We start from the raw sequence: 72,089 nt of genomic DNA, 5'->3' as shown, positions 1-72,089 counted from the left end.
AACATCCTGCTGCGACATGGCGCCCCAGAAGTCCTCATCACCGACAAAAGAACGGCCTTTACAGCGGAGCTCACCCAAGCCAAGCCATCCTGAAATACAGTCAGACAAGGCACAGGAGGACAACGGCCTACCACCCGCAGACGAATGGTCTTACGGAGCGGCTGAATAAGACCCTCGCCGACATGCTGGCGATGTACGTCGACGTTGAACACAAAACCTGTGATGCCGTCCTGCCGTACGTAACATTCGCTTACAACACGGCGGTGCAAGAAACAACACAGATCACGCGGTTCAAGCTGGTCTACGGCAGGAACCCGACGACGACGCTCGACGCCCTGCTGCCGAACGTCCCTGACGAGGAGAACCTTGACATCGCTACCTACCTCTAGCGCGCCGAAGAAGCCCGACAGCTCGCCCACCTGCGGATCACGAACCAGCAGAGGACCGACAGCCGACACTACAACCTCCGACGACGCTTCGTCGAGTACCGGCCCGGCGACCGTGTTTGGGTGTGGACCCCGATACGCCGACGAGGACTCAGTGAAAAACTACTGCGACGATATTTCGGACCCTACAAGGTCATCCTACGTATTGGCGCACTTGACTATGAGGTTGTGCCACACGGCATTTCGCATTCACAGCGACGCCGCGCACGATCTGAAGTGGTCCGCGTGGTGCGTCCTAAACCCGTTTACGGACGCTGACGAACTTCCTTATTTCGTTGTTTTCTTTGCTAGGAGTGCTTTTTGATTACTTTCGTTTGTTTGCAGCATCGGGTCGATGCTTTTTAAGACACGTACACGTATTGACACGTGTACTTATATTTAACGGGCGACCACGTTTCGCCGCCTAACAAATGTTATCGCACAGCGCGGGACGCCCCTGAATGTATCTGAAGTTTCTGGAAAGTTATCGACGCTTCTATCCGCTGTCAGTTGTCGCCGAACCTTGTGTTATCTGATTTCATCGCGTGACTCGAATGTTGTAGAACTTTGTGGAAGGCATGTGGGTCCCAACGATTCGTCTGGAACATTCGATGACTGCTGTATAAAAGCCGACGCACTTGACCCGCTGATCAGATTTTCGACGATCGCCGACCGTGTTCGCCGCTATCGTTGTGCTATAAGTGTAGCCGGGTCTGTGGGCACAGGTTCGCTCAATAAAAGTTAGTCTTGTATTTCACAGTATTGCTACTGTGTTCTTCAACGTATACATATATATATACGTATACGTTCTTCAACGTATATATATATATATATATATATATATATATATATATATATATATATATATATATATATATATGTAGTGTGACGTGGCGATGACTTGGAAGTACACAGTAGCAATACTGTGAAATACAAGACTAACTTTTATTGAGCGAACCTGTGCCCACAAACCCGGCTACACTTATAGCACAACGATAGCGGCGAACACGGTCGGCGGTCGTCGAAAATCTGATGAGCGTGTTAATGCGTCGGCTTTTATATATCAGTTGTCGAATGCTCCAGATTAATCACAGGGACACGCGTGCCTTACACAAAGTTCTACATTCTTCGCGTCGTGCACACATGCAATCAGATTAAACAAGGTTCGGTCATAGACAGCGGATGCAAGCATCGATAACATTCCAGAAACTTCCTATTCATGCAAGCGCGTTCTGCACTGTGCGATAGCATTTGTCAGGGGTGAATCACGTAGCCCGATTTAGGCAAACAAGTTTCCGTGTCAATTCCCCCCTCTCAAAAAGCACCGACCCGATGCTGCAAACAAACGCAAGTAATAAAAGAAAGGCACTCCTAGCAAAGAAACCAACAAAATAAGGAAGTTCGTCAGCGTCCGTAAAATGGTTTAAGACGCACCACGTGGACCACTTCAGATCGTGCGCGGCGCAGCTGTGAGTGCGAAAAATGATGTCTGGCACGGCCTCACAGTCCAGTGCACCAATTTCATCGAATGGCCTTGTAGGGTCCCAAATAGCGTCGCAATGGTTTCCCACTCAGTCCTCGTCATAGTATCGGGGTGCAAACCCAAACACGGTCGCCCGGGTGGTACTCGAGGAAGCGTCGTCGGAGGTTGTAGAGTCGGCTGTCGGTACACTGCTGGTTCTTGATCCGTAGGTGGGCGAACTGTCAGACTTCTTCGGCTTGCTGGAGATAGATAGCGATGTCAAGATTCTCCTCGTCAGTCACGTGCCGCAGCATGGCGTCGAGAGTCGTTATCGGTTTCCTCCCGTAAACCAGCTTAAACGGCGTGATCTGTGTTGTTTCTTGCGCCGCCCTGTTGTAAGCGAAGGCTACATACGGCAGGACCACATCCCACATCTCGCGCTCAACGTCGACGTACATTGCTGGCATGTGGGTAAGGGACATGTTAAGGCGCTCCGTGAGACCATTCGTCTGCGGGTGTTAGGCTGTTGTCCTCCTGTGGCTTGTATGGCTGTATTGCACAATGGCTTGGGTGAGCTCTGCTGTAAAGGCTGTTCCATTGTCGGTGACCAGGACTTCTGGGGCACCAAGTCGCAGCAGGATGTTCTGGACAAAATATTTCGTTACCTCCCCTGCGCTGCCTTTTTGTAGAGCTTTAGTTTCAGCGAAGCGGCCGAGATAGTCCGTCGCCACGACGATCCACTTATTCCCGGATGTTGATGTTGGAAACGGCACCAATAAGTCCACCCCAATCTGCTCGAATAGTCGGCGAGGAGGTTCGATCGGCTGTAGTGATCCTGCTGGCCTTGTCAATTGTGTCCTGCGTCGCTGACAGTCTCGGCATGTCTTGACATAATGGGTGACGTCGGCGGTCAGACGCGGCCAGTAATACATTTTCTGTATCCTCGGCAGCGTCCTGGAGGATCTGAGGTGCCTATCAGTTGGATCGTCGTGTAGGGCGTGGAGTACTTCTGGACGCAGCGCTGACGGTACAACAAGAAGGTAGCTGGCGCGGTCTGGTGAGAAGTTCTTCAGGAACCGGTTGTTTTGTAGCGTGAACTCAGACAACCCGTGCTTAAATGCCCTAGGGACAACGTCGGTGTTCCCTTCCGAATACTCGACGAGGCTTTTTAGCGCCGGGTCTGTTCGCTGCTGTTTAGTAAAGTCTTCCGCGCTTATTACTCCAAGGAAGGCGTCGCCGTCCTCGTCGTCTTGCGGCGGGGGATCGATGGCGGCGCGTGATAGGCAGTCGGCGTCAGAGTGTTCCCTTCCGCACTTGTATATTACCATGTCGTCATATTCTTCCAGTCTGAGGCTCCAGCGCACCAGCCGTCCTGAAGGGTGCTTTAATTTAGCTAGCCAACACAGCGCGTGATGCTCGCTGACGACTTTGAATGGCCTGCCATAGAGGTAAGGGCGGAATTTCGCTGTAGCCCAAATGATGGCGAGGCATTCCTTTTCAGTCGTAGAATCATTGGCTTGCGCTTTTGACAGAGACCGGCTAGCGTAAGATAACGCCCGTTCAAGTCCGTCTTCTCTCTGGACCTGGACGGCACCGAAGCCGAGGCTACTGACGTCATGTGGATTTCGTTATCGGCGCGCTCGTCGAAGTGTGCAGGTACCGGCGGCGAATGCCCGCATCGTTTGAGTTCTTGAAATGCGTCGGCCTGAGACGTTTCCCACTTGAACTCGACATCACATATGGTTAGATGCGTTAGCGCCTCAGCGGTGCGTGAAAATTACATAAAAAAGCGGCTATAGTAGGCACATATGCCGAGGAATCTGCGCACTGCCTTCTTGTCGATTGGCTGCGGCAACTTTGCGATGGCAGCTGTCTTCTGCGGGTCGGGGCGTACTCCAGATCTCATGACGAAGTGGCCTAGGAATAGAAGCTCATTGTAAGCGAAGCGGCACTTTTCCGGCTTCAGAGTGAGTCCTGATGACTTGATACCTCTAATACTGTCGCAAGCCGCTTAACGTGATCGTCGAAATTTCCGGCGAAGACAACGGCGTCATCCAAATAAACAAGACAAGTCTGCCGCTTCAATCTTGCCAACACCGTGTCCATGACGCGCTGAAATGTTGCAGGTGCCGAGCACAGTCCGAATGGCATGACCTTGAACTCGTAGAGGCCGTCTGTTGTGATGAACGCCGTCTTTTTGCGATCTCTCTCGTCGACTCCTATTTGCCAGTAGCCATACTGGAGGTCCATTGACGAGAAGTATTTAGCGTGCACAGCCGATCCAATGCGTCGTGTATCCGTGGAAGGGCGTGCACGTCCTTCTTCGTGATCTTGTTCAGTCGACAATAATCGACGCAGAAGCGTTGGGTTCCGTCCTTTTTCTTCACCAAGACTACAGGAGATGCCCACGAGCTTTCCCATGGCTGGATGATGTCGTGGCGCAGCATTTCGTTGACTTGTTGCCTAATAGCTTCACGTTCTCGCATCGAAACTCGGTAAGGGCTTCGGCGGAGTGGTCGAGCGCACTCTTTGGTTATTATGCGATGCTTTTCAACTGGTGTTTGTAGAATCCTCGATGACGTCGAGAAGGAGTCCTTGTATTGTCGGAGAAGACTTCTGAGCTGTTGCTGCTTGCTCATGGGGAGACTTGGATTTACGTCGAAGTCAGGTTCGGAGACAATGCTCATCGGGGTAGATGCGGCAGAATCCGAGAGGACTAAGGCATTGCTGGTTTCCACAATTTCCTCGATGTACGCGATTGTCATATGTTCCGCTTTCCCTCCGTGGAGTCGAGAGATTCCTCTTGCGACGCAAATTTCACGCTCGAGCAGTAGATGTTGGTCACCCTCGATGACGCCTTCTATGACAGCGGGTGTTTCGGTGCCGACGGAAATAATAATGCTGGAACGCGGCGGGATGCTCACTTGATCTTCGAGCACACTCAAGGTGTGGTGACTAAGAGAGCTGTCCGACGGTATCGCATGATCTTCCGACAGCGTAATCAATTTTCACTTCAGGTCTTTGAATGCGCCGTGTTGGTTCAGGAAGTACATGCCGAGAATAACGTCTTCTGAAAACTGGTGGAGGTTAACGAAAGTGGCAAGGTAAGTGCGGTCATCACTGGTAGTTCTTGCCGTGCAGATGCCAGTTGGCGTGATGAGGTGCCCTCCAGCGGTTCGAATTTGAGGGCCTTCCCATGCAGTTTTAACTTTCTTCAACTGGGCGGCGATGTGTCCACTCATGACGGAGTAATTGGCTCCTGTGTCTACTAAGGCGGCGACCGCGTGGCCGTCGAGAAGCATGTCGAGGTCGCTGCTTCTTTGTCGTGCGTTACAGTTCGGTCTTGGAGTCGGATCACGGATGCGTGGCGCTGACCTGTGGCTGGTACGCGGCGTCGTCAGGTTGCCTTTCGTCGGCGTATTCATTGCTCCCGGGCTTTATCGGGATGGCGGCATGTCGTTCTTATGTCGTCGAGATGGTCTCTTCGTCATCTTCGTCTGCGGCGGAGGATCTTCGTCAGTTCGACGAACAGCAACCGCACCTCCATCGTTTGCTGCTGTTAGTTTTCCGGATATGGGCTCGCAGAGCGGCCCCGGGCTCGCCCGGCGTATGGCCGCCGCTGCGGCGACAGGTAGCGGCCTGGTGACGGCGAACAGGACGGTCGTGGAGGGCTCCACTGAGTGGCAGCGAGGTAGTCGGCGATATCGCGGGATCATTCGCCAATCTGTGGTTGCGGCGCGTTAATGCTGAACCCTCGGAGTCCCATCTCCCGGTACGGGCATCGGCAGTAGATGTGACCTGCTTCTCCACAGCGGTAGCACAGCGGGCGGTGGTCAGGAGCGCACTAAACGTCTGTCTTCCTCGGGTAACTGCACTAGGCGAGGGGTGGGCGTGCTGGCGACGGTCGACGGAATTGCGGCGTTACAGGGGTCTGGCGCGATCGCGCAGGGGGACTTTGGTGGCGGGCGATGGCGGCGTAGGTTATCGCTTGCGGAAAAACATGATCTGCTAACTGACAGTCAGTATGGTTTCCGTAAGGGGATGGGCACACAACTCGCTTTGCTAGCACATAAAGAACACCTACTATAGCATTTGGGGGAAGGTAAACTTGTTCTGGGCATCTTCATTGACCAATCAAAGGCATTTGATTACATTAATCACAATCTTCTAATTCAAAAACGTAAACGCTATGGCTTTCATGGCAATGTCGCTTCTTTTATAGGTTGTTATCTAGAATACCGCCAACAAACAGTTGTCATAAATGGCTATCACTCAGATCCACTACCTATCTCCTCAGGCGTCCCACATTGTAGATTCTAGGGCCCTTTTTATTTAATATGTATGTGAATGACTTTGTTAAAATTAATGAAAGTGAAATTTATCATGTGCGCTGACGACACCTGCATACTGATAGCTGGTAACGATATTGATGACCTTGTCGACGACGCTAATTTCACGTTAGGAAAATTAGATGATTGGACACGTAGGAATAGCCTCCTAATAAATGAGAATAAAACGAAAGCTGTAATATTTCGAGTTAAAAGAAATATATGTCAATCAGCAAACTTATCTCAACAAGTGCAACACCTATTGAGATTACTTCCAGTATTAAAACATTAGGCGTCTCTTTTCATAAACATATGTCATGGGATGCTCATGTGGATAGCGCGGCAAATAAACTTGCGCGAGTAATAAGTTTAACATACAGAATTCGCCACATACTTCCACCGCAAGCTATGATGTTAATCTATAATTCATTATTTTCCAGCAGAATAAACTACTGCCATCTAATATTCTCTGACACAACACAGGGAAACTTGAACAGGCTTCATAGGTTGCAGAAAAAGTTCCTTAGAATTGTTGAGGGCTTAGAATGACAGAAAGCTGAGCTAGTTGGTAAGAATTCATTATGCAAAAAAGAAGTGAGGCGTGCAGACGGGACACAAGAGTAGAGGGGTGGGCGTGTACGAGGTGGACGGACGACAAGAGTAGAGAGGCGTTCGTGTTGTCCACCTCTCTACTCTTGTGTCCTGTCTGCACGCCTCACTTCTTTTTTGCATATTGAGGGCTTGCCCTATCACTCGCACACATCGCATCTTTTTGACAAGTACAACGAAATCCCCGTTGCCAAATTTATCGACTACCATCTTAGGCAAAGCATTTAAAAACGAAAAAATAAACAATAGCTCCTTTTTACAACGATTAGCTAACCTACAGGAAAACACTCCTGCCCGCCTGACACGTAATACTATGCCCTGGAAAGTGAGAACTTATAAAACAACGTATGGTCTGCAACGAGTTATCCACCTTAAATTGAGGACAACGCAACGAGCTATGGAAAGAAGAATGGTGAGTGTAACGTTAAGGGATAAGAAAACAGCAGATTGGGTGACGGAACAAACGCATTAATGACATCTTAGTTGAAATCAAGAAAAAGATATGGGCATGGGCAGGACATGTAATGAGGAGGGAAGATAAACGATGGTCATTAAGGGTTACGGACTGGATTCCAAGGGAAGGGAAGCGTAGCAGGGGGCGGCAGAAAGTTAGCTGTGCAGATGAGATTAAGAAGTTTGCAGGGACGGCAGGGCCACAATTAGTACATGACCGGGGTTGATGGCGAAGTATGGGAGAGGCCTTTGCCCTGCAGTGGGCGTAACCAGGCTTATGTTGATGATGATGATGATGATGATGATCTAAAGACACTACAAAACAAATTACCCAGGTTACTTAATAGATCAAATAATGAACACGTTAAACTCGAGGATACAGCTTTCAAAGAACTTTGTCGGCATTTTAGCAAATTCTAGGCAGTTAGTTTCTTAACTTTTCGCTTCTGCAAACCGAGTTTTTCTTTGCGCTGTCATCCCTAACAGTGTACATGGTGAGGGAATGGTTCCGTTTTCCCTCTTTCAATTTAAAATGTGTGCTTTGTCTGTTTTGCTTCTCTTTACCATCATTGTATATGTATTACTGTTATTTCTTGCGGATAAGTGAAACTACATTTATGTTATTTCTTTTGCGACTACTCCATCGTTGACTGTGATGTTTTATTGTATGAGTGAACTCGCAAAATGTATTTTTATCTTGCCTTATTTTTTGTGTGCGTTACATTGTACGCTCTAAATGTGTAATTTCAAATGTGACAATGTATTATACGCATTTTTTGTCGTTATGTCACAGCCCCGTGTTTCGGGGGCCTACGACTCTGTCAAGCTGTCATTCATGACAGCTTTTTCTGCAGGTCTTCGTGTCGTGTACTTTTATGGGACACAAATAAAGACATTATTATTATTATTATTATTATTATTATTATTATTATTATTATTAGTAGTAGTAGTAGTAGTAGTAGTAGTAGTAGTAGTAGTAGTAGTAGTAGTAGTAGTAGTAGTAGTAGTAGTAGTAGTAGTAACAGTGAACCCTTGCGAGAAGACCTGCCACGAGCACAAGTCTGTAGGGAAGCTCCTGGTGTCGAGTTATACAAGTCTGAGGCTTCGCGTACATTTGCGCCACGCTGGTGCGAAAGGCGTCAACGAACATGAAGCAAATCATGTGCCGGGATTCTCCAGCGACCGAAAAAAAACTGGACTGGTTTTTTCTGTGTACGTCGGTAGTTTATTTCTATTTCAGGAAATATGGTTGTATTATATTATTTTGTGCTCAGAGGCTGTGCTTATTCATGATAAAATACCACATGTGGAAACAAAGGAAGCATCGTGACATTTGTGCTCATCAAGTTTGTATTTTGCAAGGGGTTATTCTCCGTGAAAATAGTAATTGTCGGAGCGATACAAAACACAGTGTCAATGAGGCCGTATGCGTCAGCCATACTTCACTGCTGATCCGATCTGGCGCTTTTACATATAAAGGAAGTTCAAAATGGCAGGAAGCTTATGACAGTCGCAACATGGTTACTACTCGATTTCACTTTCTACAAGCTTTTTCTTTCCCCTCTCAATAATCGAGCAAAAAACAAACGGAAGATTCATTCATGTGAGCGCAGTTTCACACTCTCCGTCAGTTTAGAGGGTCTGGCATCCGATTTTTAAGGACCTAGTTTTTTTATAGCACTACGCAAAGCACACCCTCGGAAATGTTTACACCTGCAGCGGTTACTTCCAAAAGCACGTGGATATTTAGTAAGCAGAGTTTTTCGATATGAGCAGCCCCTAAGAAAGTAAGAGTGTCTCTTACAGTAACGCTGGGAAGTTAAATATTTGTAGATAGCTCGCCTCGCAAATTGTTAAAGCCGCACATCGTTATGCGTTCACAGGAGTGAGTGTAATTCTGGTTAACCACCTACATTTTGGCCATTTCAGCCGCTGTTGGAAATAAAAAGTTGGTACAATGAGTTCTTATTGTTGTAGAAACACTTCTTATATTTGTAGTGCGTTTTCTCTCAAGTACATGTCTACGTCATGGCTTGCTGGCCCCCGTCGTCGTTATTCTGTCGACAGACGAGCCAAGCAAACTCATCGAAAACGAAGGCAAAGGTAGCTCCACTTTTCTACTCATAATAACGAAGGCCTATCTGCAAACTGTAAGTTAGAAAAAACGTATAAAAGAAAAAAAAGATATTGCATTTGAATACTAATACAGATCCTAGGAACCGCACACATTAATACAAGGTCACGTGATATGCCTGCTACGCATCTTCATGTTTCTGCCTCGTGGGGCGCCAAAGTTCATTTTTACGCGACTTAGGGAGGAAGAAAAATATCAATGCACGTTTAATAAAGCTAACATGACTCTTTTTAGCCACTACAATAGGCGATCTTTCCATCAATGCGATTATCTCGATTCATATCTTATTTTCTTATAGCACAAGCTGAACATGAACCTGGCAACGTTTAACGCTAGAACGTTATCAAGTAAGGCGAGTCTAGCAGTGCTATTGGAGGAACTACAGGGCAGTAAATGGGATATAATAGGGCTCAGTGAAGTTAGGAGGCCAAAAGAAGCATATACAGTGCTAAAAAGCGGGCACGTCCTGTGCTACCGGGGCTTAGCGGAGAGGCGAGAACTAGGAGTCGGATTCCTGATTAACAAGAATGTAGCTGGTAACATACAGGAATTCTATAGCGTTAACGAGAGGGTGGCAGGTCTTGGTGTGAAACTTAATAAGAGGTACAAAATGAAGGTTGTACAGGTCTACGCCCCTACATCCAGTCATGATGACCAGGAAGTCGAAAGCTTCTACGAAGACGTGGAATCGGCGATGGGTAAGGTCAAAACAAAATACACAATACTGATGGGCGACCTCAATGCCAAGGAAGGCAAGAAGCAGGCTGGAGACAAGGCAGTGGGGGAATATGGCATAGACACTAGAAATAGCAGGGGAGAGTTATTAGTAGAGTTTGCGGAACATAATAATATGCGGATAATGAATACCTTCTTCCGCAAGCGGGATAGACGAAAGTGGACGTGGACGAGCCCGAACGGCGAGACTAGAAATGAAATAGACTTCATACTCTTCGCTAGCCCTGGCATCATACAAGATGTGGACGTGCTCAGCAAGGTGCGCTGCAGTGACCATAGGATGGTAAGAACTCGAATTAGCCTAGACCTCAGGAGGTAACGGAAGAAACTGGTACATAGGAAGCCGATCAATGAGTTAGCGGTAAGAGGGAAAATAGAGGAATTCCAGATCAAGCTCCAGAACAGGTAATCGGCTTTAACTCAGGAAGAGGACCTTAGTGTTGAAGCAATCAACGACAATCTTGTGGGCATCATTAAGGAGTGTGCAATAGAAGTCGGTGGTAACTCCGTTAGACAGGATACCAGTAAGCTATCGCAGGAGACGAAAGATCTGATCAAGAAAGGCCAATCTATGAAAGCTTCTAACCCTACAGCTAGAAAAGAACTGGCAGAACTTTCGAAGTTAATCAACAAGCGTAAGACAGCTGACATAAGGAAGTATAATATGGATAGAATTAAACATGCTCTCAGGAACGGAGAAAGCCTAAAGGCAGTGAAGAAAAAATTAGGAATTGGCAAGAATCAGATGTATGCGTTAAGAGACAAAGCCGGCAATATCATTACTAATATGGATGAGATAGTTCAAGTGGCTAAGGAGTACTATAGAGATTTATACAGTACCAATGGCACCCACGACAATAATACAAGAAAGAATAGTCTAGAGGAATTCGAAATCCCAAAGGTAACGCCGGAACAAGTAAAGAAAGCCTTGGGAGCTATGCAAAGGGGGAAGGCAGCTGGGGAGGATCAGGTAACAGCAAATTTGTTGAAGGATGGTGGGTAGATTGCTCTAGAGAAACTGGCCACCCTGTATACGCAATGCCTCATGAGTTCGAGCGTACAGGAATCTTGGAAAAACGCTAACATAATTCTTATCCATAAGAAAGAGGACGCCAAAGACATGAAAAATTATAGACCGATCATCTTACTGTCCGTTGCCTACAAAGTATTTACTAAGCTAATTACAAATAGAATCAGGAACACCTTAGACTTCCGTCAAACAAAGGACCAGGCAGGATTCCGTAAAGGCTACTCAACAATAGACCATATTCACACTATCAATCAGGTGATAGAAAAATGTGCGGAATATAACCAACCTTTATATATAGCTTTCATTGATTACGAGAAAGCGTTTGATCCAGTCGAAACCTCAGCCGTCATGGAGGCATTGCGGAGTGAGGGTGTAGACGAGCCGTGTGTAAACATACTGAAAGATATCTATAGCGGCTCCACAGCCACTGCAGTCCTCCATAAAGAAAGCAACAAAATCCCAATAATGAAAGGTGTCAGGCAGGGAGATACGATCTCTCCAATGCTATTCACAGCGTGTTTACAAGAGGTATTTAGAGACCTGGATTGGGGAGAATTGGGGATAAGAGTTAATGGAGAATAGCTTAGTAACTTGCGATTCGCTGATGATATTGCCTTGCTTAGTAACTCATGGGACCAGCTGCAATGCATGCTCACTGACCTGGAGAGGCAAAGCCGAAGGGTGGGTCTAAAAATTAATTTGCAGAAAAGTAATGTTTAACAGTCTCGGAAGAGAACAGCAGTTTACGATAGGCAGTGAGGCACTGGAAGTGGTAAGGGAATACATCTACATAGGACAGGTAGTGACTGCGGATCCGGATCATGGGACTGAAATAATCAGAAGAATTAGAATGGGCTGGGGTGCGTTTGGCAGGCATTCTCAGATCATGAACAGCTGGTTGCCATTATCCCTTAAGAGAAAAGTTTATAACAGCTGGTTTCTTCCCGGTACTCACGTGCGGGGCAGAAACCTGGAGGCTTACGAAAAGGGTTTACTTAAATTGAGGACAACGCAATGAGCTATGGAAAGAAGAATGATTGGTGTAACGTTAAGGGATAAGAAAAGAGCTGATTGGGTGTGGGAACAAATGCGAGTTAACGATATCTTAGTTGAAATCAAGGAAAAGAAATGGGCATACGCAGGAAATGTAAGGAGGAGGGAAGATAACCGATGGTCATTTAGGGTTACGGACTGGATCCCAAGGGAAGGGAAGCGTAGCAGGGGGCGGCAGAAAGTTAGGTGGGCGGATGAGATTAAGAAGTTTGCAGGGACAACATGGCCACAATTAGTACATGACCGGGGTAGTTGGAAAAGTATGGGAGAGGCCTTTGCCCTGCAGTGGGCGTAACCAGGCTGATGATGATGATGATGATGAAGCTTGACACGGACAACAGAAGGCACATCTGACACACACAGCACAAGCGCTGTGTGTGTGAGATGTGCCTTCTCTGGTTCGTGTCAAGCTTTCGCTATAACAAAATAAGATATGCCGTACCAACAAGCCCCTATTGCAATCTCAATCCATGTTCCGATGGATTGTCTGTCCCTCTAAAGAAAAAAATAGAGTGATCTGACAAGCGCTGACACTCCCTGCATCAAGATTTGTCAGAATTGTACAGTACTCGCCATAGGAGGTAAAAGAAAGCGGGCTTAAACCCCGTAAAATGGGTGTCAAGACAAACTATACCGAGTGGCTAACAGGCCGCACGGCCACCGGGGAGTCCACTGAGGAGAAGTTGCGGTCACAGGAGGCAGCGTGCGACAGCTAAATTAATGTAGTTTGTGCCTGCAAACAGTCTATGGGCCTAGACACGCGTATTTTGACGAGTCTCTGTTCTGCGAAATACCTGTGCTTGTTAGTAACCCATGTTATACGCGCGTTGGCCGAACTGCTTGTTGGCATAGTTGGCGCTTGCTAAAAGACATATTTTTTGTGTGTTTTAACTCGCGGCAAAGAACATGTCCTTTAGAGATATCTAATGACGGACATAGTACCCCACGACCGGTTATCCTCGCCGGTTATCCTCACGGAGCGGTAGCGAGGGAGAAATCTTTCAGGCACCCTACCGGATGAATGGATGGATGCGATAAGCGTCCCCTTTGTAACGGGCCGGTGGGTTGCGCCACCAAGCTCATGCTATTATATTGCCAATTGTAATATCTATGTTACACAACCAAAAAAAGGGAAAAAAACTGAATAAATTCCCCTAACCAAAACTTCTTATTTACTATTGTGAAGGTTGCGTTTTGTACAACTCCGTTTGTTTTTTTTTTGTCGTTTCCCTACTTGGCACCAATCTTCCAATCGCCTCTTACTAATCTCTATTGCGGACATGTTTACTTCCCCCTGCTCTCGCTAAACCCAATGGCTTCAAAGAAGCAAGTGGTGCCTAAATGGACCGCTGGGCAGATATCTGCACATTCTAATAAAACGTGGTCGACCGTTTCCCTCGCTTTAGCTCAGGAAGCACATGCTTCTTCCTCCTCCTTATATCTCGCTTCGAAAAGTAATGAGCTTCCCTTTGAGTTCTCGTAAATTGTTTCTGTCGTAATTTCGTTTCTTTCTCTTAAGTAGTAACTCACGCCAGGTTTTCCATTGCCGCCGCCCATGAGATTATCTCAGCCTCTCTACTTCACGCTTGATGTTCTTTGTTGATGAGTTACCATACAGGCCGCATGTATATATATATATATATATATATATATATATATATATATATATATATATATATATATATATATATATATATATATATATATATATATATATGTATGTATGTATGTATGTATGAACGAGATGAAAGGGGGTTAACCGAGGGGCCCGATTTTTGTTAATTAGTCATATCATAAGAAGCCAACAAGCACTGACACCAAATACAACACAGGGGAAATTACTTGTGCTTAATAAATGAAATAAAGGAACGATAAATTATTGGAAATTAAAGGGGATGAAAAAACAACTTGCCGCTGGTGGGAACGGAACTCACAACCTTCGCATTTCGCGTGCGATGCTCTACCAATTGAGCTACCGTGGCGCTGTTTCCCCATCCACTTTCTTGGGTATTTATGTGTCCTAGTAGAACCCTGGGAGTGTTAGCCAGCGCCACCACTCACAGACCTTAGCGGCGGACGTGGACGTGGAACGTGAAATAGCGCCGCGGTAGCGCAATTGGTAGAACATCGCACGCGAAATGCGAAAGTCGTGGGTTCGGTTCCCACCTGCGGCAAGTTGTTTTTTCATCTACTTTAATTTCCAATAATTTATCGTTCCTTTATTTCATTTATTAAGCACAAGTAATTTCCCCTGTGTTGTCTTTGGTGTCAGTGCTTGTTGGCTTCTTCTGATATATATATATATATATATATATATATATATATATATATATATATATATATATATATATATATATATATATATATATATATAAGCTGTATCTGGCCAGGACGAGATTTTAAGGAGCGGTGGTCGGAGCCTCCCAGTGCCCAGGGCCCCACTCTCCTATGCTGCCGGCCTCACCTGGCTAATTGTTGTCCTGCCCATTCGGAATGCGTGAGTTGTGCCTCCCACTGCTCCATTGAGTCATTGCTATTTGGCCTATGAGGGTGCGCAGTGCACTCCCGTGTTACATGTACTAGGTGGATATGCCTCCGCAGCAAGGGCCCATGGCCCTATAGCGAGTGGGATACGTGCCATTTAGCAATTTTAGATGGGGGAATGCGCCATTCTGTATTTTGCGCCAATCGTCGGCCCCGCTAAGTTCTGGGTGAGGTGGTGAGTATTTTCCGCGGAGTCCGCGCTGATGACCAGCGATGTCTTTGGCATATTGAAATCGATGAGGGTTTTGAGAGGGATGGTGGTTGGGGTTAGAAGAAGCTGCCGCCGCTCAGTCGGCACACGCTGGAGCCAACGCGTTAGCCCGTGCGTTCCCTTGTGCCCCCGCGTGTCCAGGGCACCAGAGAAGGCGATGGCGGTGCTTGAAATGTTTGGGAATAATCGCGAAGCTAGCCGCAGTGAGGTGCCCTAAGAGTGAGAGAGAGAGAGAAAGGGAAAGAAGAGACAGGGAGGTTAACCCGAGATTATCTCTGGTTGGCTACCCCGAACTGGGGGAGGGGCAAGGGAAACATGTGACATGTCTCCCGGGAGTCCATGACCCTAACCGAGCCCCTTCGCGAACGCTCTGCGTGAGCGAGGGCGATCGCCACTGCTAACATTTCGGTCGAGGTGGGGGATCCAGCCGTCGCCGACGCAGTTATTTGCTGCTGGCAGATGGCATTCACGACTGCCAGGGCGTACCGCTTGTGGTAGCGCTGCCCGGTCACCTCTGAATACGCAGCTGCATCTCTGTAGTACGTATAGTACCTAGAGTTATTAGATTACTTCGATTGAATATGTTGTGCGCGTGCTTTGCGCCTTTCCTTAGCTTTCGCCGCCAGTATTTCTCGCTAAACATTAAGGTTACATAAGCTGCAGTTGCCGGGAAGCGTGACAAGCCGCCGGGAATCTTTTAAGGCTATCGCGTTCCACTCTAAAAGGAGAAACTTAAAAATCCTCAAAATGTTTTAAAGGTAGCAACTACAATGGGATCTGCTGCAAGTATTTAACTATCCGGTGGCCTATAATGGTGTAACAGGAATGTATATCCCCACCAAGGTTTGGAGAGCTCTTTAGCGTATGGGCTCAAGACTATGCGTGAAAGAGAATGTTTATTTTTGTCTATGAGCCATCAATTGCATACCGAGCAGTTATTCGTTGTTTTATGGGACTTTGCGTGGGCACCCCACTAGACCCATAGGCAGCGCGACAAGGACATAGCGTCAGTGCCGACGTACAGTATAGCATTCTGTGTGAATTTGATACAGCTGACATCGGTGATCTTGAAAATTTTCCTCACCGATATGCGTCTTTCTATGAGGACGAAGCGATTTTTTGATAGAACGCACGCACTTATGTCTTTTTCACTTTGTTTCCCTGCAATTCTGGGAACTACCTCTCCCTGCTAGCGGCAATGAACTGGAGAATTCCCAGGACCTTCCTCGGGGAACGTCTGGCTTGTGCGAGCGCATTTGACTCCGCAGTGCTGCACGTCTTTCTCTCTCTCTCCGTCGCCTCCTGTTTCCCTTCTGTGCACTGCCCGTTCTCCCTTCGCCCAGCGTAGGGTAGCCAACAGGAATCTGGACTGGACCCTGCCTTCTATTTAATCCCTCTTCCTCTCTCTTGTGCGCAACTTTAGATCAAATCCATGTGTGTCCTCCTTGTATCTCTCCTTACAGTCATTTTCGCACGAGTGGTTTATGGCTAGGCCTTCCGCAGGGTTCCGTTTCAGAGTGGAACAGCAACTACGTAGCGGCCTCACATGGGAGTGTCAAGCATGCAGGCAGAGCGGGTAGCCCTTTCTGAAAAAAAATTTATTACTTATGCAATACTGCAAACCTGGTCAGGCCCAAGCAGGGGAGGGTGGTAAAAATTTAAACAAAGCAAATATGAACAAAGTATAAAAGTATGAAAATGTTACAAAAGGCAATAAAGAAACATTCAGATTGGTTACAGTACCAAGAAAAATGAAAACTTGAACAAATCGTTTGCGGCAAAATACGGCGTCAGCGACTTAGAATGATGGTGGCGAGTGTGCGTATGAGTATGAGCAAGTATGCAATTTCACCCCTTCGTATAGAGTGTTTGGTTGTTGTACGCTTTCGATAATTTTAATCTCACCTCGACAGGAACGTTTGAGTAATGTATGGTTGGCCTTCTCGAGGCTGGTTTTCGATATCACGGCATAAAAAACAATCTAGCTTGTGGCAGCCCACTGGCGGCTTGCCATGTGAATGGCATGGATTGGCATGGCATCAGGCAGCCCACGTTCTTTTCGGTTCATGGGTATCTCACGCCTTGAAACGGTTAAAATTGTCAAAAGCGTGTGAACGCGTCGAGACTAGAAGTTTTAATAGCTGCAATGGTGGCACCATAAACTTGGATGCAGACACACGTCACTAGTTTCACTTGACTTCTTCAATATGGACTCAGTGTACACGGCGACAACCGGCACTTGTGGTGTGGACGTGCCTTCGTTTATATATATATATATATATATATATATATACCTTTATTCATAAAAACAAGTGGTACAAAGTGCCAAGGCATTAGGAAAAAAATTGCTACAAAAGCAACTTGACTGGTCCTAATAACCAGAGGGTCCAAAAGGCAGCAGACAGCAAGCAGCGAGAAAAAAGAAAAAAAAAAGAAGAAAAGAAGAAAATGAAAGGAAAAGAGGAACAACGAAAATGGAGAAAGGAAAGAGTAATGGCATGTAGTAGATAGGTCTCACTTAAACAATTTGCTGCACACATGAAACAGCTCTGGAAAAACAAACAATATAGATATATAGATACACAAAACTCTTAAAAGGAAAAACATTTGGTACATGGTTAAACCCAATTCTTAGGGCAATAGAAATTATACAGGTCTCGGGCAGAACAGTTTGGTACATCGATGGACGCAGATCTGTGATTATTCAGCAGAGTGGGGAGAGTGTAACAAGTCATTTGGTTACCATAGGTTTAACGCACATGCGGCACATGCCAGTATTCCGGGGACCTGGTGTTATAACATGGGATGTTGTGTTTTAATCTAGCCAGAGATGAAACAAGGCTTAAGTTCTGTTTCGTTTCTTTTAGGTATCCAAGAGCAAGGCGGTAGTTAAACATATCACTGGCTTTAAGTACCCGAAGTTCTTTAAATAGCGGCTCAGATGGGGAGTCAGAGGGCATATCACTAATTACGCGAACAATTTTCTTTTCTATAACAAGTAAACGGTTAATATTTGTAACAGATGCGGTGCCCCAAATAAGGCAGCAATAATGAAGGTGGCTCGCAAACAAAGCATTATAAATTAACATTTTAATCTTCCGAGGCATGTAGCGAATAGAGAAAACGCGTCCAGTAATTTGGGAGAGTTTGACTGCAAGAAAATCAATATGATCGCTCCCAGCTCATATTTTCATCAAAAAAGACCCCGAGTGTTTTCACAGAAGGGACGAGTTCAATTTTAGAAGACCCTAACACCACGTCCCTATAAAGACAGGTATTCTTATTCTTCAGTTGAAATAAAATTGCCTTTGTTTTTTCAGCGTTGATCTTGAGACCATTTTCCAGAGACCATAAGTACATTTTTTCCAAACAACAGTTAGCCACTGACACTAGCTCCAAAGCATCATTGGACGAAAACAGGACAGTAGTGTCGTCGGCATAGATTATGAATTTGGCATCAGGATAAATATTAACGAGATCATTGACGTAAAGATTAAACAGAAGAGGCCCAAGGATACTGCCCTGGGGAACACCTGCCGTAAAAGAAGAAATTTTGGACGATTTGTTGTTAATGAACACATATTGGCATCTGTGCTGCAAGTATGACCGAAATAATTTTAAGGCGACACCGCGGATACCATAGTAGGTAAGTTTATTTAATAATAGTTCATGACTGATGGAGTCAAATGCCTTACTAAAGTCAATAAATACCCCTAAAGTAAGCTGGCGGTCCTCAAAATTTTGCAAGATGTATTCTTTCTGCTGAAGAAGTGCAAGCTGAGTCGATCTGTGTTTGCGAAAGGCATATTGCGAGTCAGTGAGGAGGTTTTTAGTTTCAAGGAAGTTAGATACACGGATAAAAATTATTTTTTCTAAAGCTTTCGAAAAGATCGGGAGTATAGAGATTGGTCTGTAGTTGGACATAGCTGATTTATCACCTTTCTTGAATATAGCTAACACTTTTGTAGCTTGGATTTTACGTGGGAAGACACCACTAACGAGTGAAAGGTTATAAATATGCGTTAGCACTGGGGCAATTACATCGATAACATATTTAACAGGTTTCATCTGCAAGTTATCTATATCGCACGTGCTACTGTCTTTTAAATTGGAAAAAATACTTATAAGTTCACCTTCATAAGTTGGCCGGAGAAACACGGTGTCATGAGGCGCGGCTTTATTATTATATTATATTTAATATAACATAACGACATTCCATGTGTTGTAGACATGATTCACTTTTCCAAACAGACGTAGTTTGTAGCATTGCCATTTGTTGGGCGTGTTGGCAAACTGAAAGCATATTTAGCGCCAGCAAACAAGGACGGAAGGGACATAGCGCATTGTGTTGTCGTCTCCCTTCCGTCCTTGTTTGCTGGCGCTAAATATGCTTTGAGACGTAGTTTACTCTAACTTCTACAAAGCCTTTATTCGTGTGCCTCATGAACGAATAATGATCAAATTTTCTAGCCTCAAGTTTCACACTCTAATCATGTAATTGATAGGTTCCTTCCTTATACATCGTTGACAATACTGTGATTGGGTACCCTGGCTCCACAGTCACCGAAGCTTTATCAGTAGTGCTCAGTCCTCGTGGGCCACACAGTGGCTCATACAGCCTAACATTAGCAAATGCAAGTTCGTGTGAGTTTCGTGGAGGTACACTCGTATATTATTCGCTTATTCCTTGCATTCTATTTTACTTGAGCAGGATCGCTCATGCAAGTACCTTGGCATTACCATTACTAGCAAACTTACCTGGTCAGAACATATCCAAAATGTGGCTGGTGAAACTAACAAGTACTTTGTATTCATTTAGAAGGTCCCTGTCGTTGCCAGCTCCTTTACTACGAAAATTGACGTACTACACTTATCCTCAGAAAACCCGAATTCGCGTTAGCAATATGGATCCCCCATGACCTTGTCGGCCTACTAGAAGTTGTCCAAAACTGCGCAACCCCTTTTATTGCTTTTGCATATGACTATCAGCAAGGTACTATTAAAATTAAGTCATACCTCAACATTCATCCGCTGGAGTATTGTCGGAAATTTGCTGTTTATGCCTGTTTTAAAAGCTGCACTACAACCTTTACGTGACACGCTTCCTCTGCCAGCCAATCCTGCTTCCCCCGCCCGTGTCCAGGTGGCTGTATGGGCACTTATTCATGCGGATTCTCGGGCTTTCGTTTCGTCCAAAAGAGGTTATAACCACTTTGATTTCGACATAGCTTGTGAATGATACAATTTATAGCGTCAGAAATGCATCACAATAAAATTCTGACCCGGTGGTGGATACACTTTCCACGAGATCGCACGTTGCATGGGATGAGAGTAAAAAAAAAGAAAATTGTATGTATCACCGTTAGTTGTGACGCATTTATTTATTGCTTTATTTAGGCTTCACATATATTCCTACGTTCCAACATGTGCGTAGGATACGCATGCATATTTATGGTTTTTAGCACGCACCTAGTTTAGCGGTGTTTAACAATAACATGTTCATTCATTTCTCCAGAGAAAGTTCTCCGCCATCGGCGAAGAATTCAACGCACCGAGCAAGCTAACTCCGCCAGGGAGAGAGAAACGCACGATAAACGTTGTGACCAGCCTTATTACGCAGGCTCTATCGTTAATAACATGCTACGTGATGGCCTATTTATGATTACTTTCATTGTTCCTGTAGAGCTCACCAGCATCAACTTCCTCGGTAACTTAGTCTAGTGCGAAATCAAATCGCTATAATTTTTTTCCCTCGCGACGATTGAATTTATTGCAGAGAAGCTTTTCCGTTTAAGGTTACATGTCACGTTTCAACATCATAAAGCGAGCCAGGTGTATTTTGTACTCGACGGGAGACGAATGCGCAGATTGGCGTCCCGGGACATTTCGTGCTGCAGTCTGCGAGCGCTACTCTGCGGTGAACATGTGCAAAACTTTAATGGCAGTCTTCGAGACGAGTCATTCTTTCCTAAATCCCTTGAAAAATTTTGATCGCCCCGAGCAACCTGCGGGATCCACATGCGACACGCCGCATCGTAAAGATGGCCGCAAAACTTTTGCGACCCGATCGAGTGACCCACCCATTCTGTCGACACCGCCGTTTCGAGAGATTGACAACAAGCGATCCTCGCTGAACAGGGCGGTGTTGTGCTTTGAGTTATGACCGCTTTAAAAGGGAACCAGCGGTCTGTGGTCGCAGAGGGTAAAAAAAAGAATAGACACAAAGTTGTCCTTGATGCAGCAGTATACCTCCATGGTCTTACACTAAAACCGTGCAATACTGAGGAAGCAACACGCAACGGTCACGAGCAAGAAGTGATTGCAGCGTACCGGTGCAATTCGCTCGGCCTCTTATGTCGCCTGCTATCGAAGAGTGAAAACAGACGCCCGTTTCGTTATACCCTCGACGATATGATATTCAATATACTGTCGTAGAGTACTCGTGCAATACGTACTATTCAGTAGGTGTCAGGCACATTTCGATGCTACATGTACAGAAAACTACGGTGACTCGCAGAAAACTTTCTGCATAGTATCCCTCGTGCTGAATACATTTATGTTCTTTAAAAACGCACGCCCGACGCACCGCCTGACCAATCGGAACTGAAAGAATATTTTGCCACCATTTAGCCCGGCGTTTGTGCAACCAGGACAGAATGCGATGGCAAATAATGAAAAGCGTTAAATTGCTTTGCAGGAGACCTACGACGAGCGCATTCCATGGAGGCAAAGCGATTTCTGTAGCCTGCCTGTCGAACACGAGCGAAGATGCTTAACTCTCGGCGCCATCATTATTTGGAAAAGGCTACCGGCTTCCGTCACCGCAACTACGACCGAGCTCCTGCGTAAGCGCCGACCGGTACAACCACGAGAGCAGAGGACGTAAACAAGGGAAGTGCGCGCGCGATCACAACAGACGATAAGAGAACACGGCGTGGTTTGCCGAACCTGTTTGGCTTGTCCGTTTCGGACGACCAACGCGTATACTAAATGAAGAGATGTGAACTGTACGCAAGAATGCAGCCCTGGTTACTTTAGGCGGAGGAGCCTGGAAGAAGACTGCCGCTTTCTGCAGTGATGCGTGTGAATGCAAAGCGATCAGTGAAAATAAAAGTCACGTGTTCAGCGTATCGTAGTATTTGGGGCAGGACAGAGTTCAATACATACAATGGGCTTCAAAATTTCGCAAATTGCAAACTTGACGACAATCAAATTTATAGGTTCAAATGCCTTCCATTTTTAAAGACAACTCTGAGTTCTAGCAGGACCATTAAACTTATCATCCATATATCTCGCCAAGCTATACCTTTTTTTCGTTTTCTTTTAGTAATTCCAACATGTTTTTAAGGATCCCTCAAGGCATACAGCGGAATTGAACCTGTTCGTTGTTGAGGTGGATAACACATAAAAAGGGGTAATTAGGTGCACGACTAATCGGAATATTCGGGTAGCAAATTAAATAGTAATTAAGGTTTTATTAAGCAGTTTCAGGAATCAGTCGAGAAGGCGAAATTGAAGCCACTCAGTAGTGAAATCATGTCTGCTTAGCAAAGAACCTGGAAGACTAGCACCGCATTCCAGACTTGCCGCCGTTGTTCAGTAGCTATGATGTGGGGCTGCTAAGCACGAGGTCGCGGGATCGAATCCCGGTCACGGCAGCAGCATTTCCATGGGGGCGGAATGCGAAAGCACTCGTGTGCTTAGATTTAAGTGCACGTTGAAAAACCCCAGCTGGTCGAAACTTCCGGAGTTCCCCCAGTATGGCGTGCCTTAAAATCAGAAAGTGCTTTCCGCACGTAAGACACCTAATTTAATTTCATTAGCACCGCATTCCAGACGTCCCCCATCGCAGTATCTCGTAATATAGCTGAGGACAACATTCATTTGGGCTAGATGGTGCATACTTGAAAGATAGATGAAGTTGACGGTCGTCCTGTGTCGTTCTCCTTCTCGGAATTGTCTTAGTTGGCGCTGTTCCTTCCTAATTCGCAATATGGCACTGGCGTTCTAAAAGTGTTAGCGGGATACTTTTGGCAGACCGTTGAATGGATCGAACGCCAATTGTACCCTATAAATAACTGTACCGTCAATGAACGCGAGGGGCCCACTTTCGGATATATATATATATATATATATATATATATATATATATATATATATATATATATATATATATATATATATATATATATATATATATATATATATATATATATATATATATATATATATATATATACACAGTGAAGTATACGCGCGTACTGAGCTGTTTATTGACGTTTCGGCCGGGATCCGGCCTTCATCAGATTACATTGCATGGTGTCAGTACAGTTAACATACATGTGCCTATCAACCAAATGAAGATATGTTTACAAGAAAAACGAATAAAATGGGTGAACAAAATGCATCCGAATCGTTCAAAGGATAGCTGACACGTGTATAGACCGATGGCGATTGCAAACATATCATCTAAAATACAAAGCATAAAAACGCACCGAAATGAATTGTAAAAACCAGTCGCCACGGGACAACAAAACGTCAATATGTGCTCAATATGTGCTATGTTTTCAAGCAAACACAGACACAGAAAAAGGGGAATAGCGACGTACTAGTAAAAGAAGGGACAAGTGATGGGCTACAAAGACAGACAACTCAATTTTCCTACACATTTAGTCATGCCACACGCCACGGTATCAAACTTATATATAAGGAAGGATTGCGGGCTTCTCTATCATAATTTGAACGAAATCCAGATTCAAGCAACGTGACTCTCAGTTTATCAAATACGTGGTCACGAAGATGCACGTGTCTTGAGATGGGCAGGTTGGGCAACGTGTTAGCGTGGGATTTATGATTGTTAAAGCGTAATCTGAAAGGCCCTTCTGTTTGTGCGATGTACCGTTTTTTGCAGAGCGTACATTCAAGCATGTATATTACGTTTTTTGTGTCTCAGTCGAAATCGCCTTTGATTTTTAAACAAAAGTTTGAAGACTTGCTAGTAACCTGCTGCGATGTGACCATGTAGGGGCATACTTTACATCGCGGTTTTCGACAAGGATGGCATCCGATGGCATCAGGGCAGTCAGTCTTAGATGATCATGCTAGTATATCTGGAATATTTCTAGCTTTTTGGTATACTGCTTTAGGCGGATAGGGGATATGTTTTTAGGCGTTCACTTTGCATTAGAATATTGTGGTGTTTCTTTATTACATGCGAAACACTTGAGACTGACGCAGTGTGGGTTAGGACAAGATTTGTCTGGGTGGAGGGAGTCGGTTTGTTCTTAATGCAAAGAAGCGTCCTTCGTTCATGTACGTCTGCGCATTTGTTGCATCGTCAAATAATTGTGGTGGGTAATATTGTTTCGCTAAAGCGTTCTTTAGGGTACCGCAATTCTTTTGAAACTCTGATTGCTCAGAACAAATTCTTTTAAAACGTAAGGCTTGGCTATAAGGAATGCTGGTCTTGCAATGTTTAACGTGACTGCTGTCGAAGTGCAAATATTGACATCTATCTGTCGGCTTTTTGTATAGGGCAGTAGATTATCATTTAGCACTGAAACGCTGACGTCAAGGAAGTTAATAGTAGATGCAGAATACGCGTGAGAAAATGATATGGATGGGTGGGCATTGTTAAAGTCAAATATGAAAGAAAGCAGTTCCTATTCCCCATGAGGCCAAATCAGAAAAAACATCGTCAATGTAACGTTTGTAATAAAAAGGTTTTAACGTCCTGGTTAGCAAAAATTTATCTTCGAGCTGACCCATAAATAGATTGGCGTAGTTCGGGCCAATTCTCGTAACCATAGACGTCCCACTAACTTGCACTTAGTGCTGCCCTTCAAATTCGAAATTATTTAGTTCTAAAATAAGGGCTAGCAAAGTTGCCAATGTGTCGCTATCGATGAGTTTCTCCGGTGATACACATTCGTAGCAATGGACGACTGCCACGATGCCATCAGAATGTGGAATGTTAGTATACAAAGATGCTACATCAAGTGTGACCAAAAGAGAACCTTGAGGAATAATGAGATCGATTATATCCGACAGGAAGTGAGTAGTGTCTCTTACGTAAGAGGGAAACGTAGCTGGGATATTACTAATCAGGGAACATACGTAGCTGGACAAATTTTCTGTGACTGTACCTATACCAGAAATGATGGGACGACCTGGGTTCCTTATCTTATGTATTTAAGGTAAAAGATAAAAAGTGCCAGCAAGAGGACTTAGTGGAATTAGAGAATGAACTGCATTGTCAGGCACCTTTTTCTTCTTCACGAAATCTAACACTGTGCTTTTGATCAGAGATTTATATTGCTCAGTGGGGTCATGATCAAGGCGTTTATAAAACGTCGCGTCTGCTAGCTGTCTGTGGGCCTCTGCGGCGTAATCGGACTTGTTCTTTATGACAACGGCACCACCTTTGTCAGCAGGCTTAATGACGATGTCCTTGCGAGAGGACAGGGTATCTAGTGCTTTCTTTTCGCTGGCGGTCAAATTACGGCGGAAGGGTGCTGGTTTTTGATACAATTGCAGAACGTCTCGATGTACTGTTTTGATATACATGTCCAAAAATCTCTCGCGCTGTGTGGGAAGGAACCAGCGCTTGCCAGAGGGCAACGCGTGTTTCGAATCGCTTGAATTGGACCGCTCCTAGAAATATTCGGGCAAGCGTAAGCTACGGGCGAAATTATCCAAATCTTTCAGTAGTTGCAATTCATTATGCCCACCTGTTGATGGACAAAAATTAACACCACGAGGTTATATATAAGTTATATATAAGTTTGATACCATCGCGTGTGGTATGAATGAATGTGTAGGAAAATTGAGTTACCTGTCTTTGTAGCCCGTCACATGTCCCTTCTTTTACTAGTACGTCGCTATTCCCCTTTTTCTGTGTCTGTGTTTGCTTGATAACATAGCACATATTGAGCACATATTGACGTTTTGTTGTCCCGTGGCGATTGGTTTTTACAATTCTTTTCGGTGCGTTCTTATGCATTGTATTATAGATGATATGTTTGCAATCGCCATCGGTCTATACACGTGTCAGCTAACCTTTGAACGATTCGGATGCATTTTGTTCGCCCATTTTATTCGTTTTATAGTAAACATATCTTCATTTGGTGGATAGGCACATGTAAACTGTACAGACACCATGCAATGTATTCTGATGAAGGCCGGACCCCGGCCGCAACGTCAATAAACCGCTTCATACGCGCGTATACTTCACTGTATATATATATATATATATATATATATATATATATATATATATATATATATATATATATATATATATATATATATATGTATATCCGAAAGTGGGCCCCTCGCGTTCATTGACGGTAAAGTTATTTATAGGGTACATTGGCGTTCGATCCATTCCACGGTCTGCCAAAAGTATCCCGCTGACACTTCTACAACGCCAGTGCCATATTGCGAATTAGGAAGGAACAGCGCCAACTAAGACAATTCCGAGAAGGAGAACGACACAGGACGAGCGCCAACTTCTTCATTTGGTTGATAGGCGCATGTATATTAACTACACTGACACTATGCAATGTATTCTGATGAAGGCTGCACCCCGGCCGAAACATCAATAAACCGCTTCATACGCGCTTCATATATATATATATATACATATATATATATATATATATATATATTTTTATTTATTTATTTATTTATGTCTATATATATATATATATATATATATATATATATATATATAACAAGTATCATATTATGTATAATTAAGGGGTATTCAGGTTGCTCCTTTAAGGGAGGAACTAATCTGCCACGTTTCCTCCCTCTAGAAGGTGAGTGCGAAGTGGATGAAGTGTTACTGCCTATGGAGTTAGTCCTTCGAGGACCAACATTTGCCTTTATCCGAAGCTCCACAAAACTGGAATTAATGAAATTAGGCATTTATATTCTGATAATCATGCTCTGGACCAATCAGCTTACTATCCGTTGCATACAAGTATTTACTAAGGTAATCGCAAATAGAATGAGGAACACCTTTGACTTCTCTGAACCAAAGGACCAGGCGGGATTTTGTAAAGGCTACTCAACAATAGACCATATTCACACTATTCACACTCAGGTGACAGGCGACTCAGGTGAGAGAAAAATGTGCGGAATAGAACCAACCTTTATATATAGCTTTCATTGATTACGAGAAAGCGTTTGATTCAGTCGTAACCTCAACAGTCATGCAGGCATTACGGAATCAGGGTGTTGACGAGCCGTATGTAAGAATAGTGAAAGATATCTATAGCGGCTCCACAGCCACCGTAGTCTTCCGTAAACAAAGCAACAAAATCGCAATAAAGAAGGGCGTCAGGCAGGGAGATACGATCTCTCGAATGCTATTCACAGCGTGTTTACAAGAGGTATTCAAAGACCTAGATTGGGAAGAATTGGGGATAAGAAATAAAGGAGAATACCTTAAAAAATTGCGATTCGCTGATGATATTGGCTTCCTTAGTAACTCATGGGCCAATTGCAATGCATGCTCACTGATCTCGAGAGGGAAAGCAAAAGGGTGGGTCTTAAAAATAATCTGCAGAAAACTAATGTAATGTTTAACAGTCTCGGGACGAGAACAGAAGTTTACGATAGGTAGCGAGGCAGTGGAAGTGGTAAGCGAATACATCTACTGAGGGCAGGTAGTGACCGTGGATCCGGATCATGAGACTGAAAATATTCGAAGAATAAAAATGGGCTGCGATGCGTTTGGCAGGCATTCTCAGATAATGAACAGCGGGTTGCCATTATTCCTCAAGAGATAAGTGTATAACAGCTGCGTCTTAGCAGTACTTACCTATGGGGCCGAAACCTGTAGGTTTACGGAAAGGGTTCTACCTAAATTGAGGACGACGCAACGATCTATGGAAAGAAGAATGATGGGTGTAACTTTAAAGGTGACAAGAAGAGAGCAGATTCGGTGCGGGAACAAACGCGAGTTAATGACATCTTAGTTGCAATCAAGGAAAAGAAATGGCCATGAGCAGAGCATGTAACGAGGAGGGATGATAACCGATGGTCATCAAGGGTTATGGACAAGATTCCCAGAGAAGGGAAACGTAGCAGGGGGCGGCAGAAAATTAGGTGGCCGGATGAGACTAATAAGTTTGCAGGGACAACATGGCCACATTTATCACATTACCGGGGTAGTTGGAGCTGTATGGGAGAGCTTTACCCTGCAGTAGCCGTAGCGAGGCTGATGATGATGATGATAAAAATTAATGATCTGCTTAAACAAAAGGTGCCCGAGAGCAGGATTCGAACTCACGTCCTCGCGTTCACAAGTCAGGTAATCTAACCAGTTCATCACGACAGATTTCCTGATTTCACAAAGAACAGCAATACACCCAATATTCACCTACCTGGAGAATGTCATTCATTACGTATCTATTGGCCATGGCTTCCATAAAAATAAATTGAACAGGTGGAAATAATTTACCGTTAACAGGTACATATATATATATATATATATATATATATATATATATATATATATATATATATATATATGGAGTGGGCACGGGAGTGCGGCAAGAACGATGTCGCTCACGAATCCCTTTTCCTTTCATGTGCAGCTTGTTGCCCTAACTGGCGTGTGGCTTTCCCTGCTTCCAGGTCGACCAAGTGTTCCTTTATCGTCACCTGTGCTGAACTCAAGACCACCCCTGACAGTCACGGCTGCAATCAGCGAAGATGTCTGGTTCGTCCTACGTCAGCTGCGCAGTGCTTTTGCATTGCACTCAAGCGGCACATCGGCAACACCAGCGCCCTCACTCCACAGCGAGCCCTTAAAGGACTGGCGTCGGCAGTCCGCCTTCAGTGGGCACGGGAGAGCGGCAAAAATGGTGTCGCTCACGAATTCCTTTTTCTTTCATGGGCAGATTGGTGGTACTTCATCTCTTAATTCTAAACGATCGAACAATCGTTGCCTGCTGCTGCTCCCGTGCCCCAGTGTGCTTTACGATACTCTGTGCGAATGCATTTTTGTTGTGAAACTTTTACTGCTTTGCGGCGATATAGAAGAAAATCCCAGTCCGCTAAACACTGACTCTAGCAAATCGTACAAAGAATTGTTTGACGCCATAGAAGCCTTTCAACGAAAATCGACAGTCGCCACTCAGAGGTGATGCATGCATTTGCTGAGGTAAAAGAAAACCAAGAGGAACTTTCACATACAGTCGAACATCTTCCATGCAGATTGGCAAATCTTGAATCTACTGTCGAATGTCTTGAAACGGGCGCTACCTACAGCAGATATCACTACTTCTGTTGCCCAGGCCGTTAAGTCTGAAAGTATCGCGTTGGCCTCGCGTCTTGGTGATCTAGAGGTTAGAACACGGCGACATAATTTACTGTTTTTTTGACATCCCGTACGGCGTTTCCGAGACTTGGACACAATCGGAAGAGCATATCTGTGAACTTCTCTTACGTTATTTAAATTTGCGTATTACAGATGGCATGGTGGAGAGAGCACATAGGTTGGGTGCTTATGTTGCAAATAAGACATGCCCAAACATCGTGAAGTTTTCTTCCTTCAAAACCAAAGAAAGTATTCTCTCACAGAAATCTAAATTGAAAAATACAGGTGTTTCTATTAGCGAAGATATCTGCGGGGCAACGCGTTTGACACGAGAAAAACTTTTCGAATTTGGCAAGTCCAGCGGCCATCCTTTTTCACTTCGTTTTAATAAACTAGTCATCAACAATAAAGCCTACATACACTGCACAATCACTGACACTGTTTGTGAACTGGTATCCCCTAGAGAGGCGCGTGCAGCTCCCATTCGCAAAGCACCTGCTAACCCAGCGCATGACAGATCGGCGTAGCTGTCTCCCCTATCTGCGGTGCTTCAATCTTTTTCACCAATGCATGCAGTATTCTCAATAAACGAACAACTTTATCATCTCGCATTGACGCATGCTCAGCTGACATAGTTGTCCTTTCAGAAACCTTGCTTTGGGCAAAAATAAGAAACGGTGAGATTTTCGAATGTGAAAAAAGCTACAAGATCTACCTGTACGACCGTGATGTTCATGCTGGCGGGAGTGTTTTAATTGCTGTGAATGATCAACTTTCTTCATCTAAGGTTCCAATACTGTCTGCTTTAGAACTTGTGTGCGTACGTGTTGTTATTGATAATCGTGACTACATTTTTTGCGCTTGCTATAAACCCTCAACAGCACCAGTATCATTCTGCGATGATTTACATGATGTTCTGAACAATCTAACTGTTCGGTACCTTACGTCACCTTTGTTTATTGTGGGGGACATTTTTTCATAATATTTTGTGGGGAAGTGATTTCGGGTTCCATACCTTGGCAAAAAGCTCATCCGAGGATGCACAATTTCTGAATATCTGTTCAGATTTTAACTCGTCACAGTAAGTATATGAACCTACCCGTAGAACTTCTTGGTCATCTAACATCCTGGACCTTATTTCCACCACTGTGCCTTCCTTGTTGCTAAACTAGCTTACTTCCAGGGCGTAAGTGATAACTTGATTATTAATTTCGCGTTGAATATGCATGTACCTTGCAAGAGACGATCTAAAATTATCGTTGACTATAACCGCGCTGACATGCCCTCAATGACTGGTGAACTGGAAACGTTTACCAGCAACTACCTTATCAAATTCGATGAACAATCTGTCGAAGAAAACTGGCAGCTCTACAAGAATAAATTGCTTGACTTAATTAACCAATATGTACCTCGAAGGCAGATTCTTTGTGACTCACGCTCACCTTGGTTTAATAATTCCCTTAAGCGACTACGCAGCAAAAAGAAACGTATTTTCCGTCATGCCAAAGAAATCAATCTTGCCGATCGCTGGGATGCTTACCATCGTGCAGAAGCCGAGTACATTTATGCGGCTAGCAATGCCAAAAAAACCTATTTTAATGTCACATTGCCATCCCTCTTACTAACTAACCCACGTAAATTCTGGAGTATTGTTGGCGACAAGAAAGCTGACTCCATTCATTGAGTTCATGTAGATAGCAGTGATGTTGAAGAAAACCAGTATTGCACTGTGTTAAATGAAGTGTTTACCTCATTCTTTTGTGATGATAACTTTGCCGATTTAGCAATTATTCCTGATTCCTTGTTCTGTGCTTTGGATACCATATTACTTGATTGGGCTGGCATTAACCTCTTGATTGATAATCTAAAGATCTCGGCTTCTGCAGGTCCTGTTCTTATGAATTCAAAAATGTTAAAATGTACTGCATTATTTTCATCTATTATTCTATCTAAACTATATACACAGTCAGTACACTGCTCATCGCTTCCTTCAGACTGGAAAACGGCGAGGGTGGTTCCAGTCCATAAATCAGGTAACGCAGTATGTCCCGAGAACTACCGACCCATCTCATTAACCAGCATTCCACGCAAACTCTTAGAACACGTGATCTATTCTAACCTCATCGATTTCCTGGAAAGCAACGCGTTCTTCCATCCATCTCAACACGGCTTTAGGAAAATTTTTCATGCGATACTGAACTTCTTTGTTTCACTAACATTTTGTTTGCCGCCTTAGATCAAGGATTCGATATTGACTGCATGTTTTTAGATTTTTCCATAGCTTTCGATACCGTATGTCATAACCTACTTATCCATAAAATTAATCAGCTTAATATTGACCCAAATGTGTTGTCTTGGATTAAACAGTTTCTTTCTAATCGAACTCAGTATATCACAACGAAGAACTCTTCATCTACTTTGTGAACAATTACATCCGGAGTGCCACAAGGCTCCGTCTTGGGGCCTCTACTTTTCTTGATTTATATTAATGATCTCCCTGACTGTGTAAAGACATCATCAATTAATCTGTTCGCAGAAGATTGCGTAATATACCGAAAGATCAATAATCCTGATGATTCAGATAAACTGCAGGGAGATCTTCACAATGTATCACTCTGGTCTAAAAAATAGCTCATGAAACTAAACGCTAACAAGTGTAAATCGATGCGCATATCACGTAAAACCAGCAATAGCAATCAGTGTCGATATGTACTGAATGACACTTCATTAGCATCCGTTAACGCTCACAAATATCTTTGCCTTCACATAACTAATGATCTTTCATGGAATTTGCATACTAATTATATTACTGCTAATGCTAATCGTATGTTAGGATATCTTCGTCGTAAGTTTTCTACCGTTCCTACTTCGGTAAAATTTACACTCTACAAAACCCTAGTTCGCTCAAAACTTGAATACGCATATGCCATTTGGGATAACAATCAAGCATCACTAACCGTAAAGCTTGAAGCAATTCAAAATCGAGCAGCTCGCTTTATTTTATCTAACTATTGCCGCCATTCCAGTGTTCCCTGTATGAAAACAACCCTCAATCTGCCAGATCTTTCATTATGCCGCAAATGTGCTCGTCTTTGCCTATTTGACAAGGTTTATCACTCAAACCAGGTGCTCAAAAATCCACTTATCACCCCACCTTCCTACACTTCATCTCGTTCTGACTACAGATATAAAGTTGCCATCCCATCCTCCCGAACGTACAAGTATCATGATTCTTTTTTACCCCGTACAAGTGTCGACTGCAACCACCTTCCTGCTTCCATCAGTCAGATCACAGATGTAACTTCATTCAAAACAACAGTCTACCACGCTATCGCTTAACGATGCCTGCATACCATTGTCTGCATATTACATTGCTTGTTATGTACCACCCCTTTCTGTAGTGCCTTAGGGCGTTGAAAGTATGTATTATATATATATATATATATATATATATATATATATATATATATATATATATATATATATATACATATATATATATATGTTGTTGAACAGCGAAATTAATAATATCTGGTATAAACTAGTATTATGTTAGAAGAGAACATTACGGGCATTGCGGGTTAAAATTGATGACACAGGCGCAGAAAGCATTTCAGGGCCGTTTACGGTTGCAATGACTGGTTGCTTCCGGTTTTTGATTTCACTGAAGAATAATCGGCTCCTACAAAGATGAAATTTTAGAGAGAAAAGTTATAATCAGCGAAGGCTACGAGTGTGCGCCATCACTATTGCTGTCGGAAAAGCAAATTGCTTTTTAAAGCCAGCAGCAAGACAGATAGGGCACGTCCCGTGGCTGAACGATGTATATAATCATGAACTCGTGGAATTTTCAATAAACGTCAGTGTCTCGGGCGCTCCCGTATATGTGCTTGAGTGTCTAACTCAGTCCCGGTTTTTCAAGGGCACCCCACCAGAGTACGGTTCCTAAGAGCGAGAAAGTGAAGCTGCAAGCCGATGTCACTTTAAGTGGCGCGAGGCAGTAGCCAGCACTGACCAGCGTCCACTCCTTAAGCAGGGAAGGGCCGGTCGTAACTCTCGCGCCAGCCTTATCAGTTGGGCCCCCATCGTGATTGGGCGTGATATATACTCCTAACTATGGGCCATGGCCTTTTCTTCCTTGGACACACAGAATCTGCCAGCGAGGCCCAAAGGCGTCGTGCGTCTGGGTGGCTCGGTGCGTCAGCAGTAAAAGTCGCATCACTCCTTCTCTCCTTGTGGCACTTTTCGAGCCCTGCTCCGTGACGGCTCAATCAGCTGCCGTTATCGACGTCTCGTGTGCCGACATTGGTTTGTTAGGATACTTCCAGCGATAATAAATAATAGAGCGAAGAGAAAACATTTACGCAGCCTTTGTGGCAATACCACTTTCAATAGGGCATTTAAGTATTTATTTTTCTTGGTGTGTTTCGTTGCTATTTTTCCTTAGAGTGCTTGACCTCCGGGTGTCATTCCACAAGTATGGCTTTTACCTAAATGCACTTATATTGCATGTTCTACAAAATAAACTTATGCTGAAATTCAATTAGAGAGCACTGAAAAGCAATGGTTGCAAAGAAAAAAGAAAAAGAACTCGGCAATAGCAGGGACGCGGGGGGTTGGCGAAATGTCTTCTGCGTGCAGCACAAGTCGTATGGGCACAATAACGTAAGTAACGACACAACTTACAATATTTAAGCAATAATTAGAAAGCTTGCATAATTAACTTATCTTACAGCTAGTGGGAATTTTACTGTCTAGTTTTGCAATTGTGCTCGCTTCGTATTTGAAGTGGGCCTACTTCTTGTGTAGACAATTTTTGGTCTTTATGGGGTAGCGAAATGACATCCCCCCTCCTTGTACTGGTGGCTGCCGAAACAGCCACGCGCCTCCCGAGCCCGTCGTACCCATAGATGGGTGGGGCTCCTGCGTGTGCGTTACCTATGGAGACGGACACGTTCGGCCATGATCAGAGGTGTTGGGTATCTCTCTCTCTATGAGCTCGAGTCTCTTCACGCTTTAGAGTCTCTTTCTGGACCTTACGTGTCGAACGCAGCAGAAGCACAACCGAGCAAGCGTGAAATGTCTGTAACAAAGTAAGCACTTTAAAGCCTCACAGCTCCCGATGAGCTCCAGTTTGAGTTTCATAAATGTACCTATAATAGCACAGCTCTCTCGAACGCGACAACTCCTTCTCGGATGGACAAACCAGCTACGCTTCTCTCGCGCAAGGCTAAATGTACCTCCGTTTGCGTCATGCGCAGCACGACAATGTTCAGCGTTATCTGCGCACACGACACACGTAAGATCGAATGCAATGGCTTCTGTTATCCATACGCAAGGATTCCAAAGTGAAGTGCGTGGCTTAGATAGACATAATCGATAATAGTGTAACATGTTTTCGTTTCATGCGGTTTTAGCACGCAAACCGTTCTGACCAAACTTAAAGACGTTTCACGTCGAAGTGGTGCTCCATAAGTGCTGGATCTTGCAGCGCTAATACCCCATTATTCTAGAAAGGAATGCGCATTGGCTCAATTTCATGAAAAAGAATGGTTCAAAGAAAATGTAGCATCAATTTCCAAGAGAGTAGCGATAAAGAGACATTGACGCCGGGCTCCTTTTCGTACAAAATTGGTAGAAATTTTCTGAGGAGAGCTGTGATACTGTAGATACGGTGATATAGTAGAAGCAAAAAGAATTATGATGGCGCGGTCCCTGACATCATCGATGCAAAACCTACGGGACAGATACTTTCGCAAAAGCAGAAGCCTTCAATGACTGTTTTCATTCTGTGTTCTCACGCTCGACTGTCGAGGTTACTGGATTGCATGATGTCCGAGAGTTCACGCATATGAAGGAAATATCGGTCTCAACGTGACATCGCATCACCACTGCAGAATGTGAATGTGCACTCGGCTTTCGGTTCTTACTATATTTGCGATTTCGTGCTAAACAACTGCGTTAAAGTAGGCGCTTTGCCCTCGGAGTGGAAAGATGCAAATGTTATTCCAATACATAAAAGCGGTACAAAAACAAGAACGTGCCACTATAGGCCTGTTTTACTCGCAAGCATAGCCTCTAAGACACTGGAACCTGTCATTTATACAAATATAATGGCCCACCTTCAAAACGATAACTTCTTTTGCTCCAACGCAACACGACTGCAGCACTGGTTTTCTTGCGACACGCAGTTGACCGAATTTTGTCGTGCTATAGCAGTATTTATTAACCTTTGTACGCAGGTGTACCGCATATTTTTAGCATTCGATATAAAGCATTCGATACAGTATCTCATACACTGTTACTACAAAAGTTGTCTTAACATACCACATACTCTCCTACAGTGACTGAAAGGTTATCGTCTCGACTGAAGCCAATGCGTGATTCTTGGTGGTGTCCGGTCATCTGACGTTCCTGCATTATCAGGTGTACCACAGGCGTTCATCTTCGGGCCTCTGCTTTTTCTTTCATTTATATCTCATCTAAGTGAGCAATTGTCTTCCTATATATACAATATTTATTTATTTTGTTTATTTATTAGATACCTGCATCGCCCATGCGGGCATTACAGCAGGGGGGATTACATATTAAAGGAAGGAACAAGTAATCACATACATAAAGCGTGATAAAACGCATCATTGTTTTCAATATTAACAATGTCCGGCGAAAGAGCATTTCATTCTCTGATAGACCGAACAAAAGAAGAATACCTAAAGACGTCACCCTTGAAAGGATACTCGCAGACTTTCAGCGCATGGTTGCGTCTCAACGACGTATAAGTAGACGACTTAATATATCTCTCTCTCAATCGCTGTTTTTGACTAAGAAACAGCGTGGAAAAATTTCAACCTCAGGTTCTTTCGCCGGTCTTTTAATGCCTGCCACGATAATTTAATTTTACTTTCTGTCATACTTAATTTTCTACTATAGTCATTAAGAACAAACCGAGCTGGGGTGCTATGCAGGATGCGCCGAGTTTGGCGAAACTCGGGATCTTCACGAGCTCTGGCGACACCCCAAGATGAAAGCACAAATGGTACCGAGACACAGTTTATCTTTCGACAAGCCTCCAGTTTCATTGGTTTATCTAGATTCACTCTAGGTGGCTATCATTCCTTGGGCGTTGCCTTCTGGGCGGTCGACAAACTGGGGCTCACGTGATCATACCGTCGGTGCATGGTCGCGCCTTCTTTCACTTGTTTGTCGTTCCACCGAGTGCATTACACGCACAAGCGAGTTATAAAACAAATGCATTTAATACAATATTATTAGTTAGTTTGACGTGGTTTAAAAGCATTTTAAAGCTTACAAAATGTACACTGAATGTGTATTCAACTAATTTGTAATTTAGTACGCTTCGCATTATACCACGAGGGAACGCTGTGGTGGCGTCATCACATACATTCATCGGGAGAGCATGGCGGCTAAACATCGAAGAGGCCCAGTGTAAACAAACTCGTACAACGAGCTTGCAGTGCGCGACGTAGTGATCAGGCTTGACAATGACCACTATTTCTTGGATATTTCTGTTCCTCCGTGAGCAATCTTTCCGTGCACCCCGAAAGACTGCGAATAGCTTAGGCGATTTTACAGATCGCAACGCATACCTACTGTTCACGGCACAATCCAGAACAAACAACTTATCCGGTGCTGCTTCTGTGAGTGCGCTGAGTTCCTCCACTCTGCGTGACTGCGAGCGTCACGAATATTGCATAGTGTGTGCAAAAGGAAGACAGCCGATATAGCTACGATGTGACAAGGAGGTGGTGCCGACGATGGATCTCGCAACCAACACAGTGACGGAGGCATCGACAAACTGCAGATAAGTATATTTCTACTGTTTCATATTTAGCATAATAATAGTGCACGGATTAAGTCACTTTCGTAGTAACGAACTAAATGTCCAGCAGTTTAAAAAAAGCATTGAGAGCCAATGAGTGTTTGTGCTTTTACATGTACGTGGGCCCGCGAAAATATGGAAAAGATAAAGGTAACCTTCACTAACTTAGTGATACAACAGAAATTCATCAGTGACATTCAGCCCGCAGAATCTATGGAAGAGTATCTTTATCCAGGTAAAATATCGATAGCAGGTACTGATATAAAGCAGGAAACTTATACAAAAATTTCATGGGTTGAACAGCACATGGGAGGCATTCCCGCATCGTGATCGCCACGTTACCAATATCCTTGAAAAATGTTTAGAATCGTTGCATTCTACCGGTTATGCAATATGGGACATAAACCTGGAGGTTAACAAAGAAACTTGAGAAGTCGAGGACTGTGCAGAAAGCGAAGTAACAAAAATTGTTGGAGATGGCATTAAGGCAGGAAGACAGTGACGTAGTAAACCATGGCAACTGATCTGCTAGTTGAGATTAGGAAAAAAAAAATGGAATCGGTGGGCAGGCCATGCACGTCTTCAATCACTTGTTGCCAATTTATAACAGGTGATTACATAAGCGTGACAGAATGGATGTCAAGGAGAGACAACTGCAGCCGAGGATGGTAGAAAATTACGTAATGGGACAAAAATATGATGTTTGTATGCATAGGATGCAATCAGCTCGCATAAGACGGGATTGTAGGGAGCGCCATTGATTTTGCAGCGAACAAAAATAGGTTTTGTGGTGCTGACAGTAGAGACTCGTGAAGGTTCGAGGACACCTCAGCTGTTGGCACACTAACAAACATTACAATTGGCTCTGAAAAAAAACAACCCGTTATGAAAAATAAAGCAATGTTGTCCCGACAAATTGTTTTATTATGCATACACTAAAGGCCTCCACAGTTAAGGGCAGTTAGTACCCATAGTGCAATGAGCATTTTTAATTGTAAATAATAATTTATATGCGGTTGATTCATTCCAACAATCCACTTTTTTTGCAGCAAAACATTCTGTGGCTGGAGGCACTCAACCGCCTGGTGGCAGTAGGCGAGCGCCAGGCTCATGCTCTTGAGAGAGTGGCAAGGTCCAGAGGGCTGCTCTGCAACAGTAGGATCAGTGCACTCACTGCTTTCCAGTCGAGCCCCCAGAACACACCTTATAAAGGAGCGTTCAGTTTATTATTTTGTTTATTATTCAAGAGCATGAATAAAATTATTGCAGTAAACATTGTGCTGTGCATATTGGGACACTTGTAACATGCACTTGATGTCTCTTCAAAATGGGCAAACACGTAAAAACCTGGACCGTGTAAATGAAAAAGACACTAATGCAGCATATACGTCATTGTGCTCTTTGTTCTTTCTATGTGCAAGAATACAGTGGGTGTTGATTAGCCACAAGATGAACGGTGTGTGTATTTAGCAATAAAACGACAGGAAACGGCACGACCTTAATAATGCTATCACCTATAGACTGTGCACATGAATGCAACACTCCCCGATTTAAACATGCCATTACATGAATGTTCGATACCACATATTCTTTAACAATGCCATATATTTGCATGTACTAATTTTCACACAGCTTAAGCCCATGCATAGCTCACTTGTGATGTATCCATTTCATAGGCCAAATAATTGTACACTTTGTCCTTTTGTGTTGTATGAAAAGCGGCATCCTCTCGTCGGATACAACTTCACAAGACAGGAGAGGCCCCACCCAGATGACCAAAGCGCAGCAGCCGATTGCCTCCACGTCTAAAGAAATAGTCCCTCTCTAATGAGCGGGTATTAGTGCGTCCAGCGGCACGACGTCAGTGTAGAGTGTGTGCCCATTGGTGCAGGCTTGTGTTCACCTGCCGTTGAAGTGCAGATTCTGCGGCCTCCTAAAGTTGTATCCGACTATAGAATCACGTAATGCCTTGCACTGGTTGCATAGACTTTAGTAACTTGATAGCACACAATGATCAGGAACAGAAATCTATAAAGGCACCCAAGTGAAGCTGGCTGGCCACACTTCCATTATGAGGGGCTGTAAACAGTTCTCGCCAAATATTCCCATGACATCCTTGAAAAAGAGGTGGTGTTTGGCACTTTAGAATCAAAAACAGATTACAGTGAATGTTGTGTACCTCATTAAAACAAACTGAGCTTGGTTATCTGCACAGCATGTAATGAAAGCATGTGTTTCACATAGGAAACAAAGTGCTCTGTCCAGTACAATTGTCGAGTTCGCTGTAGCACCTATTATGTCATTAGTGTCAACATACAAATTTTCAAAGGCCATTCATTTCACCATTATTTTTGTATGTTGGTTCTATCAATTAGCGCTTGTATTACATGAGCAGGTGGATTTGAAAGCAAAGGTTTGTTTGCAAACCTTCAGACTTCCATAATTGTGTGGCAAGTCACTGGCATGGTGTCGAATAGCTCACACTTCCTCGGTCCTGCAACAAAGAGGCACAATGCTCTATTTGAAGTTGGATCGCGCAACAATTCGACGGCACACAAAGAAGAGTAACACACACAGCAGAGCGTTCTGCTGTGTGTATTTCCCTTGCTCGGTCCTGCACCAAAGAGGCCCAATGCTCTATTTGAAGTTGGATCGCGCAACAATTCGACGGCACACAAAGAAGAGTAACAGACACAGCAGAGCGTTCTGCTGTGTGTATTTCTCTTCTTTGTGTCCCGTCGAATTGTGGTGCAATTCAGCTTCAAGCTTCTATGCCGATACAACGAGTCTTCAACCTCACCAATGATCTAGTTATTAAGCCACAATGGCGCACATCTTTGATATGTCCCAACACGAATTAACTCTCCAACAAATCACCACAAGCATAAAATTTTGCTGCACAGGTGTATGCACGTGCCATATTCTGTACCACTAAACTCGCAAGAATCAAAGGGGCAAGCATTAACCAGGCTTACTGCTGCCGTTACCATCATCATCATGACACCAATAGAAAGACAGTGCTGCGTTTCAGTAAAGGGAGTGCCGGAGGGAAAGGCGTGATAGCGAGGCTTGAGGCTTACAATAAAAATAGCATTTACAAGACATGTTCAATGCCAAAATATGCACACATCGCTCATCCTACTTTGGCATTGCGGCAAGCTTTTACACGTTTGAGCATGTCACAGTTTGTGTAATCATTGCTCTAAAGCTGTACAAAAGTTCTATTCGCTCTGCAATCTTTATTTTTATCATGGTGGGTTAAAGACCCACTTTTCATTGGCATCTGCACCACATTTCTCCCGATATGTAATTTTGCCTTGGTGGTTCACGACATCTTCACGCACATTGAGTTCTGCAGAGCATTGGATCTGCATTGTTCTACAGCTGAAGAATTAGAGCCCCATTATGAGACGAAAATATATGATTTGCCCATACAGAATAACGCTGACCCCCCCCCCCCCCAAAAGAAAATACACTGAACCACTGGCACATGCACGAACAGTGAACACAGCAAACACTCTGAAGTATTTTTTTCATGCAAGCCAGCACACTAAGATTCTCAATGCATTTTCATTTTGCCATAAATGCACAGGCACAACAGGCTTGGCGCGACATCCACATCTCGCACTCCAACGAATTGTGCAATACCTTGCTGTTTCATAGTGCGGCCGATACATGACGCATGACCAAAATTCGGAATTATGCATACTAAGTAATTTGTGCTACATACTAAGTAATCTCATAAAAAAAACCAAGTTCCTTGTGAGATTAGCATTCACAGGGTACTTCACACAATTTGTGATATCCATTTATCTATTTATACTTCATTAACCTCCTTCCCCAAAAAGTGAGCCATATGGAAGGCACCCTGATAGACAAGTAGAACAATCGGTAAAATGTGAGCAACCAGCGAAAAAGTCAGTATCATAGGCTGCTGCATGTGTGACGTCGGTAACACAAAATTTAAGTCGGCTACACAGAAGTGACAAATTTGGCAATATGGTGCGTCTAGACATTGCTTCAATGCTAATCACAGTAACGCTGACATTGAAGGCACCTTAATTCCTACGTACGTTCCGTCGACATACCCGACTATGTTCGTAATGTTTCCGCGAAGTAAGAAGCGTTCTTTTATAAATGCCCGCTCAGCCGCAGTCTTCGGGAAAGCCAGCCACCGCTTCAGCACTGCCGCATCAATAAGCGCATCAGACATCGCTGACACAGAGGCTCACAGTAGTTTGATGACGTCCAATGTAACGCTCGGCGCCGACGCTTCCCTGAAAACTCCCAGTCCCGTAGAAACGGAGGGCGCAGAGGACTTGCTCTTCAACGGTGAGCGAATGAAGCCCGCCACGCTGTCTCCACAGACGAGGGTCTTCGCCTAGTTCGTCACACAGCCAGCACACTGATGTCTTCGACAGGCCGAAATGATGCTGAAACTCCACGGCAGTCATGTACGCGAACGGGTCCAGACAGTCATACTGACGCTTGCTGCCGCTGGCTGCAATAACACAGGCTGCTGCTGCCGCCGCCATGTTCCCGAGTTGAACTCGGAGGGGGTTTCGCGATGTACGAGTTTAGCACGAGTTCGCCTGTCAATCAAAGCCAGAGGTCACGCCCCGCGCGAGGCACGTAACTCTTGTGCGCGCACCCACCACGGTTGGGCCACGCCCAACTTATCTTTCGGCAACAGCGACGCGGTGCCGAGCTGAGAGGCATCAACAATATTCACCACTGACATAAAACACGCACAACACACTGTCATCGGTGATGTACTGCGCACTACTATCAAAAACAAAGCGTTGACTGTCGCTGGCTCATGCATATATCTTGTCGGGCTGAGAGGGCCCCACAGCACGGTTTCATTGCCTGCATTGTGGCGACGTAGCGCACAGTAACCAATTATCGGCACGTCACTGTAGCTGCTTGCAAGGCGTCGATGTGCCGAGGGTGACGACGATGCTGAGGAGTGCGTATCGCAGCAGACGTTTGAGATGGCTGTTCTGTCATCGGTGATGTATCGGAGCCACAATGTCGTAAACACGATCAGCGTCCGAGAATCGCTCGCTCTTCTAGACCCAGTGCAATGACATTTCTTCATCACAAGCACTGCGCACTGAACAGTTCCAACACCTTCCTCAGTTCGAAGTCTCATTTCATAACCGCACACAAGAGCCCTTACCTGCCAAAATGCGACTGCTGCGGTGTCGTTAAGCCCAGAACACACGTACGCTTGCGGACGCGCGCAAGCTCGCGTTCACGCGCCCACGCATGCGCACACGGTACAGCATGGCTCGTACGTGTCGAAACGCGGCGTGATCTCGGGGAACAGCTCCTCTCTGTTATCGCGCGCTTGGGTTGCCTCGCGTCGGCGCGCCTGGCTACGCAACTACGGCGCGGAGCGTTGAACTCTCAGCGAAGCAGATTTATATCGTGCAAGAATGGGGTTCTTCCTTCCTTTTTGCACTGATCTAACAGATATAAAAATATAACAATTACGTTTATAAATATCGAAGCATCTTGAAACGCTGTCAGTAACAAAGTACGAAGCAGCGCCTGCCGAGGCGTCTGTAAGTGAGCCCAGTGAGCGCGCGCTGTCGCGCGTCTTTGTGGATGCAAACCGCCATTACTCGCGATGCGCGGCAGGCGCTAGGCGCGCGGACGTGTGGTCTCGGCTTTACGATATCCTTCTGCGATCGCTGCTGGCTCCAGCATAAGTAATCCGGAAGCACCTTGGTGCGCACAAAACACTCAACTGCTGCGTACATGCGCTCAGAGGCACTTTCACTGGGCAAGCGATGACAAGCGATGAATTGTGTCGATGGGAAGCACGCCCTTCTTCGCAATGCATCGCCGAGGCTTCGCGCACAAAGATAAACTGGTACATTTTCACTAAACTGCGTCACTACGGGCACTACGAACCGCCATTTTGCATCGACAGCCGTTGCTCCCGCATTTATGACTAGTATGTCGTTTTTAGTTGGTAAAGTGGAGGCCTTAAGGCGCCTGCGATGAACAGCCGTACCACGGCGCTGCGTTTCTATTCCCCTAATAGAGAAAGAGCGGCGATCACTGACATTATTGAGAATAGCACTGTAGCGCCCCTAGGCGACTTCTCACCGTATGAACTGCCTCGTGCGTGCGACCCGCTTCAATGTACCCGCTTCTAAGCTTTTGCCTCACTGTCGCCACTCGCGGCAAGAAGTGCAAAATTTAATAATTTGCTCAATCTCCGTTTGTCATCACAAAGTTCTAGCATTCAAAACGAAAAACAGACACTTAAAGAAATAAAAATGTTCGTTATTTTATTTGTTGTATTTTAACGTATTCGATTGAGCGAAAGCGTAGGTGCAAGAATGCGCCGCATGTACCCTGTTCGCATTCGATCGAGGATAGAAAGATAGTCGCCGAAAGAGGAGGCACGCCCTTGACGCGCCCGGGAAAGGCGTGGCAAGCGGCTCACGGCAAGTGTGCAGACAGACAGCGGCACAGTCACAGTATTGCTAAGTTTCGATAATCCGTTGATAACAATACGCGGCGCTGGCGCGCTTCGTTGTGCAGCCTTCTGCGCTTGAAACGTGGAAGCAGCGTGCCGCGCAGGGTGCGCTCATGTTGTCATACGCGACTTTTTGTCTACATAATTTCTTGCCTGTAGCTTTTGCGCGTTCCGCGCTATCTCCGTTCACTGACTGCCGTCGAGCAAACTCGGGTAAAACTCGGGTGAACGAGAAACTCGGCGCATCCTGCATAGCACCCCAGGTTTTATAAAATATTTCACAGTTCAATGGGCATTCAGAAAGAAAACTAGATCCTGAAGCCTACTTGTACAGTATCGGCCCGTACTAATCACACATTAAAAGTGCGCGAGTTTGCTACCAGGATAAACCTATTAAGATTCATTTTTCCCACGAAGAATTCAACAATGGACACCTTATTTTGTTGTAGTGCAAGCTGAACAAGGAAAACAGAAATGCACATCTGACACACACAGCGCTGTGTGTGTCAGATGTGCCTTTCTGTTGTCCTTGTTCAGCTTGCGATACAACAAAATAAGATATGCAACACCAACAAGCCCCTATAGCTACCCTCATCAACACTGGAATATGCTCCCTCTAAAAATTCTCTCCGCTTCCCTTTCAACATTACCAGTTGTGCTTCAATGTTTTATTTCATGTGAGCCTGGCCACAGTTGAAAGTTATTATTTACTCTTTCTTTTGTTCTTCCTGGTGATTTTTGCTTGGCTCTTTTTCGATCCTTTGATACTTTTGTTGGTTCGTGAAAAAAAAATAGGACAGAGAACAGATTTCAGAGTTGTTTTGCAGACAATTCGAAATAACGTGTTACCAATCTGCGTTTTATCTATCCGTATTTTTTTTTATCTCGATGTTAATATTTCCCTCTACACTAATCCCCCCGGGCGCTGTAGGCATTGCAAATAAATAAATAAATTTTTCATTTCATTTATTTTTCACCTTAAAGGCCCGGAGGCATTACATAAGGGAGGGCTTTAATCCTTGTAACAATGTTAGAAGAAATGTACAGAACAGTAAAGAACAACAATAAACAAATACAACTCAGGAACAATTGTGAAAAAGAAGGGAACATCGTGTTTGAGTAAGGGTTGGTGGAATCGGCAATTAAGCACTGCGGTTATTTAACATTTCTCGGAACGTTTTACGGTCAGTGCATGTCACGATATCTTCTGGAAGATGGTTCCAAAGGGTTATAGCGTTGGGAAAGAATGAAGTGTTCATTGCAGATGATCGGGTGTTAATGTTTGCTATGGGACGACTGTGGCTTAAGCGAGAGGATGTACGTAAGGGTGGATTTAGCAGAGAATGCCTGGAGTGTGGATGGTAATAAAAGGTGTGAAGCAAGCAGAGACGAGAGGTGATCCGGCGGGAAGCAAGTGATGGTAGTTCAAGTGAACGTTTTAGTGCGGTTATGCTGGTATCACGAGAGTAATTGGAAGTTATAAACCGAGCAGCGCGATTTTGTATTGCTTCTATGTCATAGGTTAGATATGATTGGGAAGGGTGCCAGATAGATGACGCATATTCTAACTGCGGACGTACGAATGTTAGATATGCTAGCTTTTTTTATTTCTGGTGATGCGGCTTTTAGGTTGCGTTTTAAGTATCCAACGGTGCGTGAAGCATTAGAACAGATGGTGTCAATGTGAGTTGCCCATGATAGTGTCGATGTCATGTGAACGCCGAGATATTTGTAAGACGGGGCATGATTGATAGGAGCTGAATTTATTGTGTAGGTGTGACTGGTTCAGCTGTGGTTGCGGGTGAATGACAGAGCTTTGCATTTAGTAAGGTTAAGCGGCATGTACCATTTCTCGCACCATACTGCGATGGAATCGAGATCCTATTGCAGAGTGGCGATTTCAATCGAGCCTTTGATTTGGGAATATAGGACACAGTCATCCGCGAAAAGACGTAATTTGTTCTTAATGTTAGCAGGCAAGTCATTGATGTAGATGAGGAAAAGTAGAGGCGATAAACCAGCGCCCTGTGGCACACCCGATGTTACGCTGCTAAGAGATGAATTATGGTTATTTGCAGAGGTAAACTGTGTGCGTCCTTTTAAGAAGTGTTCAAGCCAGGTAAGCAAGCTATTTGGGATTCCGATAGATGGAAGTTTTTGAAGTAGGTGATTGTGGGAAACGCGGTCGAATGCTTTTGAGTAATCCAAGAAAATGGCATCAATCTGCAAATGAAGGTCCATGAAATGTAGAATGTCATGGGTGAACTCGGCGAGTTGAGTCTCGCATGAAAATAGTTTTCTGAAGCCGTGCTGGTGAGGGTAAAAGAAGTTGATAGATTCCAGGTGAGACATTAGGTTGGATGAGATTATATGTTCTAGAAGTTTAGAAGGAATGCTGGTCAGAGAAATTGGTCGATAATTTGTAGCACGGTAGCGGTCGCCAGTCTTGAAGATTGGTACGACATGGGCCTTTTTCCAGTCGTCGGGCAAGCTTTCAGTCTTTAAGGATTGCGTAAATATTAGATGTAGTATCTGGCTAGAAATGTTACTGGTGTTAACTAGTATTTTCGCGTTAATTCAATCACATCCGGCTGAGGTGGTTAGTTTGAGTGAATTAATGAGGCTACATATGCCATCAGGGTTGATCTCGATGTCTGGCGTTAAGTTTACTGGGAGTGGTGGTATTCGTTCAATGAGAGTGTCATTAGTGTTGGAGAAAACTGAGATGAAGTAGTCGTTAAGAGCTGACGCGCATTTCTCAGAATTAATGAGATTACCATCCGGATCTGTTAGTTCAATCTGTCTAGAATCTGTCTTTACTGAAAGTAAGCGCCAGAATTTATTGGGGTTTGATCGTAGAATCTTCAGAAGGTCATGATTAAAGAAGTTATCTTTGGCTATCGTCAGCTCCTGAATATATTGGTTAGCGCACAGTTCGTATTTTTCCCATGTTTCTGAGTCATTTGTTAGTTTGGCTTTTCGGTAAAGCCTTTTCTTTTTAGCAAGGAGAGCTTTCAGTCGTTTATTAAACCATTCATTGTTAGAGTCGGATTTCACGAGAACTGTTGGTATATATCTAGCTTCCAGGTTGAGCAATACATTCTTATAAAGTTGCCAGTTGCTATCGACAGTTCTTGATAAGTAAGACTGCTGAAAATCATTAAAAAAATTGTGGAGTTCGTTATTTATGGCGTCGAAGTCCGCCCTTTTGTAATCTTTTAATATTTTTCTTGTGGGTGACTTTTTCTGAAGCGCTATTGTCATGCAGATATGGATGAGGTTGTGATCGCTCAGACCGGGTAGTGTGGTAACGCTACTTAAGCTATCGGGGCAAGATGTGAGCATAAGGTCAAGGGTGTTATCCCCTCTTGTAGGACATGATATTACCATGACATGACATTAATAAATAAATAATTGACAACTTTCTATGAGTTCGTACTGACTGGCCGATTTCATGAGGGAAGAACAAGTACTTGAAAACATTTTAGTAACTATAAATATGGACTGTGCCTGTAATTAGTTAACTGACCTATAGGTGGCATTGGCTCCTCTTCTCTGACATCAAAATTGTGCTCAATATGGTGGCCATAACAGAAGCAATGATTAAAAAAGAAAACACCGTGCCATCATTTATGAAGTGGAATGTAAATCGTTTTGTAATGTAAATGGACGTAAACGATCAGCGTTCGTATTCAGTTCAAAATATGGTCACCTTTATGAGCCCCATTCAAAGCACCAGCACTGGAAAATATTATTACGACTAAAAACAGAAAATATCAATGGATATTAAGAAGGTGACCATGCCTCTTCGGTCGAGGATCTATAAACTACTGAGCATGTTTCTTTTTTATATGCTACATATGTTACACTAAACGAAACGAAACATTTATTATTTCAAGAAAAAGCATTACTTATTCTAGGAAAGCCGCCTCAATAGAACTTTAGCAACAGAGCTATAACTATAATTATTTGAAATGGATCAGACTGTCTGCTTTTACCCTCGTTCAAGCAGGTCGAGCAAGCAGCCTAGGGTTCGTTAATTGGTTTGGAAACAGCTGCGAGGTGTTTGTGTCCAGCCACTTGCGGGCTTACTCGGTTGCGTCGGCCAGCTGTTAGCTTGACGAAATCGCGGATCATTTGGCTCTTTTAGAAGGTGCGTGGTCCGGAACAAAGGTAAACTTCATTCTCATTGTTCCAGTGCTTGTTGCGAGTTCACTATGGTAAGAAACTTCAAATGAACAGTGAGTACATAAATTACAACAGTTTGTTTCCGTTCTTCTTCACGGCACTGATAAGTGTCACATTTGCCTGTTCCGCTGTCATATCGCCGCACAACTCTGGGCCGCAATTTCGCAGTCATTCCTTTTTCAATGATATTCCTTCTCGTGCTTCGCCAAGTAGTCAGAACGACGCTCCACCCGCGTTATCACTGGCATCAGCAGGCTACGAAAGGTGGATGATAACAGCGGCCAAGAGACAAACGGAAGGCATCGATACGAAACCACAGCTCAGGTTGGCTAACACGCAAAGTGAACAAAGAAGTAAGCTGAACGACGCCTTCACAAGTTGCGGCTTGCGTATCTATCGTGCATCGACTATTCTGACAAATTGCCCCAGCGCGAAGCCAGCTCGCACCGCCCTTGGTTTTTCTTCCGTTGCGCCCCCATTTCCCTTCGAGGAGAGCGAAAAAAAGAATAAAGAAAGCAATGAGTAAGAAACCATAGGAGTATACGAGGAAGACCATGCAGCCCGAGACGTTCCCTGCGATGCGAAGGCTCACGCTGCCAGTTCTGTCCAAGTTGCTCAGCCCAACCTATCAGTTCAAGACCCACCCAGAACTATCTCGGTACTCGTCGGCGAACTCAAACAAGGCTGCGCCCCAGCAAACAACAAAACCAGGGGAACAAGGCAGTGAGCCGTGCCACTGTGATTTGTGGTTTCAGCGGTGGCCGACAGAGCCGGAGGCCACAAACACTGCATCACCTTATCTGATGAATCCCTTCGGCGTCCGGCCTCAATAAGATGGATAAGCGCCCACTTCCATGAGACGTGTTCACGTTAGACAAGCCTATTTCGCGCAAATCGCGGAATCGGGGCTCTGCGCGTCTGCGGCCGAACTAGGGCGCCGCTGAGCCCCAGTTACAACAGCCCCGCAAAACCGTGCAGTATTGTGGAAGGTAAAGCTTCCCCTATAGGAGCGACAGTAATAATCGGTGGCCAAGCATCAAATATTCCTTAATCTGTATGTTCCATGATGAATCAGTGTCAAAAATTATTCGACGGTGCTCTTGGAGCACTCAAATTCTGCCAGATTGTCCAATACCGCCATCTTGGCGTTTTGAGCCCATTAGACAGGCCGTAGCAGCGTTATGGGCCAACCCGAATTGACATGGGATGGTGAATTTGACAATATGGCGGAATTTGACCATGTCCGGAATAGCGCACCGGCTTTCCACAAAGTTCATACGAATGCGGTAAGGTTAAGGACCCCGGTACCAGCGTACTCTAAGAACCACTGCCTTTCCTAGTGCTGCACGGTATAAGCGAGACAGGGTCTTCACCTGCGCCCGTTTCCGTCTATTGGTTATAAATGAGGCAGCATGGAAGGCGTGACATTGTACGTCGACGAGGCGGCCTCGTGACTGGTGGACACGGAGATCGCGCGGAAGGCGGCGAACGTGCGCGTCGGTAGGGTCCGCTCCACACGCGAGATTCCGTCCCGAGTGCTTGTGGCCCTTGAGTGCTTGTGTCCCTTGAGTGCTTGTGGCCTCAAGGAAAGGAAGTGCGTGGATTATAGGTGTCGAGAGTGAGAACGACGGGCCCATACGTACAGTTAAGGTTTCATAGAGCTAACTCTATGAAAGCTACTGCGATAGATGTTGCAATTAAGTTTCGCCCGTTCCTGGAAACAAGATTTCACTGGACAAACCTTTATTGGTCGATGGCAAAAAATTAGAACTCTTGTAGATAGCCTAGCAGATTTACTTGATTCTCAGTGGTATACTGGCAAGTGTTGTGAAAAGAAGTTGCCTTGCCCTGGACTGGGGCGCCAGTTCGTACGACAAGTGGCCACCCGTAACACTGCTCGTGACCACGGAGCCACCAGTTTATGTGGCCCCTTATTCACAAAAAACTCCTACGCTGTGATTATTCGTAAGAGCAAATTCTAGCCAATTCTGATGATGGTCATATTATCAGCGAAAGCGGGCGGCCCGTAGGAAAGAACGCGATGAGAGAGAGAGAGAGAGACAACTTCATGTAGTCGCCTGCAGAACGACACCATGACTAAATGGCGCCGTGACGCAGGCCCTGACGCCTTCTCAGCGGGTGGTCTCTACTCAACTCCAGCGCGTGTTACTCCCGCGGTCGGTCGCCCTGAAGCGCAACGTTCCGCCGGTTTCGCTCGGCCTTTGTCTTTCAAGAGCCGCCGAGACCTGCTGGACGGCCCAGGTTGGACTTTCGTGGTCGTAGCATTCCAACGCAGCCGCGAGTCACGACGGAATCGTTGTACTTATCGAAGCCTCATTGGGGAACTTGGTGCAATCCCATAGGATGTGCGTCAGGTTGGGCCTCTCCCGCTGGCACACGCGGCACACATCACTCACATAAAATTTAGGGTATAGATGGGTCATTAACACTGGGGTGGGTAAAGAACCAGTTTGCAATTGTCTGAACAGCACCGCCTCCGCGCGGCTCAGCCCCGGGTGCGGGGGTGGGAAAGTACTTCGAGCCAGGCGGTGGAACCGTGTAAGTTCGTTGAACGTCTTCATGCGGCCATTGGTACTACACCACGCCGGTCGGTTGCAGCGGCGCGGTTGGTTAGCGCTGTGCCACTGCGTGTGCCCTCTCGTTGTGGTTATCGTGCTTCTCGGACGCATCGTTGCCCGCGTGCGCCGGGAACCACTTGATTCTAACATACCGATTCTGTCGTTGCACGTCAGCCGAGCACAAAACGTGAAGCCTCACCACACACTTTGCCCTTTGCATAATTCCGCACTGCACTTCGCGAATCGCACACCACCGTCTGGCACCCGGGGTCGGCAATGGCCAGGGCAATGGCCACCTCCTCCGCCTGACATGCCTCGCGGACCCGTAAGCTCGCCGCTGCCCTCGTCGCGCCGGACGACGCCTCGATGACGGTAGCTACGAACGCCGCTCAGTGTCCCTGGTATTCTGCCGGATCCAGAAACCTTGCGTGCTCGTCCTTGGCGTGAAAGTCGATGAGGGCCTTGGCCCTCGCCGCTCTTCTCTCCTTGTTATACTCCGGGTTCGTGTGTCTCGGGATGAGGTCCACCCGAATCCGGCGCCGGGTTCCGTCCGGGACAGAAACGTCGCTACTCGCCGCTTTCGCTCCGGGCGTGAAGCCCAAGTATTGAAGTATGCGCCTGCCGGCTTCGGTCATAGAGAGCCGCTCCAGCTGGGCGGTCCGTTGCACTTCCGCAATTTCGTCGAGGGTATTTTGTACCCCCAGGCTCAGGAGCTTGTTGGTGTTCGTACACTCGAATAGTCCGAGCGCCGCCTTGTAAGCTCGGCGTATCAGGGCGTTGATTTTATTCCTTTCACATTGCATCCAGTTGTGGAAGGCTGCAACGTGGGTGACGTGGCTGGTTACGAAGGAGTGCACAAACCGAATTAAGCTTTCATCCTTCATCCCGGTCTTGCGGTTGGCAACCCGTCTGATGAGACGTATTGCGTTGGTAATCTTGGCTGTAAGGCGGGAAATAGTCTCGCCGTTGCCCGTCGCTTGTCTATAATCATGCCGAGCACCCGGATTTTGTCGACCTCCGGGATCACGTGGCCGTTCCTCGCCACGATCTTGATGGCCTCGTAATCCCTCGCTTCGCTCTTCTTACGTCTGACGTACTTCGAATGTAACACCAGCCGTTCTGACTTGCTCGGTGAGCAGATCAAACCGGAACCGTTCAGCTGGTCTTCAATCGCGTCGACGGCTTCTTGCAGCGGGCTCTCAATGTGACCATCGCTGCCTCCCGGAACCCACAGCATGATGTCATCGGCGTAGATGGTGTGCCGGACGCCCTCGAGGCGAGAGAGTCACTTGGCCACCCCGATCATAACGAGGTTGAATAACAACGGCGAGATGACCGAGCCTTGGAGGGTCCCGACACTGCCGAGCCTCTTCTCTTGGAGCCGTAGATCGCCGGCGCAGAGCTCGGTAGTCCACCCCATCAGAAAGTCCTTGATGTAATTGTACGTTCTTGGGCCCATGTTGAGTCTGGGCACCTGGGCTAGGATCGCAGAGTGCTTCACCTTGTCGAAGGCGCTCTGCACGTCCAGCCCCAAAATGGCCTTGTTGTCTTTCGTTAGGGTGTCATCGTCAATGACATCTTTCTTCAACAGAATCATCGCGTCTTGGGTGCCGAGGGAACGCCGAAACCCGATGATCGTGGTGGGGTATAGTCCCGACTCCTCCAGGTAATCCTGCCACCTACACATGAGGACGTGCTCCAACACCTTGCCCACGCAGGACGTGAGCGAGATGGGCTGTAGGTTGTCCGTGTTCGGCGGCTTGCCTGGTTTGGGGATGAGTATGAGCAGAGTAGCCGACAATGAACTTCGATGGCTTAGGCGCCGATTTAGTCTTTCCTTCTTCCACCTGTTTAGGATAGATTGCTTTGCTTCGAATAAAGGCGCGAGGCGGCTGTCAACTTTGTCGACCTGCTCATCCGTTTCTATGATTTTGGTCGCGTCCTTTTGTTTCTTGCCCGTAACGACCTCGATGAGAGTATTGAATTTTACTATTGTGCAACTCGTGCTCAATGAAGGTTAGTCCCTTGGGAAGCAATGTGCATATCCCTCTACCACCGCTGACCTTTGGAGACTTGGCGTATACGCGATAACCGGGTAGCGACACTGCATCAGTGCGAGTCTCTTGTATCATGATTATATCAGGCTTGCTTGCTACTTGTGTTATGTGTTGCTGCAAGACTGCCTTCTTGCTATCGAAACCGTTATAGTTCCAGTACCAGGTCACAAGACCCTTCACTGCTGTAGTTGTTGCTGTTGCTGTTGCTGCTGCTGATTGTACTGCCGCGTTATTTGCTGCATTGCGTTCGTTAACTGCTGACACGTCCGCTCGATGGTGGCGAACCTGTCGTTAATCATCGTGGTGAACGTTGCCTTAATATAATCTTCAAGCCCGTCGAGGTGTTCCTCGATTTGGTCGACCTTGTCTTTCATGTTGTCCACCCGGTCATTGAGCTTGCGCTCCTTCAGGTTCTCGATCGCTCGTCTCTTGGGTGCCGGTTCCTTCTCAGCGGATGTTGATGGTACAGCGCTGCTGATGCTGGGTGTTGGTTCACATGATACCGCTTGGGGCGTTTCGTTATTGGTGGAACGGGTCGTCAGAAGCTTCTTGATTTCCATGATCTCGTTTGCCATCTTGCTAATAGTGGCCTCTTGCCTCGAGCTCGAGACTTCCGTCTCGAGCTCGTGGTTTTTGCGCCTGAGTGCCTCGTTGGCTTCCTTCAACGTCCTCATCGCCTCGTCTTCCCTCGTCTTGCTGTTGTTGTTGCCATCGACGGTCTTGCTGGTGCTAATGGTCTTGGTCGTTGCGGTGGTCGTTGCGGTATTGGAGGTGAAGGTGGTGGTGGCACCCCCCTGCGCTTTCTTGGCACAGTGCCTTGCTGCATCGGCCCAGCTCACGCGGTCACGTGACTGCGATCGCTTACGGCTTACTAGCGATGAAAAGCTTTCTCAATTAGGCCTCTGGTCTTCTAGGCACAGACGCAATAGGCGACACTTCTGCTCTTTTACCGCAGTGTGCTCCTTGCCTGAGACAGAATATGTGCCCGCACCGTGTGCATCATTTATTTTATTTATTTACAAATACTGCAGCCCAGAAGGGCTATTGCAGGCGTGGGTGAATACAAAATGTGAGAAAGAAAATCACTATACAAAAGAAGCATATGTGAGTAACATGACTAAGGGGAGCATTCAATGGCATCCCCAAATTCTCTATGTGGTAAAGAACGGATGGAACAAGGCAGGTCATTCCAGAGTTCAATTGTCCAAGGAAAAAAACTGTATTTAAAAGTTTTGGTGCGAGCAAAAAAGACGGATAAGTTTAAGTCATTGCTGTTTCTCGTGATTAGGGGCTTTGCACGGGTCAGAAATGTGTTAGGGGAAGCATAATGTGGAGAGAAAAATAGAGAGTGTAGAAGTTTCAGAGAATTAATGTGACGACGGTGGGAAAGAGGAGTTAAACCAATCATATTCAGATGAGAGGACGGTGAAAACATTCTATCGTAACGGCGGTATATGAAACGAACCGCCTTTTGCTGAACAGATTCAATTTTGCGGATGTCCGAAATTTCGCAAGGGTTCCATATGATAGACGCATATTCAAGAATAGGTCTTACAAGTGTTTTGTACGTAATGAGTTTAGTTTCTTTGGGGGCAGCACGTAGAGTTAGGGTTAGGTAACCAAGTTTTTTTATTCCTTTGTTGCAAGTTGTCAGACTATGTTCTGACCAGGATAATCTTGGAGTGAAAAGGAGGCCTAAATACTTATATTCATATGCGCGCTGCAGAAAAGTGGATTTATAGGAGTAATTGAAATATGAGCAATTAGCATGCTTGTGAAAGGACATGGCGACTGTTTTCTTGAAGTTAATGTTCATTTGCCAGGGTTCGCACCATTCACAAAAACTTATAAAAGATTGATTCAGAGTTTTATGATCGTTAGGTGAAGAAATGACATTCTAGAGAACGCAGTCGTCAGCGTAAAGCCGAATTTTTACTGATACAGAGCTTGGAATATCGTTAATATAAAGCAAAAAAGCAATGGCCCTAAAATAGTACCTTGGGGCACACCGGAAGATACTGATGCGTCAGGAGAGCTGAATGAATTAAAAGAAAGATACCGTGAACAATCATAAAGAAAACTACGAGTCCAGTCAACGAGAAGAGGGTTATTAAGGATAAAGCTTAGTTTATGTAATAGTTTAGGATGTGGTACAGTATCAAATGCTTTGGAGAAATCAATGAAGAGTGCATCTAATTGATGACCTAAATCAAGAGCAAAAGCGATGTCATGTGTAAATTCAGTTAGTTTAGTCACTGTGCTAGAACCACTACGAAATCCATGCTGAGCGCTGCATAAAATGTTATTAGACTTGAGAAAAGTTATATTGTGTTTATAAATTATGTGTTCAAGAAGTTTGTATGCATGAGAAGTTAACGAAATGGGTCTATAATTTAGAAGAGATTGTTTCTGCCCAGATTTGAACAATGGTATGACTCTAGCCCGTTTCCATGAACAAGGAACTGAACAAGTAGATACAGATTTCTCAAAAATCGATGTGAGGTATTGACACGTCCAATGCGCATAACGATGAAGGAAGACATTGTTGACATTGTCTAGACTGCAGCCTTTATTTTTGGTGTCAAGTTTTAAAATAAGGTTCAGGACTCCTTGCTTACATATTGTAACATTGTTAATTGCACAGGACATGCTAGTTGTCGTGAAGGAGGGAGGAATTGCGCCATTGTCCTGTGTGAATACAGACTGAAAATATTCATTGCATGCTTTAGCAATGGGTCCAGGATCTCTTATTTCGGAATCATCTAATAGAAATGTCTGGGTGGTGTTCTTCATTGGCGAAATTGAGCTCCAAAATTTTCGAAGGTTATTTTTAATTAAATTAGGTAGAGTGAACTGATAATAAAAGTTCTTAGCTGTGTCCTTTTTTTGACGGAGTTCTTCCTTCATAAAGCGGAACTGGTCATTTGTTTCGGCATTCATGTGGCGCTTCCGACGTGCTCTGGCTACTCGACGCTTCAAATGCAGTATTTCTCTTGTCATCCAAGGAACGTCTAGATTTTTCTTTTTTGTTTTTAATGGCACATAGCGCTCTATGCAAGTATGAATAATGTTTTCAAAATGGGATACTATAGCAGTGATATCACTGGTAGTGCATAACGGGGAGGATCTGTCGATTGAAATGCTTAATGTATCAAGTATGGACGTATCATCTGCATGATTATAATCGTAAAAACTGGTATATTAATAGTGGCGCCTTGAAACTGAAAGATTAATAGTAGTAATAACAGCTTTGTGATCGGAAATACCGTCCGTAATCTCACACTCAAAGCCACTTGTAAAGAGCGGTGCACTTAGGAAAATCAAATCTATATGGAGGACTCTCTAGTGGGGTTAGATACAATTTGTTTCAATCGAAGGGATAGTGGAAATTCAAGCAACTCTCTAGAAAGAGGGACGTTATCACCAGTTATCGATAATGAAACCCACGAAACGTTAGGTACATTGAAGTCCCCCATGCAGATTAAATTTGAAGAGCCAAAACCGTGCTCTTGGATGAACGCGTTAAGGATCATTTCATTTGAGGTATGTCTGGGAGGTCGATAAAACACACCAATGATTACATTTGTTTTATTAATGTGCACCTTACACCTAACTGTCTCGATTTCAAGTGGGGATTGTAGTACAGAAAACTGTAGGTCAGAGCGCAAAAACAAGGCAACGCCTCCGCCTCTGCCGCATTCCTGTCTACTCTTATGACGTTATATCCTGGGGGAGTTACTTCGCAGTCAAGGATGTCGCTATGCAACCAGGTCTCAGTAACACCGATAACATGTGGGGAATGTGATGCCACCAAAGAGGAAAAGCTTGAATATTTGTTAGATAGGCTTCTTGCATTAGGATTTAATATACAAAGTGTATCGTAGTTGTCATTGTTAAGTCAAGGATTGTTCCGCTGGGAGAGCGGTAAATGATGGTGAGTGGTGCGGTCAGGAGCTTTTAGAAGAGAGTTGGAAACAGCATCCCAATTGTAGAGCAGATTATCAACAAACGCATGGTGGTACCAGAGGTGTACCACTGAACCATTGCTGCGGAATTGTGCTGTAGCGTCCCATAGTTTTTTACGGATGGATCGTACGTTTGAAGAAAAATCTTCAGATAAGCGCCACTGGGACCCTTTTAGTTTATAGCCATTCTTCAGAGCACTAATCTTTTCGCGAAAATCTAGCAGCTTCATAATGATGGGGCGAGGTCACCCACCACTAGGTCTACCAAGCCTATGCAATCGCTCAATTTGAGGAAAATCAAGCTTTAGTACGTCAGTAAAAAAGTTCTTAACTTGCGATTGCAGCGATTCATTAGTATCATGCTCAGATTCTGTTAGACAATAAAGAATAAGGTTGTTGCGACGCGAGCGATGTTCTAAATCATCGTTTTGGGAAGAAAGTGTCAATAGTGGATGACATTTTCTGAATTTGGCTCTGTAGGTTATCGTAGTGCGCTGTGCTAAACGTGGGTGCCTGCTTCTCAAGATCAACTATGCGTTTTTCAATTGCCTCAAATCTAGCGTCGATAGATTTTCGCATTTCGGCTATGTCATTTGTTATCTTATTTTGCCCTGCAAGAAGCTGAGCGAAGATTTCGGATATCATAGAGCCAGAATCATCTGTTTGAGTGGCGGAGCGTTTTGTAGGGCCCGGGTTTGTTTCAATATCGCCACTCAGTAGGAGGCTGCTCATGCAGTGAACAAGATCAGCACATACAGAAATATATGCATAACGACATTCGTGTGGGCAAGGCATCAGCAATAAGAAGCGGTTGTCAGATCGAATACAATAAGCGTTCTTAAGGTAACATACTTGCATGAAGAAGAGACAACGTTTGAACATCGGGCCTGTATTGCTGCTGCCTTGCCCACTGAAGCGATGAAGCTGCGGTGTGGCTTTTATACTGAACGGAGCCAGCGTCGTGACTCGCATTAGCGCACCATCCAGGCTGACGTCACCGATAGCAGAGGTCAGTATCTTGTCGAATGCAGCGGCGAACAGACCATGACTATCTTCTAGGGCGGAGATAGGGCAGTCATCGCGCGCATGCGGGAATATCAGGGCGTGATGACATGCGAGCGATGATGCATCCAGGAAGGCCTTCGTAGTATACTCCGGGAAAGCAGCCAAGCCGGTGAAAAGCTGCATGAAGAGACAACGTTTGAACATCTGGCTTGTATTGCTGCTGCCTTGCCCACTCTGCCCAGGTAAGTAACAGGAGGTACTTTGTGAACTTTCTGGTGATTTCTAACGCACACTCCAAACTTTGGAGAATATACACCCACACGCACATGATATCTTCCTGCCTCCAATCAAAAATTCAGAAACACGCTCATCACCGCTCTCAGACCTACAGGCATTCGACCTACAGATACCAGCAGCGCTACTTCAAATCGCAATAGCCCCTGTGTTGTGCTGATACGTCACGCCGAACTAACTCCTGCGCAAAATGTTTGCCGGACTTAGTTCCTTAATATACTGTGGTAAAAAAATTTGGCGCGAACCATTTATGATTTCGAAAGTCAGCGACAGCTTTCACGTGTGACCTGCTGCACATCCCCATGTAATGCGTGAATCACGAAACTTTCTGGATACATCGGCACACACGCAAAGTGGCAATCTCGTGGCTAACTGCAATTCCGAATTACACCACGACATAGTATATATTGTTGTAATTACTGCATCCCAATTAAAACTCTATAGCAACCACCACCATTCCTAGCATCCTGGCTGTATCTCCGCTTTACTTGTTATTCATCAAGCGGCCCCGCTTAATATGGGGCGCTAACTTTTTTAATGTATGTAAAGCTACCTGTCATCTACGCGCATCCAATCTGGGAGATTGCCCAAAGGGCACATACCAACATCATACATCATTCATGGCGGAAATTTTCCACTGGGCCAGACAGCAAGTTCCAAATCCAAGCACATAGCCAGTGATCCATGTCTGCAGAGCAATGTACGAGCCAGTGCATACGTAATGGCTAAGTTAGTTGACAACTTCGATCAGTCGGTATGTCTCGTGCCATCGTTTATTGTGGGATATGATCCACCCGCCGTGGTTGCTTAGTGGCTATGGTGTTGGGCTTCCAACAATAAGGTCGTGGGATTGAATCCCTGCTACGGCGGCCAGATTTCGATGGGGGCGAAATGAGAGAACTCTCGTGTACTTAGATTTAGGTGCAAGTTACAGAATCTCAGGTAGTCCAATTTGCCGGAGTCCCCCACTACGGCGTGCGTCATATTCAGATCATGGCTTTGGCACGTAAAACTCCATAATTTAATTAGTTGTCCAACAATTCTAAAGTGGCCAATGTAGATAAAGAGACCTATCGCTTTAAAAAATTAAAGTAAAAAGACCACCAAGCTTCTCGGCATCACTTTACAACTGGATTCTTGCATTTAAACCTATAAGTCCAGTGGCTGAATGGTATGTGATCCTCACACTCCTTTTCGAGCTATAAGTGTATTGCAAAAGAAACGAAACGTATAATAACGGCGGTACAGTTGTTATGAAACTCCAATTTGTGGGGTGTTCTACAGTTGGCGCGGATTTGATTCTCATCGTTATGCATCCGTCCTATAATAACGAGACAGATATCCTAACTTCGGTTTTCATCTTTTTTTCATCAGACACGCAGGGTTGCTTTTTTATCTCAGACCAGTGGTGAAACTGAATATTGGCGCATGCGAAAGGAGTATGCAAGCGCATTATCAGTTTATTAAAAAGTGCTTTTGAATAACAGCCTGCACTAGTAGTAATTCGAGCAGAAGAGAGCAACATTTTCTCCACGCTTTTTATTAAATGCGTGACAATAATTAGCGACTGTATGTGAATTCTGGAAGCAGCGATCTTCACTTCCTCCCACAAAATTTCCTGCTTGCGAACGAGACCGTTTTTAGAAGAATACAGTGATAATTTCTATGAATTACACGATTTCCCTATATACGAAAAGGCATTTTATCTTGGTTTTCATGTCGGTTTTATACGGATACTTAAATATATACTGCTCCTATTTATTATATTCTGCTTAGCATCCGGGTGAAAAATGTCGGTAGAGTGCAGGCCCTTCATGCTGACAGATAATGAAGAACTGATTCGAGCAAGGCGGCAGCCATCATAAATCTGCAAATGAATATTAGTCATTGTTTCGCCAGAGTATTATTGTTATTGTTTGTTTTGAACACATATACGCATATACACAGTTAACAGGAAAGGGAAAGCGATGAGCAGGCTGGCAACTGCCACCGGAAGGGGCACAACGCCTGCCTACTCTTCTGAAGGGAGGTGACAGCAACACAAAAATGGAAGATAGGAAGGAGGGGAGGAAAGAGGAAAGGAAGAGCAACAGGACAAATCTAAAGACCAGATGCAGCTGATGCCCATTTTAGGCGCCCATTTCTGGCCGTCAAAACGTGCTGTATATTGCTTAAATGTGCAGATTCTGGATACCATAAAATAATATTATTAGTAATTACAACAGATTATAGACGGCCTGCTGCATTGGCAAGCTCAAAACTAAAAGTTATGCGAGAAAGAGTACATTCGCAGCGAAATAAACCTGCAACTGTTTTAATTTGGACGTGGATAGAAAATTTATTTCGTTCTGACAAAATAACGTTTGAGGGTTCGATTGTTTCCTTCTTTGGATAGATATGCAGGTTCGTCTAAAAGTTCACAATTCGATTGTCTAATATTTAATTATTCGGATGCCATGCACTGTGGGAGTCGATTTAAGAGAAGCTTTCTGTGCTAGCAGTTTGACTTTGATCGTTTTGAAGACAATAATTAGCGGTGATGTTGACAGCGAATGTTGAATTTCTTCAGTGTTTCGTCCAATACGACAGTGGCGAGTTGACGGTAAATGTTACCACGCGTGAACCACTGTCGGTTGCCGTCACAAACGCAGAGGGTGACCTGTTTGCGTGAGGCGTTGTTGTGCGCCATACTTCATACCCGCTGGGAGTGGTGAGCATTGCCCTTGCCTCGCATGGCACATCGCATCGTGGCAGAAGTGGTGTACTTTAACTGAATTGGGCTGCACGTGCCACAGCCATAATCGAATTATGCATGAGGCACGCCCCCGGGAAGGGTCCTGATTATTTTTGCACCCTTGTGTTCTTTAGAGTGCACCGAAATTTAAAGTGCACCGAAAGTGCGCCGCCGTCGGTACCCAACCCGTGGTCTCAAGCAACTCCATAGCCGCAAAGCTACTGGGGCGGGCATAAATGTTAATTTGACGTGCGACCGCTTCCGCAGTGTCGCCAAGACATTATGGTGATTCAATGCGACTTTGAGTCTGTTGTCTGCTTGACAAATTTGCATGGTGTTTATTTTGCAGAACTAGCAGAAAACGTACCATACCGTACATTCAGTTTTCCCGAAACCGCAGTCGTGTCTGCAGACCTTTTCATCGGGCGAGGAGGAAAGGGTGCGCGGCGAGCCTTTCCTCCTGTCTGGCTTGTGCGATGCGGCGCTGCTTGAAAGTATTGCGGTCGTGTGCTGCGGAGCGATTTAGAGATGTTTTAGCTCGTACTATGTGAAACTTACGCAATGCCCGTTCATATAAGGCCGTCAGGGAAGCCTCTGGCTGCATCGGTAACTACAGTACGTGGATATATCTCCTGGAGGCGCAAACACGTGACGCGCATTGTCAGCCGCGGTGTATTTTTTGTGAACTGTTTTGCGTATATCAGTTTTAATTCAATGAAGTGGACCGGCGTCTCTGTATTACCGGCATGAAATGGGAAATCTGCTCACTATCTGATCGCTTGGCGTAGGGACTAAAACATAAAACATAAGAACGCATGCTCATCTACGGCCAGCCAGAGCCAACCACAAAACATCTAAGCGGCAGGCGCTATCAAATATTTGTGATACACCGGCATCCTCCTGACGCATTTCAAGTCTAGTAAGCTTGAAATTACTATATGTGTACGCTAGCTTCCTGCATGAGGCCGACGGCGCTGCTCAACACAGCGATAACTGCGGTTGGTGAACCAGCAGGATACATATATAAGGTATGCGATTCGAAGCTGCCTTTTTCCCTGTAAAGCCATAGTGTCGGAGATGGATCGCATAAAAAAATGTGCTGGCTATTTTTGAGGACAAAATTTCCGTAATACGTGTGAGTGCGTCGTAGAGAAATGAACGAACACAACCGAAAAGAAATTTGAGTATCATTCTTACGAGCAGCAAACAGCGCTAAACAACATGACACGGAGAAGGGAGCAGACTCTCATTGTTCTGTTGTTTAGCGCTGTATAGTGCTCGTAATCATAAACCAACCAGCCCAAATACACACACTTCTTCGTGTATGATCCTCTTTCTCGAAAAAGAGAGAAAACGGGCTAACGCCGCAATACGACCTTGCATATACGCGCCGTGAAATCCTTATAGATCTATAAGTGTTGATGCCGTATGCTTCGATTATGCGCTATATAGAACAAAGATATCTGTCAAAAGATAGACAGTTGGGTGAGTTGGTACGGTAACATGATTTTGGCTTCTAGCGCGAAATGAAACACGGACACAGAAAGGAGCAGACAGGACGAGCGCTAACTCTCAACTAAATTTTTATTAAAACGAAGAACATATATATAGGTGATTGCTAAAACTGTAGCATAAGAACATGACAAGGTAAAAACGATCAGTTAAACATATCAGGGGGTATGGAAGTCAAAGAACAAAAATTACTTCAGATTAGTACACGTGTAGTTTAAAAGACCTTGTTGTTGGGCCAGTTGGTAGATATTAGCGAACATTGTTTAACTGCGCGAACAAACGAACCACAAAGACAGCGAGGAACAAGGACGGGCGCAGACTTGCAACTAAAGTTTATTCCACAACGTCCACATATAAGTACACCCCCGACATACACCACAGCGCGTGCGCGAAAAAAGGCAAGTAAAACCTTGCATAAGCAAAACGCAACCTACCTACGCTCATCAATAAAGCTCATCTCACTCTTATGTAAATAAACTGAGGTGTCAGAGACACATCTTGTCCCTTCTTTCTAATATGGTACGCCTCGAGTAGCTCTCTGGATCGGCTATCTCGGCAGCGGCACAAAATATTTACTTCATTCATGATTGGCTTGCACGTGCACGCCAGGCAATGGAGAGGCAAGTGCCTATTCATTTTATTTCTAATAGAAAATTCATGCTCACGCAAGCGCACATTCACACACGTTCCTGTTTGGCCGATGTAAACTTTGCCACATGATAGAGGTATCTGATATACTACTCCAACCTGCAATCTACGTGGGAAATGGAGTGCTTTGTTCTGCGCTCTCGGAAGTTATTTTTACTTCTTCCTATGCGCGAGCATAGCCCAACGAGCTTGCCGGGAGCGAGAACGCTATCTCAACTCCATACCGTTTCACAACCTTGTTTAAATTGTGGGGAGTATTGTGAACATAAGGCACAACTGTACGTTTCTTATTTTTGCGCTCCCTTGCATCTTCAGCAACATTGCCTTCCGTCTTTATCTTGTTAAGCACTGCCTCCACTACTGCTAAAATGAATGATTGCGGGAAACCGGCTTCTTCCAGCCTTACAATCCGCCTGTTAAAGCTTTCCTGTATTTTGCGCGTGCAGGACTTTCTTAAGGCTGAAATGACACACTGGGTGACTATTGCCCGCTTTACCGTTTTCGAATGAGCCGAATCGTAGGGCAAGAATTTCTTTTGGGATCTTGGGTTATATTTCCAGCACACATGGTCGTCACTGAAGCTTATAGCGTTGTCTAAAAACTGAATATTATTATCCTTTTTTAGTTCATGGGTGAATGTTAAACCTTTGCCAAGGCGCTGAAAAGTGTGTAGTACGCCTGCGATGGCGTCGTCATATGTGTAACTGGCTTGCTTTTTTAAAAGTACAAGAAAATCGTCAACATAACGGAACACGGTAACGACCTGGTCACGATCGATCCCTTCGTTTACCGCTCTGTCAAATTTCGATAAGTAAACATTGCACAAGATAGGAGCAACGCAAGATCCTATACATACACCTTATTTCTGCACGTAACCGTCTTCTTTAAACTGGATGAAGGTAGATTTGAGGTAAAACTCAAGCAACGCTAAAAACCTATTAACAGTCAACCCGGTAAAAAATTCTGAAAAGACACTTCGCCATTAACTTCAATACATTTCTGAACAGCTTCAAACAATGCAGCGTGAGGAATAGAATAAATAGTATTGAAGAATAAATAGTATTGAAGTTAATGGCGCAAGATGAGGGAGATGAGGTTTATTGACACCCGCCGTGGTTGCTCAGTGGCTATGGTGTTGGGCTGCTGAGCACGAGGTCGCGGGATCGAATCCCGGCCACGGCGGCCGCATTTCGATGGGGGCGAAATGCGAAAACACCCGTGTGCTTAGATTAGGTGCACGTTAAAGAACCCCAGGTGGCCAAATTTCCGGAGTCCTCCACTACGGCGTGCCTCATAATCAGAAAGTGGTTTTGGCACGTAAAACCCCAAATAAAAAAAATGAGGTTTATTGACGAGCGTAGGTAGGTCGCGTTTTGCTTATGCAAGGTTTTACTTTTCTTTTATCTTGCCTTTTTTCGCGCACGCGCAGTGGTGTATGTCGGGGGTGTACTTATATGTGGACGTTGTGGAATAAACTTTAGTTGCAAGTCTGCGCCCGTCCTTGTCCCTCGCTGTCTTTGTGGTTCGTTTCTTCGCGCAGTTAAACAATGTTCGCTAATATCTACCAACTCGCCCAACAACAAGTTCTTCTAAACTAAATATGTTCTACAGCGGGCTATGGTTTTTGTGTTCCCACTCCTGTAAACCGTGTTCCGGAGATCATCGCCAACATCGTCACTGCGAAGTGCCGCGCGCGACTGTATGCCTTCTACATAAGGAAGAATGTGGTTCCTGAAGATGTACTCCGATTGTATGGGCATGCTAAACCTTCCTTGAAACATGGAAAACAAGTATGTCGAAATATACGCGACGAGCTGAAGGAGCAGACGCGGAGGTTTGTAGAGTTGCTACGACTCCTCTTCTTTGCGAATTATCCTGCATGGCTCGCTGCCATCAAAATGCGTGACGTCAAACGGCTAGAAGCTCAGACGACGGAACGTTCGTGGCGCTCTTACCTCCGAGATGCCTTAGCAAAGATGAAGAACACCAAACCACAAGCTTTGGGTAACGTTATGCAGCTCGGAGAAGCCGCGGTGCCCGAGAGAATACTGTCCACCCTCAAGAAAGGGCCCAAGTACAGCATGGAAACTTCACTGGAAGCGCATGAATGGTTAACCCTAAACCGGAGCCTGGCCAAGCAAGCGGAGGCAGAGGATCAAGAAAGGTGTTTATTGGATGGCGTGGACAGCCTAATCAACACAGTCAAGAAGACTGAATAAAGGCCAAAGCGGAAGGACCCAACGTCAGAAATCGTCAGGTTTTTTAGACAGAACGACCTCAGACTGCTACAACAGGATAAAGAAGGAGGTTTTGTGGTAATGCCGTCAGGGCTTTTCGACGAGAAGGCGACGGCTGCTGCGAAAGAGAACTTCAAGCCTGTGCCAGTGAAAGCCGCAAGGATAAAGGCGAAGGCCGTTTCTATGTGCAAGCAGATGGAACTGCACAAACTGGCTACCTCAGTCAACAAACGCAAAGGTGATGGCTTGATCGTGTTTTTTACGGCCAAGACGCACAAAGAAGATATCCCTTTCCGGTCTATCGTGAGTGAAAGAGGAACTTGGCAGAACGAAGTAAGCAAGTTTTTGCAGAAACTTTTATCGCGCCTGAAAGTGTACGACCCTATGAAACAAAGAACTCGGAAGCTGTTACTAGCTTTATAGAGTCGAATGACGATATTGGCCATGCTTTTTCCATTGACATAGAAGATTTGTCTTATTCTGTTCCTCCCGCTGCATTGTTTGAGGCTGTTCAGAAATGTATTGAAGTTAATGGCGAAGTGTCTTTTCAGAATTCTACCGGGTTGACTGTTAATAGGTTTTTAGCGTTGCTTGAGTTTTACCTCAAATCTACCTTCATCCAGTTTAAAGAAGACTATTACGTGCAGAAACAAGGTATATGTATAGGATCTTGCGTTGCTCCTATCTTGTGCAATGTTTACTTATCGGAATTTGACAGAGCGGTAAACGAAGGGATCGATCGTGACCAGGTGGTTACCGTGTTCCGTTATGTTGACGATTTTCTTGTACTTGTAAAAAAGCAAGCCAGTGACACATATGTCGACGCCATCGCAGGAGTACTACAGATTTTTCAGCGCCTTGACAAAGGTTTAACATTCACCCATGAACTAACAAAGGATAATAATATTCAGTTTTTAGACAACGCTATAAGCTTCTGTGACGACCATGCGTGCTGGAAATATAACCCAAGATCCCAAAAGAAATTGTTGCCCTACGATTCGGCTCATTCGAAAACGGTAAAGCGGCCAATAGCCACCCAGTGTATCATTTCAGCCTTAAGAACGTCCTGCACACACAAAATACAGGAAAGCTTTGATAGGCAGATTGTAAGGCTGGAACAAGCCGGTTTCCCGCAATCAGTCATTTCAGCAGTAGTGGAGGCAGTGCTTAAGAAGATAAAGACGGAAGGCAATGTTGCTGAAGATGCAAGGGAGCGCAAAAATAAGAAACGTACAGTTGTGCCTTATGTTCACAATACTCCCCACAATTTAAACAAGGTTGTGAAACGGTATGGAGTTGAGATAGCGTTCTCGCTCCCGGCAAGCTCGCTGGGCTATGCTCGCGCATAGGAAGAAGTAAAAATAACTTCCGAGAGCGCAGAACGAAGCACTCCATTTCCCACGTAGATTGCAGGTTGGAGTAGAATATCAGATACCTCTATCATGTGGCAAAGTTTACATAGGCCAAACAGGAAGGTGAGTGAATGTGCGCTTGCGTGAGCATGAATTGTCTATTAGAAATAAAACGAATGGGCGCTTGCCTGTCCACTGCCTGGCGTGCACGTGCAAGCCGATCATGAATGAAGTAAATATTTTGTGCCGCTGCCGAGATAGCCGAGCCAGAGAGCTACTCGAGGCGTACCATATTAGAAAGAAGGGACAAGATGTGTCTCTGACACCTCAGTTTATTTACATAAGAGTGAGGTGAGCTTTATTGATGAGCGTAGGTTGGTCGCGTTTTGCTTATGCAAGGTTTTACTTCCCTTTTTTCGCGCACGCGCTGTGGTGTATGTCCGGGGTGTACTTATATGTGGACGTTGTGGAATAAACTTTAGTTGCAAGTCTGCGCCCGTCCTTGTCCCTCGCTGTCTTTGTGGTTCGTTTGTTCGCGCAGTTAAACAATGTTCACTAGTACACTTATTGCGAAGGTACTGAAATTCGCAAGCTAACAGAGACAACGAAGCATGACTGACGCAAGTGTCTCCTAATCTTTTATGTGGAATGCCTCAATAATTTCCAGCGTGGTTTGGTATCTGTGTCTAGAAAGAATTTTTGTTTCTTCAAAGGAAGGCTTGCAACCACAATCGAAACAATGTGCCGCTAAATGTGACGCGTTAGGGTTGTTTAGTGAATCTTTGTGCTCTTTTAGTCTAATGTTAATGCAGCTGCCACTCTGTCCAATGTAAGCTTTCCCACACTCGAGTGGAATCTGATAAACTATACCCGTGTTTCAAGGCACTAAAGGGGACACATGTTTAACTCCGCAATCATCTTTTCTTTGTTTGCCTTCCTGTTCAAGTCTCCTATTTACCAAAGGGCACATATTAGACAACTTGCGTGGGGCCGAGAAAACGGTACTGACGTCATACCTACGGGCCACATTCCTTAAACGATGCGATAATCTATGTATGTAGGGTACTACAGCAAACTTTGTTTCTTTTTTCTGTTTTTCTTGTTTTTTACCGGAGCTCTTTACCCATTTTACAAGTTTTTCGCAGGTTAGTGATAATAAATGCACGGCATAGCTGGCCTTTCCAAGCTTTTCTATCTGTTGTGAAAAACTTTGTTGCATATTGTGCGGGCACGACTTAGTAATTGCAGACCCCAGAGTTCAATAAGCTATCCCCTGTTTAACAAGTTTAGAATGGCACGAATGAAATTCTAGCAGTGGCTTCTTGGCTCTAGGCGAATAATGCCAACAGACATGCTCATCCCGGAACGTTAAGCACAGATCTAGAAACTGTAATTTGTTGCCCTGGATAATCTCTAGCGTGAAAGCTAGGCCCCCACCACAATACCTAAAAACTTTAAAATATCCGTAGCTTTCTTGGTGTAGTTATCGCGAGAACAAAACACCAGATAGTCGTCTACGTATCTAAACGCATGCACCGCCAATTCCTTAAGATTGTTTAGTAGTTTTCTATTAATGCGACTTAGGTAAATGTCACTAAAAGCTGGCGCAACATTAGAACCAACACAAACTCCCGATTTTTGTACATACATAGAACTACCTCATTTTACAACAGTATTCCCTATGTAATACAACAAAAGTTCTAAAAAAGATTCCACGGGCATCCCACAGTCCTGAATAAACCGGAACTCATCATTGTTGAGCATCAGTGCTTCTTTAAGACTACACAGTAGTTCCGATTACGGAAGCGAATAACAAAGTTCTTTAACATCAACGCTGACCGCTGAGCATTTACCTGGATTATTTTCTGTTAGGAAGGCTACAATTTCTTCCGAATGTCTTATCAGGAAAGGGTCATTAAGACGAACTGAAGACAATACATTATGGAAAGAAGTTGAGACTGTGTACTCCCACGTACCCTTTTCAGAAATAATGGCTCGAAAAGGAACTTCCGGCTTATGTGTCTTAGCAATAAAAAATATGTCGAGGTGCAGACCCTTGGAATGTTTACCTCCCGACGCGAGGCGCTCCAGACCAAATCAATTGCAGTTTTTTTCACTTTCTTGAAATTGGTAATTTTTGGAACAAAATTTTTGTTCAATAACGGTTTTAGCTTTTTGTACGTACAATTCTTCAGGAACAAGAACAAAGAAACCTTCTTTGTCCGCAGTAACCAACCTAAGCTCATGCTTGACGAAAAAACGCGGCACACAAGTTAGGTTGTCTGACTTACAGGACAGAGGTACAGTCCTCGCGATCACATCAATGCACTCAGTTGCACACCCTGGTCGAAAGTCTTCAGTGACCCAAGGAGAAATGGATCTAGAAAGGCTGACCTTTTCCGGAGGTGACAGTTCAGGTTCACAGGCAAACTTTGGTCCCTTGCGCAGCGTGCTTTCGATGTTAGCTGGGAGTTGTTGACCGCCGAGCACAAGCACTTTTCCTTGGTCTCGCGTAGTCTTATCCTTCTTCGGTAACGAAAGACGAGCATGTGCCCATAGGAGTTCCGTGGCCTGCTCTGCGATCCTAATCCATTCCCAACCCGCCGTGGTTGCTCAGTGGCTATGGTGTTAGGCTGCTGAGCACGAGGTCACGGGATCGAATCCCGGCCACGGCGGCCGCATTTTCGATGGGGGCGAAATGCGAAAACACCCGTGTACTTAGATTTAGGTGCACGTTAAAGAACCCCAGGTGGTCGAAATTTCCGGAGTCCTCCACTACGGCGTGCCTCATAATCAGAAAGTGGTTTTGGCACGTAAAACCCCAAAATTTAATTTTTTTAATCCATTCCCGAAAACATCGTCGTTGGCCTTCCGCAAATGGGGCTTTCCCGCACAAGACCAGTAGCCTGTCCCTGAAGAAACGGACCTGCCGCCAGAGTTCTCAGTTCAGGGTCCGGGCCATCCTTCGGGAGTGTCCTGTTGAAGGTTTCATGCTTCCAAAGGTTGCTTGAATATGCGGAGGACAAATGCCGGTTCTTTTCTCAGCCCCACGCAAGTTGTCTAACATGTGCCCTTTGATAAATAGGAGACTTGAACAGGAAGGCAAAAAAAGAAAAGATGATTGCAGAGATAAACATGTCTCCCCTTTAGTGCGTTGCGACACGGGTATAGTTTATCAGATTCCACTCGAGTGTGGGAAAGCTTACATTGGACAGAGTGGCAGGTGCATTAACATTAGACTAAAAGAACACAAACATTCACTAATCAACCCTAATGCATCACATTTAGCGGCATATTGTTTCGATTGTGGTTGCAAACCTTTCTTTGAAGACACAAAAATTCTTTCTAGAGACAGATGCCGAACCACGCGGGAAATCATCGAGGCATTCCACATAAAAAGATTAGGAGACACTTGCGTCAGTCATGCTTCGTTGTCTCTGTTAGATTGCGAATTTCAGCACCTTCGCAATACGTGTACTAATCTGAAGTAATTTTTGTTCTTTGACTTCCATACCGCCTGATATGTTTAACTGATCCTTTTTACCTTGTCATGTTCATATGCTACGGTTTTTGCAATCACCTATATATATGTTCTTCGTTTTAATAAAAATTTAGTTGAGAATTAGCGCTCGTCCTGTCTGCTCCTTTCTGCGTCCGTGTTTCACTTCGCGCCAGAAGCCAAAATCATATTACCGTACCAATTTGTCCAATTGTCTATCCTTTTGCATTACATTTCTTGTTCACAAAGCTCTTTTCTATGTGAACGCTTTAACCTTTCTAGTGAAGCCAATGTTGCTTCTTTGATAGCACTAACAGTTTGCAAAGGCAGAACTGTGGCATGGTACAGCAGAACCGGCATTTGTCCTCCGGATATTCAAGCAATCTTTGGAAGCAAGAAACCTTCAACAGGACACTCCCGAAGGATGGCCCGGATCCTGAACTCGGAACTCTGGTGGCAGGTCCGTTTCTTCAGGGACAGGTTACTGGTTTTGTGCGGGAAAGCCCCATCTGCGGAAGGCCAACGAAGATGTTTTCGGGAATGGAATAGGATCGCAGAGCAGCTGCCACGGAATTCCTATGGGCACATGCTCGTCTTTCGTTACCGAAGAAGGATAAGACTACGCGGGACCAAGGAAAAGTGCTCGTGCTCGGCGGTTAACAACTCCCAGCTAACGTCGAAAGCACTCTGCGCAAGGGACCAAAGTTTGCCTGTGAACCGGAACTGTCACCTTCGGAAAAGGTCAGCCTGTCTAGATCCATTTCTCGTTGGGTCACTGAAGACTTTCGACCAAGGTGTGTGACTGAGTGCGTTGATGTGATCGCGAGGACTGTACCTCTGTCCAGTAAGTCAGACTGGACAGAGGTACAGGTGCGTTTAGATACGTAGACGACTATCTGGTGTTTTCTTCTCGCGATAACTACACCAAGAAAGCTACGGATATTTAAAAAGTTTTTAGGCAATGTGGTGTGGGCCTAGGTAGGTGTGTCGCGTTTTTTCGTCAAGCATGAGCTTAGGTTGGTTACTGCGGACAAAGAAGGTTTCTTTGTTGTTGTTCCTGAAGAATTGTAGGCACAAAAAGCTAAAACCTATATTGACAAAAATTTTGTTCCACAAATTACCAATTTAAAGAAACTGAAAAAAAAACTGCAATTGATTTGGTTCAGAAATTTGGTCTGGAGCGCCTCGCGTCGGGAGGTAAACATTCCAATGGTCTGCACCTCGACATATTTTTCAATGCTAAGACACATAAGCCGGAAGTTCCTTTTCGAGCCATTACTTCTGAACAAGGAACGTGGCAGTACACCGTGTCAACTTTTTTGCATAATGTATTGTCTTCAGTTCGTCTTCATGACCCCTTCCTGATAAGACATTCGGAAGAAATTGTAGCCTTCCTAACAGAAAATAATCCAGGTAAATGCTCAGCGATCAGAGTTGATGTTAAATACCTTTATTAGTCGCTTCCGCAATCGGAACCACTGTGTAATGTTAAAGAAGCACTGACGCTTAACAATGATGAGTTCCGGTTTGCTCAGGGCTGTGGGATGCCCGTGGAATATTCTCAGAACTTTTGTTGTTTTACATAGCGAACACAGTTGTAAAATGGGGTAGTTCTATGTATGTACAAAAATCGGGAGTTTGTTTTGGTTTTAAAGTTGAGCCAGTTTTGAGTGACATTTATCTAAGTCGCGTTAATAGAAAACTACAAAACAATATTAAGGAATTGGCGGTGCATGCGTTTAGAGACCTGGACGACTATCTGGTGTTTTGTTCTCGCGATAACTACACCAAGAAAGCTACGGATATTTAAAAATTTTTAGGGAATGTGGTGGGGCCTAGGTTTCACGCTAGAGATTATCCAGGGCAACAAATTACTGTTTCTAGATCTGTGCTTAACGTTGCAGGATGAGCATGTCTGTTCGCATTATTCGCCTAGGGCCAAGAAGCCACTGCTAGAATTTTCTTCGTGCCATTCTAAACTTGTTAAACAGGGGATAGCTTATTCAACTCTTAGGTCTGTCATGTCTGTCCGTCTGTCTTAGGTCTGTCAAGTCATGTCCGCACAATATGCAACAAAGTTTTACACAACGGATAGAAAGGCTAGGAAAGGCTAGCTACCCCGTGCATTTATTATCACATACCTGCGAAAAACTTGTAAAATGGGTAAAAACCTCCGGTAAGAAACAAGAAAAACAGAAAAAAATAAACAAAATTTGCTGTAGTACCCTACATACATAGATTATCCCATGGTTTAAGGAATGTGGCCAATAGGTATGACGTAAGTACCGTTTTCTCGGCCCCACGCAAGTTGTCTAATATGTGCCCTTTGGTAAATAGGAGACTTGAACAGGAAGGCAAACAAAGAAA

This window comes from Dermacentor variabilis, unplaced genomic scaffold (assembly GCF_050947875.1).
Source record: "Dermacentor variabilis isolate Ectoservices unplaced genomic scaffold, ASM5094787v1 scaffold_14, whole genome shotgun sequence".
NCBI lineage: Eukaryota > Metazoa > Arthropoda > Arachnida > Ixodida > Ixodidae > Dermacentor > Dermacentor variabilis.
Note: the sequence above shows the minus strand (reverse complement) of the source record.